At 36.3% G+C, this 72,089-nt stretch overlaps 3 protein-coding genes, 1 non-coding gene and 1 pseudogene across 6 annotated transcripts in view; 2 read left to right on the top strand and 3 right to left on the bottom strand.

Moving 5' to 3' along the window:
- Positions 1-3,525: 3,525 nt before the first annotated feature.
- LOC145627219 (DNA repair protein XRCC3 homolog pseudogene) lies at positions 3,526-7,438 on the bottom strand (annotated as a pseudogene). 2 transcript variants are annotated; one of them, XR_014111348.1, is made up of 3 exons: positions 6,279-7,438; positions 5,635-5,726; positions 3,526-4,000 (listed from the first exon to the last, which is right to left on the bottom strand). The product of XR_014111348.1 is annotated as a DNA repair protein XRCC3 homolog pseudogene, transcript variant X2 (transcript). The 2 variants fall into 2 exon arrangements; XR_014111347.1 differs by having other exon boundaries at positions 5,635-7,438.
- Positions 7,439-18,272: 10,834 nt separating this feature from the next.
- Positions 18,273-24,401, bottom strand: LOC145627220 (putative F-box/LRR-repeat protein At5g54820). The gene is made up of 5 exons (XM_081679615.1): positions 23,858-24,401; positions 22,911-23,020; positions 20,091-21,099; positions 19,703-19,876; positions 18,273-19,596 (listed from the first exon to the last, which is right to left on the bottom strand). Exons 3-5 carry the CDS (start codon positions 21,081-21,083, stop codon positions 19,204-19,206), a joined length of 1,560 nt encoding a protein of 519 aa, XP_081535741.1. The 5' UTR covers positions 21,084-21,099; positions 22,911-23,020; positions 23,858-24,401; the 3' UTR covers positions 18,273-19,203.
- Positions 24,402-24,646: 245 nt separating this feature from the next.
- Positions 24,647-35,447, bottom strand: LOC145627221 (uncharacterized). The gene is made up of 8 exons (XM_081679616.1): positions 34,766-35,447; positions 30,874-30,919; positions 29,604-29,653; positions 29,476-29,517; positions 25,722-25,835; positions 25,356-25,434; positions 25,157-25,228; positions 24,647-25,061 (listed from the first exon to the last, which is right to left on the bottom strand). Exons 1-8 carry the CDS (start codon positions 35,347-35,349, stop codon positions 25,014-25,016), a joined length of 1,035 nt encoding a protein of 344 aa, XP_081535742.1. The 5' UTR covers positions 35,350-35,447; the 3' UTR covers positions 24,647-25,013.
- Positions 35,448-49,781: 14,334 nt separating this feature from the next.
- Positions 49,782-49,888, top strand: LOC145629806 (small nucleolar RNA R71). The gene has a single exon (XR_014111945.1). It is a non-coding gene; the product is annotated as a small nucleolar RNA R71 (small nucleolar RNA).
- Positions 49,889-67,539: 17,651 nt separating this feature from the next.
- The window catches only part of LOC145627222 (3-deoxy-manno-octulosonate cytidylyltransferase, mitochondrial-like), an 11,237-nt gene continuing 6,687 nt past the window's right edge, over positions 67,540-72,089 (top strand). Inside the window, exon 1 of the mRNA XM_081679617.1 lies at positions 67,540-67,950. Within this exon, the coding sequence (XP_081535743.1) occupies positions 67,726-67,950 (225 nt within the window). The 5' untranslated portion in view covers positions 67,540-67,725. The remainder of the gene's footprint in view (positions 67,951-72,089) is intronic.

Here is a 72,089-nt window from a genome sequence, read left to right on the forward strand (position 1 = left end):
TGATCTTCCAACTGTCGGTGCTGACTTCATAATATATCTTGATGTAGAATGGACAACCATTAGCTTTGGTTTTTGTGTCCTTCTGTATCGCGTTCTCCAAATCTCTCGGCTTGCTCCTTCGTGACCGATCACATCGCAAATACCGATACGGCCGACCATCTCTGGTTTTGTTATAAGACGATTTCACCAAAATAAATCCCAAATTTATGGAAACACCATCAGCCCATGTAACTGCATCGTCAAATGTTGGAAATAACGTATCCGTGACAAAATTCCCACTATAATTCACACCGTCACCGACTTCTTCATATTCCATATCCTATACAAATTAAACAAAACATGGTTTATGTCATTATGTAATTTTTTATAATATTAATTATAATATTTATGAAACAATATTACAACTATTAATAATATTAACATTAATAACTAATACTGCTAACAACAATCATAATAGCAACAACAATAATAATAACAACAATTACAAAACAAATATACTCTAAAAATAATTAAAAATTACTACTACTACTACTAATAATAATAAGAATAATAATAATAACAATAATAACAATAAACAACAACAACAATGATAATAATAATAATAATAATAATAATAATAATAATAATAATAATAATAATAATAATAATAATAATAATAATAATAATAATAATAATAATAATAATAATAATAATAATATTAATAATAAATACAAAACAATAATAATAATAATAATAATAATAATAATAATAATAATAATAATAATTATAATAATAATAATATTAACAATAATAATAATAATAATAATAATAATAATAATAATAATAATAACAAATACAAAACAATAACAATAATAATAATAATAATAATAATAATAATAATAATAATATTTATAAAATTATATTTCTATTAATTAATAATAAGAATATCAACAACAACAATAATAATAATAATAATAATAATAATAACAACAACAACAACAACGATAATAATAAAAATAATAGTAATAATAATAATAATAATAATAATAATAATAATAATAATAATAATAATAATAATAATAATAATCATATTACTAATAATAATATTAATACAAAACAATAATAATTACATTAATTATCAAATATTAATCACAACAACAATCATAAGACCACGAAAAAAAAACAAAAAAAAAAAACTTAATTAACATTAAAAAAAAATAACGTAATTAACATTTTTTTTTTTTTAAAAAAAAAAAATTAAACCTTGAAAGGGACATCCGCCTGAAACTTCCGAATGTCCCTAGGTGGATCCGCCTAAAATTTCCGGATCCACCATGGAACATCCGGAAGTTTCAGGCGGATTCCTCCTTCCGCTTGAAATTTCCAGATGTTCCATGGTAGATCCGGAAATTTTAGGCGGATCTACCATGGGACATCCAGATATTTTAGGCGGATGTCCTATTTCCAGAAAAAAAAAAAAAAAAAACTTACAGAATGTTCCGACGCATTCTCCGGCGTACGAATGTTCCACTCGTCGTTTATGACCCAAGACCCGTCGGAAAATTTTATGATTAATTTTTTTTAAAATATAAGAAATTAAGGTGGTCGTGGGGACCGATTTGGTTTTAAGGTCGTGGGGACCAATTTAGTGGACTCGGGATAGCAACGTCGTAATGTGAGGGGACCGTTTCATATAATGTGTTCAAATGGGGAACAAAGTCCTTTTTATAGCACAAATTGCATAAAGATCATATTTGTCCATTCGAGTCAAAATGAGAGCGTTAGTATGTAAAAAGGGTGCAATGAATAGCAGTTCAGAATTTTTTTCATCCCACCAAAAATAAACCCAAATTTTCCCTCACCACTCTCTTTTTTACTTTTTACCTTACAAAATAATTAAAAATGCACAAAAACAATTAGAAACCATCACCTTAAGCCCACATGTGTAAGCAAGACGGAAGTTGAGAAAAAAATTCTACAAAGAGATTTTTTTCACAAAATCTCTAGAATTTTTTTGGGGAATTTCTTTGATGGGGTATTATTTCACCCCAAAAAAAAAAAATTCTAGAAGAGATTTTCTTCTTTGTTGTAAGTACTCTAAGGTGTGTATTCACTCTATACTAAAGCATTCTCCCCATCATTTGGGGAGAGAAAGAAATCAAGAGAATAACAAAGAAAACTCATTAAAACTCTAAATGTACCTCTCCAAAGAAAACCTCTCATCAATTACTTCCACAGAGAACATCTCAAAACCTAGAAGAAGAACAACAAACATTCGACATGCCGTTGTACTCTAGAATATCACAGCCTGGACGACCTAAACACAGACAAAGGAAGAACTTCAAAACATCAAGCGCGTCATCACAAGCCCGTGTAGTTCAACCTCTACATCAAATAGTCATTGATCGAGAGATCAAGCCTCGTTAATCAACAATTCAAGTTAAAAGTCTATATCAAATCTCTTTGATAGAGATCAAGCTTCGTTGGCCCTCAATCAACCTAAGTCAAAGTTCTGCATCAATTGTCGATCGAGATCAAGCCTCGACAACCCTTGTTCGAGAATCAAGTCAGCCCGTGAAACAAGTCAAATCTAAAGTGGAGATCGAATCAAAGGACAAAATTAGAGATTGTACCCAAAATTCTCAAATTAATAAAATTAACACTTTGTTGCATTTGTTTTGAGTCTATATTTTGCAGATTTAAAAAAATTTGTATTTACACTTATCAAATTAATGTTAATGAATGGTAGAATTATGTATGAAATATATTAATTCAACTCGTTATCAATTGATCACCAACCTACTTCAATTACACCCAAAATGAAATACGTAGTAGATAAATCCACAATTTTTTTAATGAACAAATTCTGTGATATTCATCTTATAATCTCAACACTAGTTGCTTATTATATATATTAGCCAAGTGGGTTAATTACAATTTTCTACAAGGTGTATATGGTACCTAATTTTTAACTATAAGAGCATTTATTTTCATTTCAACCCTATACATACTTTCTGTGTTTAATATCAAGAAAGATAGCCGGGATGTTGCAAACTTCCCAGAGAGTGTAGCTATAAGTAGTCAAGCCTATTTATGATTTCCAAGTATGCAAGCTTGGTATAACCAAAGATTTGAAGGAAACATGAGTAGAAGTGGATTTGTCGAATTTTTAGGGGGTTAATTATACTTAAAGGTTAAAGATGCAATTGAGTTCAAATAGGAGCTGGCCACACTGCTAATAAGGAGAAATTACTCCTAAATTTAATATTTGCATCAGTAAAACTTTCTCTTTCTATTTGTCTACTGTCTAACAAGGTTCAAGCAAATAGAGACAGAGAGTTTTCGATTATTGAAATTAATATCAAAAGCAAAGTAAATTTTGGCCAGGTAGTAGATTGAAAATCAACTTTTAGCACATCCATAAGTAACAAATCAAGTAATTTGGGCACTTGCTGCTGCATCACAAGTGAAGAGGTATGCATTCAGTCCGATGAACTCCAAGATACAATTCTCGATCCTGGCATTGTATTTTTTGGTGCACCCGGCCATATATTTTAATTCAGATAAAATATAAGTTGAAATTTTTTTCTGGATCCTTAATTAATCATATATTAAGATACTCAAACAGAGAATACGAAGTAATTAGTTAAGCAGCAACTCATCAAATTATCTTCATTGTGTGTGCTGCAGACAGACTATATATTACAAATGTAGCTTGTTAACTTTGCAGCTCATTGAACTTAGCAGTGCATTGGGGTATTAGGAAACCAATAAACGAACAGCTTAGGAGTAATGGAGTATAGGAATAACCAGAAGAGCTCTTGTAAGGAGTTGTAAGTGAACTTGACACCGGAGTTGCCATCCCAGACGATTACACCGTCCATGAAAACTGCTGATTGATCGTGCTAGGCATCCCATTGTTTGCTTTCAGACATTGTTTCTGCAACTGTATCAATCTGTGAATGCCCGATGTTCACAACCTCCTCAGATTTAGTTATGTTCAGAACAGCTAACTCGGCCCCTGCATGTATAGAGTCATGGAAAAATGAGTTATTTCAATACAATCTACAATCATAGCTAAAGAACTTGTGAGATGTACTTTCATCCGAAACATTGGATTTAGATCAATGCAAAATTACTTATTTATTCAAGCATTGCTAAGCCCATAGAATTTTCAAAAAATAAAAAAAAAATAAAAAAAAATAATTACACCCTTATTTACACCTTGATGAATGAGTTGTACTCAGAATAACAAGTGAACGGAGCCTCCTATCACAGCACGCTGCCCACCATTGGTAGACTACCATCAGTTGGATTGGCAGCACCACAGCAGTAAGTGTCGTTCATTATTGTTACCAACTAGTCAACTACCAAATTACTTCTACATATAGTTCTGCCAGTGACGTTCAATTCTATATAGAATAATAATCACTGTTTGGGGGAATTTAACTATTTTAGATTTTTCCTACTAATTCGGCATTTAGGTTCATAAAAGGCAGGATCTACACTCTCCGATAAGAAAATTAGAACATCCATGAAAGCCCCAACGTGTTAGAATTCAACCTTTGAGCACTCATACTGTGACACTAAGATTTGGCCACTACATACTCAGCTAGGATACAGCTGCAATCGGCAGAACTGCTACTCGTCTAACCACATTCCACAAAGGCTCTTTTCTAGAGGTTGAGGTTTTTGACTAAGTAAACAATTCCAAAAAAGGAGCCATCTATCATATTAAGCGTCCAAAATCACACTACAGAGCATTTTCTTATGTTGACACTTGATTCTAATCAGAAATAAAATTGATCTTATAATCAACTTCTCAAAATTCAACTTCAACCACAAGATGAAGGCTTTACATATTGATCTCAAGTCAAATGATAATCGGAGAGAAAAAGACAATGGTCTTTTGGTAAAAGTGTACAGATAAGGTTGAATGCCCTAGAGGCTACAGCAACTAGGTAGCCCAACAACACCAAGAACAATAATCAGTATGGATTTCGTCAAATTCAGATGCATGCAACCTTACCCTAAAGGCTAGACAATAATAAGAAAGTCCCACAGATACAACATTATGAACAAAAAAATTGAAGTGGTCCAAATTAGCATGAAATGGAGTAAATTTAGAATCCCTACACACTAAGTATTTTAAGTACACAAGTCCGCAAAGCTGGAAGGGATTCATGAAATTCATCTCACACATCAGTATCCTATTAATTGATCACTTTCCCACATCAAAAACATCTTCAATTAAATCTAATCATCAAATTTCCAAGAGTATTGTAATAAGCAAGCCTAAATAATTTGACCAAGAAATCTATGAATAGCACTTAATTACCAACTAGTAGTTAACAATCCCATCAGAAAAAACCTCATTTTCATACTGTCAGTGTCAGCAGTGCATAAATCAGAACAATCAATGAATCAGCAATAACAGTATTCCACCAAAAACCAGTACAAACTTCTGCTAATCCAAAAACCCATATCATATAATCCATAAAACTCATCATACATACCCATCAAAACACCCCAAAAATTGAAACTTCACCCCCAGAAATTAAAACATTACCGTAAATACGCAGGAAAAACATTGTTTAATATAATCAGAAATTATAAAATAAACCATAACACAAGATAATTGAAAAAGGGCATTACCTTGAAGAACATGATCTCCAGGGCCAATAGAAGAATCTCCACAAACATCACATACAACTCTGCCTTGAATTTCACCAGTCCAAGCAATGGCGCTGCGAGCCAATACCAGTAGCAATAAAAAGAGTGTAAAAGTAGTAGCAGAAAGTTTGAGCTTATCACCAAAGATGGATTCTTTCTCCATTTTCATCCGTGTTGATTTTTTATTTTTTTATTTTTTTTAATTATTATTTTTTTAAATGGAGTTCAACCACTTTTTAAAAGAGGTTTCTTGTTTCAATTTGTTGTGCACTTTTCTTTTGTTGACCTCTTCTCAAGATTACCAGTAAGTTTGGGTAGGTGGGAAAATTTGGACTCTCTATTGAGGTCATGTTAGCTCATATTGAAGAGAACAACTTCTTTATCATAACATTTATAAGGGTACCATAGAGAACAGTCTCTTATAGTCAATCTTATAGGCTATAGCAAATTAAAATTCCATATGCTTTGTAACAATTCTAGCTCATAATAAGAAATGAGACAATCAAACAACTGCACATTTCCACTCCATATCTATGACAAGCATCAAGGCTATTAAAACTTTAAAAGAGTGACGCGTCAAGGACAGGAGGTACAGGAGCAACAAATGCATTACGTAAATCACTGACCTCTGGAAACATCTTACTGGATGAGTACATTCCCTGGACAGCACAGGCAATGCTCATAAGACTATCAGCAAAAAAATGTCAGAGAAAACATGGCAGTAATTTGCCTTTAATCGTTTGCTATGAACAAACAACTCACTACTGACACATACTAGATCAACAGCACTCTCATTTTTATTATTGACTACTATTTGCAACAAACTGATCTCTACTTTCAACCCCGAAAACCCCTTCCCTTCGGATTGTGAATTCACACGAAGACGGTGGTAAATGAGGCGCGAAAACAACATGGATGTGTCTTCTATTACGCATATTAACAGAATACTTCCCATCTTCCTCAACAAATCCACTCCCCTCACCTACAACCTCCTCACTTCTCGATATAAACAACCTTGTATTAACACAATTAGCCCAAGATAAACCTAAAGCGGCACAAACCCGTCTCCCAGAAGTATACAAACACGCCAAATTCCCTATCCTCAACCCATTAATCCCCTCATTATTCCCCACAAAATCAACCACTTGATTGGTTATTACCACAGCCAATCCAAACTTTTCAGCTAGTGCTCTCAATTTCCCAGCAATCTTAAAAAAGAAAGACAACCTCCGCTTAAGATCAGCAGGGGTGTTATCAAAATCAGACCTGAAAACAGCAGCAATCGAATCAATGACAATCAGCTTAATCGGCCATTGGGTCTTATTCCTTTGAACAAGAAAAGAATCTAACTTGAGCAAAACGTCGAACAGGTGGTGTGCATCATCAACAGCCTGAACTAAAACCTTATCCAAAGGATCATATGATGTAGAACCCAAATGGGTATTGTAAGAATCGACGAAAGAGAGAGAAAGCTGCCGGAGCCGGCGATCGGGAAAGGGATATTCGGTGTATAAGTAGAGAGATGAAGCAGAGAAGCCGCCAAGCGAGACGGGGAGTTGGGCAGAGAGTAGGAGCTGAAGGCAGAGTTGGGTTTTGCCGGAACCGCTTTCCGCAACGATTTCAGTGATGGATTTGCAAGGAATGCCGCCGGCAAGAAAGCGGTCGAGGATCGGACAAGAGAGAGTTAGCTTTGGGGTGGTGATTGGCTGACTGTTGGGGTCAAGGAGGATGGAGGGTTTCATTGGAAATGAGAGAATGAGAAGAATAACGGTTGATTTAATATGGAAGAATTTGGTCAAGTGTCTATGTGTGATGTTTTCATGGAGATAAAAGAGGATGGCGGGAATTATATGAGAGAGATTCAAATTCAACAAATGAGGTTTTCTTTATTACTGTACCTCGGAAAAAAAAAAAAAAAAATCTCCATCCTCTTTTCCAGTAAAAATCTAAATCGAATAATTTTCAAGTTGATTTTGAATCAAATCGGTTGGATTAGGTTTTGACATCTCTAGGTATTATTTGTTTTATTTATTTATTTATTTATTTATTTTCTCTCAGGACTTCTAGGTGTAATATTCATTTTGTCTTTAAATTCATAAACTTTCATTAGTGATAATTTGGTTAACCATCCTACATTCTTACTGTCCTAGGAGGGTGATACATATACATTCAATGTATGTAGAGCCCACATACATTCCCAATTAGGTGATGCCACATAAGCTTGAGCCAAAAAAAAGAAGAGGGAATATTAGGGGGGAAAATTTCACCCTCAATGGCGCTAAGTAGTAACTTAAGTGGGAAAAATGGGTGGCGAAAATTCTTGGCGCCTAACCTCATTTAATGCACAATGAATCTTTGTTTTGTTTTTAATTTTTTTTATTAAATTTCTATTACTTTATAATTGATGGTATCACAACCATATTACAGGTTAATATGAAAAGGACGCCGGCGAAGATGAGCAGGACGCCGGAGAAGATGAACAGAGTGGGTGAAGATTACGGAATCCAACACCGACAATAATTTCTCAAATGAAGTTATCCGAATTTTCTATTCGCGAGCATGTTTACTGGACAAAAAAATTCGATTTTGGACAATCAAAAATCCACCATGATCGATTTATTTCAAACATTTCTTTAATTTAATTAAAAAAAATTCACTGCACTTATCTATCACGCTTTTCCAATTAAACAATTGATGGTGAACGGCTAATTAAATTCCAGTATATGATATCTATTTAGATAAAATATACATTATATTGAAATAATGTCATTCATTTCTCGTATTAAGATTTCTACTAATTTCCAAACTGGATTCTGAACTGGAACGGGTAATTAATTTTCAGTCACTGCAACTTTCATGGCTGAAACATAGATACATATATATTTAGTAATAAGAACAAATGTTTAAGTAAAATCCTATTTTTCCACTGATCATGTACAAATTCAAATGTGTTAAATTGTTTAATCAATTACTAATTAAATCAGTAACAAATCCTATACCGACCTTTATTAAGAAAAAGTAACTATTTTTATTAGCGTATACTAAGTATACTTAAAATAATTAACTATTTATATTAACAATTTGCACAGTACACCCTGAAACCCCGAATACAAATGGTTTGCTAGGTTATTTTATAATTAAAAATAAATAAAACTAATCAAACAGTTGTTGTTACTATATAATAAAATAATAATAATAATAATAATAATAATAATAATAATAATAATAATAATAATAATAATAATAATAATAATAATAATAATAATAATAATAATAATAATAATAATAATAATAATAATAATAATAATAGTGAGCTATTGTTACTTAGGGCTTGTACCGGAGTTTATAAACTCTACTTTGCCTTTCGTACTTGTCCCCCTAGTACTTTTGAGGCGGCTCATCAACGCACTTTTGACGAGACTCTTCGATCTTCTTTGGAGTGTATTGTTACTGCTTCAGGACCTGGGTTTGGCGATTGACAGTGGCGACTTGCCACTCGACCATTTGCGTTTGGAGGCCTTGGTGTTTATTCTGCAGGTGATGTTCGGCATTATGGTTTTCTTGCTTCTCGGTTACAGTCTACTGGGTTGCAGACAAAACTTCTACGACATGCTGACATTGTTGGTCATGGTCTAGCTTTTGAAGACACTTTGGGTCTGTTTAATGGCGCGGTGGAGTTTGATTTTTAAAGTAATCCTAGTCAGGTCGATGCCCCGAAACTCATGAAGAAATTGGCAAATATATATTCACGAAGGTGACCGATTCTTCATTATCCACCTTTTCATTATCCCCTCGTCTATCATCATTTTGGAAATCTCAGCAGGGAGAATCACACGTCTGCTTGGCTTCATGCCGTTCTTATTTCAGGATTAGGTCAGACTATGAACGCAAAGACTTATCGATATCAAGTTAGATAAAATATACATTATATTGAAATAATGTCATTCATTTCTCGTATTAAGATTTCTACTAATTTCCAAACTGGATTCTGAACTGGAACGGGTAATTAATTTTCAGTCGCTGCAACTTTCATGGCTGAAACATAGATACATATATATTTAGTAACAAGAACAATTGTTTAAGTAAAATCCTATTTTTCCACTGATCATGTACAAATTCAAATGTGTTAAATTGTCTAATCAATTACTAATTAAATCAGTAACAAATCCTATACCGACCTTTATTAAGAAAAATTAACTATTTTATTAGCGTATACTTAGTATACTTAAAATAATTAACTTTTTATATTAACAATTTGCACAGTACACCCTGAAACCGCGAATACAAATGGCTTGCTAGGTTATTTTATAATTAAAAATAAATAAAACTAATCAAACAGTTGTTGTTACTATATAATAAAATAAAAATAATAATAATAATAATAATAATAATAATAATAATAATAATAATAATAATAATAATAATAATAATAATAATAATAATAATAATAATAATAATAATAATAATAATAATAATAATAATAATAATAATAATAATAATAATAATAATAATAATAATAATAATAATAATAATAATAATAATAATAATAATAATAATAATAATAATAATAATAATAATAATAAGCTATTGTTACTTAGGGCTTGTACCGGAGTTTATAAACTCTACTTTGCCTTTCGTACTTGTCCCCCTAGTACTTTTGAGGCGGCTCATCAGCGCACTTTTGACGAGACTCTTCGATCTTCTTTGGAGCGTATTGTTACTGCTTCAGGACCTGGGTTTGGCGATTGACTGTGGCGGCTTGCCAATCGACCATTTGCGTTTGGAGGCCTTGGTGTTTATTCTGCAGGTGATGTTCGGCATTATGGTTTTCTTGCTTCTCGGTTACAGTCTACTGGGTTGCAGACAAAACTTCTACGACATGCTGACATTGTTGGTCATGGTCTAGCTTTTGAAGACACTTTGGGTCTGTTTAATGGCGCGGTGGAGTTTGATTTTTTAAGTAATCCTAGTGAGGTCGATGCCCCGAAACTCATGAAGAAATTGGCAAATATATATTTCACGAAGGTGACCGATTCTTCATTATCCACCTTTTCATTATCCCTCGTCTATCAGCATTTGGAAATCTCAGCAGGGAGATCACACGTCTGCTTGGCTTCAGGTCGTTCTTATTTCAAGATTGGGTCAGACTATGAACGCAAAGACTTATCGATATCAAGTTAGATAAAATATACATTATATTGAAATAATGTCATTCATTTCTCGTATTAAGATTTCTACTAATTTCCAAACTGGATTCTGAACTGGAATGGGTAATTAATTTTTAGTCACTGCAACTTTTATGGCTGAAACATAAATACATATATATTTAGTAACAAGAACAATTGTTTAAGTAAAATCCTATTTTTCCACTGATCATGTACAAATTCAAATGTGTTAAACTGTCTAATCAATTACTAATTAAATCAGTGACAAATCCTATACCGACCTTTATTAAGAAAAAGTAACATTTTTCTGTTAACTTCATTATTTTTGCCCAAGTATGACACTATGAAATCTTACATTAAATGATATTTTCAATAGCCAAAGACTTATCATTGCTAAATTATCCATTGTGTTTATAACTTATTTCATGAATAGGATCTTCTGTTACTAATAAAGAAAGTTATATATTCAAAAAAAAATTCAGACAAATGTATAAGGTTACTAATTAATTTACTAAAAAATTAACAAACATAGGTTTGTTGGGGGGGGGGGGGGGAGGGTTGTAATAATAATAATATTAACAATAATACTACTACTACTACTACTACTACTAATAATAATAATAATAATAATAATAATAATAATAATAATAATAATAATAATAATAATAATAATAATAATAATAATAATAATAATAATAATAATAATAATAATAATAAATGAAGAAGATGAAAAAGAAAAATCATCACAATAACAAGTATTGTTCGGAAAACAATAGTAAAAATGACTTGACTTTGCTTTATGAGCTCATGATAAATGAAGACTTTAATTTTGAATTTAATTTTTTCCGTAGATGAAATTCAATAGGTCAATATAGGATACTAGTCTATTAAAGATTTGTGAAGAAATAATACACTTTTTATAATTTAATACTCCGTGAAATAGAAATTTGCTTTGACAAGTAAACTGACTCTCTTTACTGTTGGAAGGTGATCCGTCAAAATACATTTTACTGTTAACTTCATTATTTTTTCCCAAGTATGACACTATGAAATCTTACACTAAATGATCTTTTCAATAGCCAAAGACTTATCATTGCTAAATTATCCATTGTGTTTATAAGTTATTTCATGAATAGGATCTTTTGTTACTAATAAAGAGAGTTATATATTCAATAATTTTTCAGTCACATGTATAACGTTACTAATTAATTTATAAACAAAATTAACAAACATAGGTTTGTGGGTGGGGGGGGGGGGGGGTTGTAATCATAATAATAATAATATTAATAATAATAATAATAATAATAGAAATAATAATAATAATAATAATAATAATAATAATAATAATAATAATAATAATAATAATAATAATAATAATAATAGATGAAGAAGATGAAAAAGAAAAATCATCACACTAACAAGTATTGTTCGGAAAACAATAGAAAAATGACTTGACTTTGCTTTATGAGCTCATGACATGCTTATAATATCTTTCATCTAATTTTTTTAATAGGGGCTTATGTTAAACACTATTTTCAAGAGATAGAGATTTATGCCGTCTTTAATTAGTATATATATATGAGATATGTCGCATATCAATACAGACTATATACAAATGAAGACTTTTCAATTTAATTTTTTTTCGTAGAATGAAATTCAATAAGTCAATATGGGATACTAGTCTATTAAGGTTTTGTGAAGAAATAATACACTTATTATAATTTAATACTGCGTGAAATAGAAAGTTGCTTTCACAAGTAAACTAACTCTCTTAAATGTTTGAAGGTGATCTGTCAAAAAACATTTTACTGTTAACATCATTATTGTTGCTCAAGTATGACACTATGAAATCTTTCACTAAATGATATTTTCAATAGCTAAAGACTTATCATTGCTAAATTATCCATTGTGTTTATAAATAATTTCATTAATAAGATCTTCTGTTACTAATAAAAAAGGTTATATATTCAATAGTATTTCAATCACATGTATAACGTTACTAATTAATTTACTAACAAAATGAACAAACATAGGTTTGTGGGGGGGGGGGGTTGTAATAATAATAATAATAATATTAACAATTATACTAATAATAATAATAATAATAATAATAATAATAATAATAATAATAATAATAATAATAATAATAATAATAGATGAAGAAGATGAAAAAGAAAAATCATCACACTAACAAGTATTGTTCGGAAAACAATAGAAAAATGACTTGACTTTGCTTTATGAGCTCATGATATGCTTATAATATCTTTCATCTAAGTTTTTTAATAGGGGCTTATGTTAAACACTATTTTCAAGAGAAAGAGATTTATGCCGTCTTTAATAAGTGTAAATATATAAGATAAGTCGCATATCAATACGGACTATATACAAATGAAGACTTTTCAATTTAATTTTTTCGTAGAATTAAATTCAATAGGTCAATACAGGATACTAGTCTATTAAGGATTTGTGAAAAAATAATACACTTTTTATAATTTAATACTCCGTGAAATAGAAAATTGCTTTGACAAGTAAATTGACTCTCTTTACTGTTGGAAGGTGATCCGTCAAAATACATTTTACTGTTAACTTCATTATTTTTGCCCAAGTATGACACTATGAAATATTAAACTAAATGATCTTTTCAATAGTTAAAGACTTATCATTGCTAAATTATCCATTGTGTTTATAACTTATTTCATGAATAGGATCTTCTGTTACTAATAAAGAAAGATATATATATTCAATAATTTTTCAGTCACATGTAAAACATTACTAATTAATTTACTAACAAAATGAACAAACATAGGTTTGTGGGGGGGGGGGGGGTTGTAATAATAATAATGATAATATTAACAATAATACTATTAATAAAAATAGTAATAATAAAAATAATAATAATAATAATAATAATAATAATAATAATAATAATAATAATAATAATAATAATAATAATAATAATAATAATAATAATAATAATAATAATAATAATAATAATAATAATAATAGAAATAATCACACTAACAAGTATTGTTCGGAAAACAATAGAAAAATGACTTGACTTTGCTTTATGAGCTCATGATATGCTTATAATATATTTCATCTATGTTTTAATTAGTGTAAATATATAAGATAAGTCGCATAGCAATACAGACTATATACAAATGAAGACTTTTCAATTTAATTTTTTTCGTAGAATGAAATTCAATATGTCAATATAGGATACTAGTCTATTAAGGATCTGTGAAGAAATAATACACTTTTTACAAATTAATACTCCGTGAAATAGAAAGTTGCTTTGACAAGTAAACTGACTCTCTTAACTGTTTGAAGGTGATCTGTCAAAAAATATTTTTCTATTAACTTCATTATTTTTGCCCAAGTATGACACTATGAAATCTTACACTAAATGATCTTTTTAATAGCCAAAGACTTATCATTGCTAAATTATCCATTGTGTTTATAACTTATTTCATGAATAGGATCTTTTGTTACTAATAAAGAAAGTTATATATTCAATAATTTTTCAGTCACATGTATAACGTTACTAATTAATTTACTAAAAAAATGAACAAACATAGGTTTGTGGGGGGGGGGGGGGGTTGTAATAATAATAATAATAATAATAATAGATGTTTGACAATTTGAAAACTTACACTAAATGATCTTTTCAATAGCTAAAGACTTTTCATTGCTAATTTATCCTTTTTCTTTATAACTAATTTCACGAACCAACATTCCATGTTACTAATTAACAAAGTTATATATTCTACAGTTTTACAGTAACATGTATATTGTTACTAATTAATGTACTAACCAATTGAACAAAGATGGGGTGGGGGGGGGTATTAAAACTATTAATAATAATAATAGTACTAATAATTATAGTAATAATAAACATACTAATAATGGTCAAAATAATAATCTTATAATAATAATAGATGATGAAGAAGAAGAAACATCATCACAATAACAAGTATAGTAAGAATTAAGTTTTTCAGTTACATTATTTACATAGAATTAAATTCAAGCCGATGATTAATTTTTCAAAGGAATATGTCAAATCGTGATGCTAGTTTTGTAAGGAATTTTGAAGAAATAAAACACTATTTACAATTTAATACTCTGTCACATAGAAAGTTCCTTGGCAGGTAAACTAACTCTTTTAACTGTTTTAAGGTGATCCGTCAACAAATCTTTTAGTGTCAACTAGGGTTGCTCATGTATGACACTATGAAATCTTGCACTAAATGATCTTCTCAATAGCTAAAGAGTTATCATTGCTTAATTATTCATTGTGTTTATTAATAATTTCATAAATCAGCTTATCTGTTACTAATTAACAAAGTTATATATTCTACAGTTTTTCAGTCACATATATATTGTTACTAATTACTGTACTAACAAAATGAACAAAGATGGTTTGGGGGGGGGGTGGTTGTATTATATAAGATATGATATGTCGCATATCAATAAGGACTATATACAATATAAGACTTTTTAGTTGACTTTTTTTTACATAGTATGAAATGTAGGTCACTGATTATTTTTGTAAAGGAATTTATGAAAACGTGATCCTAGTTTAGTAAGGACTTGTGAATAAATAATACACTTACTATAATTTAATACCCCGTAACATAGAAAGTTGCTTTGACAAGTAAAATTTATAATGTTTACGTCGTTATTGTTGTTCATGTATGACACTAATCTTACACTAAATGCTCTTTTTAATGGCTAAAGAATTATCATTGCTAAATTATCCATTGTGTTTATACCTAATTTCATGAATCAAAATTATCTGTTACTAATTAAGAAAGTTATATTCTACAGTTTTTATGTAACATATATAAGGTTACTAACTAATGTACTAACCAAATGAAAAAATATGAAAAAGCAAGAGTTTATGACCTGCCTTTGGTTTATGACTTCATACAAAAATTAAAACTGACTTTGATATAAGTCGTTTAATAAGGGCTCAAGTTAAACACTATTTCCAAGTGATAGAGATTATAATATTGATAAGCTCTTTACCGTCTTTTAGTATTTTATATAAGATATGTCGCATATCAATAACGACTATTTACAAATGAAGACTTTTCAGTTAAATGTTTTATATAGAATGAAATACAACCCAATGATTATATTTCAGGGGACCTTATCAAATCGTGATCCTAGATTGTTAAGGATTTGAGAAGAAACAATACATTTATTACAATTTCATATTACGTAACATAGAAAGTTCCTTTGACAAGTATACACTTTTTAATTGTTTGAAAGTGATCCGTCAACAAATTGATAACATTTACTTCATTTTTTTGATTGTGACATATGAGAATTTTCACACTAAATAATCATTACAATTGCTAAAAAAAAAATCATTGCTTAATTACACAAGATCACTATAAATGTAACAAAAAAATATAATAAAAGGAAGAAACATTGCTTTAAAACATTCACGTTACTCGGAATCGATATGTGCTTACCAAATATAATTCCCTATGTTACTAAGATTTATAGTATGTTTTGTTTGTGTCATTTTCAGACTTGTGTGTACCATGTATAGTTTCCTGAGTTACTAAAAAAATTTCTAATAACATTGTTCGAGTATTTTGGGGGTTTTCCGCCATTGTCGACGACCTAACACCATTCTCAACCATTGCTGTTGTCGACTTTCAAATCTCCTAATTACTTATTAATCAATTTGGCCCTCGGTTACTTGTGTGCCTATAACAAATATAGTATTCCAACAAAATATCCAATTTTATTTGAAATCGATAGGACGAAGAACATACCCATTTCACTGCTTCAATTGAAAATTAGTATATTCCGCAAACATACTCATTTACAAATAGGAGACGATTAATGGAGGAAGAATAAGTCAATTAAACTGCAAAATATATAACACAATAGATTCTACAAATAATATATAAACGTTTACACAATTAACTGGAATATATCCAATTTCAAAACCCCCAAATCGAAAATTTCAGAAACCTAATTAACTCAAATTTCTCAATATTCTCAGGTAAACAACGATTATTTTGTTCAATTAAACAAAATAATCTTTGCGGATGATGTTAATTTAAGCTTCTGCATGTATAATGAAGCAACTTCAAGGTTTTTTTGTTCATCTTCCATCGTCGCCCATATATTGTCCTCTCTCTATGCGATGTTCATCGATGTTGCAGAAATGATTTTTTTTAAAATTTTTTTTTTTAAAAATAATAAATTAATTGCATTGGAAATGACAATTAATTTGAATTTCAAACCTTTGAATTTTCATTCAAATTTGAATGAAATCTGAAAAGAAGTGGAACTTGGGCTCCAAACAAACACCCAATCAAAGGCTGCCATGTCACAATGTATGTGGTTCCCACATACAGTGAATGTATGTGTAGCTTTTTCGTACTGTCCTACGCATGAAAACCACTATCAAATTAGTGTCATTCAACTCTTTTAAAAAAGAAAATTTTGGAAAATACAAATTCGTTTATCAAACCACTTACATTATTGGCTTGAGCCTAAAACTTTACAAGTTCTCTCAATAAGAGAGAGATTTGTCTGTAAATCTTTATAAAAATAATATCCCCTCTGTCCCCTAATATAATGCCTCATTTCCATTTTTAAACCAAAATACCATGCCACTTTCTATTTTAACATTAATTTTTTTACCAAAATAATCTCATTTCTTATTATTAATCCCATATTTGTCCCTTAAATTTGGTGAGGTGTCTGTATTATTTTTGTGGAAGACTGAGCTAAGTCTTTAGGCATTAAATGCCTCAACCAACAGTATTTACTATCTTTCCTAACATTTCCACAAATTCTCAGATTTGTTTTGGTTGTTTTTAGATGAATATGTGTATTGTAAAACAATTAATTTGATGGGTCCTTTTATTTACATTAAGTGAATGTTATTGGTGTACTTACAATAGTATGGATTGCTGACATGATACTTAATTGGTGCATGTGCATCCTTTTTCCCGTGTCTCTTTTTTCCATCAGAATACTCACTTGTACTTCCAATTATTAAGTTAAAGTACTCAAATTTTTCCTTGATTCCCACGCTAAAACCAAAAAAAGCATTGTATTAGGGGGACGGAGGGGGTACTACTTAGCTATTTTATTTTTCTTCTTTTAAAACATTAACAATAGTCAAAATGCATAAATAAACTAAACAAATATGAGGAATTGATTTTCCTCAAACATCTTTCCAAAACCACAGCCTCCATTGTTGAAAGCCCCAATCCTTGTTTCTTTAAAGTTTTTTTAAAGGTTTATAATAATGCTTCCTATTTTAGCGAGGAACCTTTCTCCCTCGAAAGAAAGGGTTTCCGATCTCCTTTAAAAGACAAGGTTTTTCGACCTCCTTCGAAAGACAAGGTTTATCTCCTCTTTTTGAGTGAAGAAATTTCTTAGTTTTGAATCCATGATATTGATCTAATGGATTGTCATGAAATTACTTCGTTGGTGAAAAAGCTATCAAGTTCTCGAATACAGACAGATGAATCAGAAGGAAAACATCTTCACAGTCACAAAAGATCGTTAGATTGCCTCTCCAACAAGACTGTATTTTCCAGCAATATAAGCAGAAAATGCTTCACAGTGCAAGATCTACTCGACGATTGTAGTTTTTATGAAAGAAAATTTTATTTGATTCTATATCTTAAGTATTTGTTAACGTTGAATCTCTATTGTAGATGTCGTATGACTTTTAATTAATGCAACATTTTTGCTATTAAAAAAAAAAAGAAAAAAAAGAATTGATTAGTTGACAATTGTATATTTGTATGCATTACTGTTGTCTGTTGATGTAAAACTTACAAAGCAACATCGACTACCTTAACCAAAACACCTATATTAACCACAATACAGTAAACACCTCCAATGGTCTAAAAGGCAATCACTACAAATGAAAAAAAAAAAAAGGGAATATTTGTGACAAACAAAAAAAATAAATAAATACATCACTTATATTTAAACTTTCAACACTGATTCTAAAATTGTCATTACCATAGATGCCTTAACATTGGTCTAATGGCCACATTGTTTAAAAACAAAATTGCATCTCCTATGCAACAGCATACAAGGTAGCCCCAGAACATGTAATTCAATAAATATGATAATGAACTCTACTATCACTCTTTCGTACACACGAAAGGGAACATTAGGAAATAAGAGAAAAGGGTTTTTTAAAAAAAAAAAGCAAAAAAAAAAAAAAAAAAAAAAAAAAAAAACATAACAGAAACTAGAGTTTCAAATTTCAGAGCCATTCCTCAGGTGGAAAATTTCACACCCCTTGTCTGTAGTCTAAAGAAAACTCAAGCACAAAGTTTGAACTAGATCCCATAGTACAAAGCATCATTCCAAAGGTTTACGCCTATCAGAGTCATTCCTCAGGTGGAAAATCAACACCAATCAGAGCTGGATGACATCTATCAGTAGGATTTCGATAGACACATGGCAAGTGACACTGATATAACTTTTTGAATGTGGACAATGCCTCAATACTGCGAAATTGGTCACTTGCAAAATGCTTCTGCCTAGTAGAAAAAACAACTTTTTTGAGATTGTCTGCATATGTTTTAAGATTCCATACCAGCAGCCTTCCAAAGTCAGATCCAGCAAAAAAAAGGGACTCATTGAAATCATTGCCATCCCAAGTTTGGTAAGTTGCAGCGTAGTTTTTGAATTCAATGGTTTCTAGCTGCTGCAAAATGTTGTCAAATTGTACTCCAGGGTTACCAACTTGACAGACTGTCACATTTTTTATGTAGTCATACTGCAGGAAGGGAAAAAAAAAATCATTGAATTGAAACAGATAGAATCAAGTGTTATTAAATTGCAGGTAAATATTAATCTAGCTTGAAAAAAGTAATAGAACTTGCATTCAAGTAAGCAGGATCCCTCATGACAATCTTGAGATTCTCAAGTTTGTAACAACCCAAAAGCATGTAGGCTATTCCCTGGAATTCCCATCTACACAGTCCGGTCTCTAGGATGAGATGACTGGCCTCAAAGGTTAGAGGTTCCCTAAAATTATAAACCTCCATTGATAGAACCTACAATTAAGGAAACACAAACATTCAATTCAAGTTAAAAATTGAAGAACAGGACATATCATATGAGTCACTGTTGAATTTAAGATTACAACCTACTTTATTTTGATTTGCATTCTAAAGAGCAGAAAATCGAGAGAGATGCTTACTAAAATAAACACAAACTGGGGGGAAAAAGGCACGCGGGGGGTGGGGGGGTGTAAGAAGTAATGTATACCTGAATGCACCAGCTGCTCACTGTAAGTACTTTAGCAGTTGCTAGTTTTCTGAGAAGCCCCAAAAAATTCTTTGCATGATAGCCCTTAAGTCCTGAACTAAAGATTCTGATTGCTTGGAGTCTATGATGCATTTTATCCAGCCTAAAAATTGCTTCAGAACAGGCTAGAGTTCCATCTATCCGATAGCTTTTTCTAGGCAGGGCTGACGCAAATTCTATTGTTTTCACATTCGGAGCTCTAATACACAACTCTGTTGCTTTTCGGATGTCAGTAAACTCCTCGTTTACTACTAAATGAAGAAGGCCAGAGTTTGCAGCAACATTAATATTAAGGCCAGCAGTTGGGTTGCAATTGCTAAGACTCAGCATACCAAGAGAAGGACAATTGCTAGTAATCTTCTCCACTGAATCTTTAGTAAGCTTGACATGCTCAAGGTAAAGTTCCCTTAGAGCCTTGAAATGCAGAGGAGGAAGAGTATCTAGTTGTAGCGATATAAGAATTAATTTGACCAATGACGAACAAGGGCTATATACCCAATTAGGCATATCAACCAATGGGTACCGCCTCCTCCACTTGATTCTGTTGTCATTCCTATCATTGAAATCTATATATAGCTCTTCGAAATTTTTCAAACTAGCATAGGTCATCAATGACTGTACAATGCTAGACACATGGCAGTCATACGGAAGAGAGACTTTCATACAGTGAATATTTTGACCCTGAAGAGCATTAAAAATTTTCAACAATGATGAGAACAGAGACTTACCACAATTCTGAACCCACATTTGACCTAATTCAACATTCCTCTTATGCTTCCATAGGTCCTTCCAACTTTTCAATAAAAGGGAGGTCTCCATTGCTACTTCCATAGGAAGCTTATCTAGAATCTCTATGATAAGATTGTCGTGAAGCCTACCAAAGTAATCAGGCTCACTATTATCATCCAAGTCAGCTGAAGTTCTTGGGCATTTTGAATCCGGTTGGACATCCATTGATAATAAGTTGCAGCTGTTTAAGGACCAAACAGAATGCATCAGTAAAGAAAGCATGTAGACCACAAGACCAATAATGTGTGTTCTAAATGTAGAATTTAATGTATGAATTAATTCACCAACAAACTCATTAGAAATTTATCTCTCTCAATCAAGGTCTCATGATGGTAGACTTTTATTACCTGAGGACCTTGCAGATTTGTATACTTTAAAAAACATAAGCAAGGTCTCCATGATATTGGCATAGAAGTTTTATATATGAGGACCTTGAAAATTTTTATCCTTACAAATATGCATAGCTATGTAAGCTAACCCACTGTGGTTCATCAAAAGATGTATGGAAACTCCAAGCATCTTTTCAATCAATAATATGAATGTAGTAGTTTTCATCCCAATTCATTCAACATGGATAAGTAACTTCATCTCAATATAACTAAATAGGACATAATTACTACATTAGTACACAACAAATGTGATAATTCTGAACACGATGAGCTATCTACAAAATCCAGTAAGCTTTTTCAAAATGAATAAAAGCTTTCTAGACTATTGATTCTAGGCTTCATTTCTTCCAGAATGAATGACAAAAAAGCTACACAACTCAAAAGCATAATTGTTTCTCCTTAACACTATAACAGATTTCCAAAGCAAACTAAGACAAATCCCACAAAAGGGATATTTATAATTGATATCAACAGATGATTGAAAGATAAAGCCTTTTTTTCTTTTAACAGAGTTAAGTTGCACAAACACAGTTGATTTTTGTCCTATTGCATGCCACACCAACACCCATAGTCATCCCTACTTCATTCCCAACCCTTCCCCTAATCCTAAAATTCACACAAAAGACACAACATGAGAACCTAGTCACCTACCTGTCAATTCGGCTAAATTGAAAAACAAAGTAATACTTGGTCTAGGGGTAAGGATTTCATTCACAGCCAAGAGGTTGGGAGATCAATCACCATTAGAGGCTAGGAGGCAGGGATTCCATTACCCTTATTTCCCACTCCCAAGAAGCCTTGCACGCAACCCAGCCAGGATGGACCTGCGAGAGGTTTCGACCTCATAAAGTGCCTTCTTCTTACCAACACAAAAAAAAGGAAAAATAAAGGAGGCTAGATTAGGGGTGGCAATTTAGGTATGCAGGTCAAGTTCGGGTCCAATTTCGGGTTGGGCTTAAAAACTATCAAAAAAGCGTAGAACTTAATATTATCACAAAATATGATATTTGGGTCAAATCGGATTGTTTGAGTTCGGTTAAAGTCAGGTTTCTCTCAGTAAATTCGGGTCAGGTTATTAAGTCGGGTCAAGATCAGTCCTAGCCAAGGATTGAGAAGAAAGTCAAATGGAAGTACCATCAACAGATCTCCGTTCTTGTGTGCTAAAAGAAGGCAAACATTAGGGTGACTGATACTACTTAGCCAATTATTAAGGAACTGCTCCAAGCGATATTAAAAGTGACTAAGAAAAAAAGAAGAATTCACCACAAATTCCAAAACAAAGCATAACAACATAAATACAAAAAAGAAACCAATTCCAACTATAATTTCAAAGAGATCTAGTCTCATTGGATGTTCCACAATTATTCGCCTTCAATTTACTGTGAAATTATGCCACATTCAGTCATATGTCTCATCACAAAATATGAGTCTACACAAGACCAGTAAATATTGTATCGATCAACATTTAAGCACATGGATAATGAACTACTATGCATCAACAAGGGTGAAACTAGAGTGACATGACATGAAACACAGGGTTGTTCAAATCAAACAGAAATCGACACAAACATCAAATGAATTGGATATGAGGATCGTGTCTTACCTTTGCAGAATTTGACCGTCGCCTCTTGATCAACAGTAACTTAAAAAAAAATACTTGATATCTGTACACAAATTCTTGTTTGAATCAGGAGTGCCGATCTGATTCAAAAACTATGAAATGAAAAGAGAGTATGTAAAACTTAGCCCATTATATAGACAGATTAATAAGTAATAACAATAATAAAATTAAAGATGCACATATAATTGGTGGCAGATCATATATGATTTATTTCCAAAGTATGCATTACATCAAGACCGTTGGAAAATTAACGTTCCAATCCGATCTCCACAAAGGCCTTTAACACGTGTCGTCATTCAAATGTTGAATTTGAATTAAATTACAGATATTACAACATAATACAACTGAAGGACAGTCAGGATACACCCAAATATTGAGAATAAAGTTTGCCAAGTTATTCATTAAATATCTTTTGGAATCTGAAATACATGGTAATATGGGTTTGACAAACCTTCTTAGCCTCTCTTGGATGACGAAGCTACTAATAACCACCCTCTCCCGGCAAAACAAAAGAGCCAAACTGTTAAGGCATCTATCATCTTTCTTGCACGAAAGATTACAAATATGACTCAAGGAGAGTTGAGCTACTAAAGGACCTGTAAAGTAACACACATATATTCCCCCTTTTTGTTTTACAACTATTCCAAGTCCATTCATGACATACTGATGTTTGAGGATCCCACTGCCACAAAAGTAACATAAATAAACACTGTACAGTAAGCAAGAATCATAAAATCAACTACTACCAGCAGCCACTTGAAGAGATTCCACTCACAATCTTGTGGCAGCAGTCATGTATAAGTCCTTAGATACAGGAAGATGGGAATTACAGATCTAACACCTGAAGAATCTACTGAACTTCAATAAACAAGTTAGTTGATTTACGCATCCATTAATAACCACGTATGGAATGTCAATCTGAAGGCTACCTTTAATTTATGTAGTTTGTTATTATAACATATGATCCATTCTGTCAACATAGAAGTAAACTTGCGTAAAATGGTCTGCAAAACGACCTACAGAAAGAATATATAAGTACAGAATCTCATTTCCAAACAATATCACTGTTTGGATTGCCCAACAACACAATTAATAGTGCAATAAAGAGTACTAGTCCATGGACATGAACAAATCCTAACATCTTGAAATTCTAGCAGATTTAGGATGTTTCAGATATGACATGACAAGATTTTGAAAAGCCATATATCTAACAAAGCATGAGAAGAATAGATATAAATTTTGACTTTGAAAAAGCCAAATTTAGCAGCTGTTTAAGGATGGAGGAAATAGTCATTTCGAGGGAATATTAATAAATTCATCCTATTCCTTGGCTTCTTCTTCGCCAACATCAAAAAGAAGGGAAAATTAATGCCTTACTAAGACGAATTTCATCACCAAAGAAAACTATAAAGAAGCTTGTTAGCAGCAAATATGTAATTCTCTTCCATAGCACAATTTGTTGACCAAATCAAAACCAAGTAAATACTCTGCAATAAACACTTATTAAAAAGGGCCAGTAGACCTGAGAAAGAGTGAATTTCTATTTCCTCCACACACCCCCCCCCTCCTTTCACAAATTGGGCTGAGAAGGAGGGGAAGACACACTTCTGAAAGTGTTTGTGGAGTGGAGAGGGAGACACATCACTGAAAAGCAGGATTTCCCTTGGCAAAAGTTTAAGCAACAAAATGAATGGCAGAAACAAAAGAACTTATTATAATGCGAAAGTCAAAATATATTATGGAAATACCAAAATAGTATAAGCTAGAAACACAAGACCTTACATGATATCTGTCTGCACATCTCTAAAAATAAGGAAATACCTGCCTCACTAATTTTAGACAAATTCATACTCAAGTAACCCAGCACTTTCAAATGTCTGCATCTTATTTCAAATAAATGTGCCCAATTGAAAACAAATACAGCTCCAAAAATAGATAAGCATCCTCACATAGAATTGGTACAATCTATTCTTATCTCTCGCCTGCAGCTCCAGCCCAACTACACCTCTCAGAATATTTATGGTAAAAAGCATCACACCTGCCAGTCAAAAGCTTCTACAAGATTTTGCTGCTTACATATCCTTTTCACATAGGAACATCAGGGTCCAATTTTTTTTGGATAGCAGTTGCTGCCTACAAATAAGTTCCATATTAGTGTCAGTAACAGGTCCAAGGTATACATTCAAAAAGTGCACTACAGTATAAAGAGAAGAATTGTCATTTATCACCTCAATGTTTCCGATTTTAAACAAATATGCCATTTCCTCCTTGAGCCGAGCTTGTTCTATCATTGCTTGTGCCTAAGAATCCAACCACGAAAAGAAAAATATAGATATTATGAAACAAAGAAGAAGAAAAAAATGAAATGCTTAGCAGAAAATGCCTGCTTATTAGCAAGCAAAAAATGTTTGTGCAACTAAGACTAACCATGCCACTCTTCATGGCATCCTTCAATGCTTCCACCTCTTGTTCCTTTTGTTTCTCGCGAACTTGCATCATCTCTTGTCTGCGATAGGCACATGGAATATGTATGAAAATTTTCATGTAAGGATATAGCAAAACAATTATCAGAGTGATACTGATTCCAAAGACCAGAACGATGGTGGAAAGTCACTTAAGGGTCATGCCTGCTAACTTACACAGACAGCTATAAAGTTTTGGACATGCCTGAATACCATATTAACTACCATACCCAACTGATCCAAGGGTACAAAAAATGAAAGAAACAGGAATAAAAATATCCACTAGAACAACAATCTGTTGAGGTAAATACAATTCACAGGCACAACATACCGACGCTGTTCTTCATCATTAAATACAGTACGCTCCGTTTGCACGACCTTTTTAAAACCCTTCTTCATCTCTTTTTCCATTTTATTTCTGTGATATATATCAAGGTTATAGTACCTGCAGCACAATTGTAAACTTTGGTAAGAGATGCTTCATACATAACTCACGTCTATGGAAAATAGAAAAACCTTTAGGAAGAGAACAATGCACGAAGACAACACCTGGGAAGTGGTAGCGGATCAACCATGGGTTCACCGAATTCAGTAACTTGAAAAATATATATGCATATTAGAAAAGAGTTAAAAGGATAAATTTTGTCTTTCATTGGTGCTTCCAGATTTGCTTCTTATGTTTTTAAGGGAAGTAAGTAAAATTTTCCTTAGATCTTGTCCTTGTTATATGAAAGCATCTGAGTAATTGTATTTGACTATCAAAAATATGACATTTGTCTAGTTTGGTGATGATAACTTTGCATCCTTAGCGTAATCTGACTTGAGTCCAATTCTCTTTGCTTGCTTCTATACTGGTATGGTAGTGAATTTTTGTACATTTATCTTCTTATTAGTAGTTACTAGCTTTCAGATACAACCGATCCAAATGATCTTAGAGACTAAACAGTTTCAAAGAGAACTTATATGAGTCACTCCTAGTTATAATTACATTCTAAAATTTAAATACAATTGTGTTATAAAGAGTCATTAACCTAATTGTATTATAAAACAACAAAGTCTCATCCAATCATCCATATTAACCTCTTTTTGATTAATGAAATAAATATATTGTACACAGACTAATAAATGATTTTGTTAATTGTAACATTTTCAGGAAATGAAAGGTTCTTATACGTTATTCTATACTCCCTTTATTTATATTAAGTTGTTCCACTTTGACATGACCCACCCAAAATGAGAAATGGGGCATTTATATAAGGACGTGAATATTAAGAGAAAGGGGGGAGGGGGCTTGTATAGTGACGGATGGAGTACAAAAAAATTGTATGGTTTGCCAAAAGTAAAAATCAATTTACCCAAACTTAATGATCTTAGATGGTTTAACATAAATCAAGCTCAACTAAATATCTCAAATAATATTTATGTATTTTCATTATTATAAAATTCCAGTGATTTCTTATTTTAATTTATTTATTGTGACATTGCATGCTTATGCATCACTCCCTATATTTTTGAAATGTTCTTTTTTAACATACAGCATAAAATGAGACATATAACACTGGCTGATCTTGTTAGATTCGCCTATTAACTAGTTTTAGATTGTATTTGCATCGTCTACGACACTTGTGATCCTAATGCTACCCATACAAAATATACCTTAGCTTTGTCCATACATAATACTTAGATCCACTAATATCAGCGTTTTCCTCAACAAGATAAAGCAAAGAAGTTTTTTGAATACTTCCTTACTTTCATTATCATGAACAACCATTGATTCAAGAATATCTGCCAATTGGCCTCTATTAATACTGAATCTCTGCTTCTGCCCTCCATATTCTTTATCAAGGTATGTCTTCTTTCCTCCGTGACCTTCAGCAAGGTCAGTCTTTTTGCTTTTCCCTCCTTTCCTATTCTCTTTCCCTCCTTCAACGTGTTCTATCTCCTTGCCTTTTGCCTTCCTTACTTTTTTCTCTGATTTAATAAGATCTTTATATTCTTCATAAAGGTTTATAACTAAATCACAATAGTAAGATTCTTTTTCAACTTCCAATTTCTCGACTGATTTGATATTTTTTCCTCCAGCTGAAATCCCAAACAAATCTGCTACTTCATTGACACAAACCTCAAATTCTAATTCTCCAATGAAAGTTTTTGTAATTTTCACATAACTTTTGTCCAAGGACTGCTGAGCCCTCAGTAATGCCTTTTGGGATAAATTTGCCTTTTTTTTTACTTGGCAGCATAATTTCTGTGTTTCAAAAAATTAAAACAACTTATGTGCCCGATTGTCTTAAGATCCATGTGTGGATTATCTGCAAGATTGTCTTAAGCACAGGCTGCTTTATTTTTTATTTTATAAGCAAATGTTGAGATTCTTTCAATTCTTTCAAGCAAATGCCGAGAGATTCTTTATTTTTATGCACAGGCTGCTTTGATTAAAGAACAAATAAAGCAGATTCATTCACATGTAAGGTTTCCTTAACTCAGTTTGGATACATATTCATGAGAGAAGACATTAAAAATTTTCTTGACTCAATGGATACAAAGTTTTCACCATTCCTTAAAGAAATGTATAGTCTTGTAAATGAAGTAAAAAAAAGGCAAATCTATCCCAAAAGGCATTCTTGAGGGCTCAGCAATCCTTGTGCAAAAGTTATGTGAAAATTAAAAAAACAATTTTTTTTCATTGGAGAATTAGAATTTAAGGTTTATGCCAATGAAATAGCAGATCTGTTTGGGATTTCGAGGGAAAAGTATCAAATTAGTCGAGAAATTGAAAGTTATAAAAGAATCTTACTATTGTGATTTAGTTACAAACCTTTACGAACAATATAAAGATCTTATTAAATCAAAGAAAAAAGAAATAAAGGCAAAAGATAAGGAGATAGAACATGTTGAAGGAGATGGAGGGAAAGAAAATAGGAAAGGAGGGAAAAGCAAAAAGATTGACCTTGTTGAAGGTCACGGAGGAAAAAAGATTGACCTTGATAGAGAATATGAAGGGCACATGCAGAGATTCAGTATAATAGAGGCTAATTGGCAGATATTCTGGAATTAATGGTTGTTAATGATGATGAAAGTAAGGAAGTTTTCCAAAAACTTCTTTGCTTTTATTTTATTAAAGGAATCTTCATTCCTTCCTCAGATGAAACACTCAGGATAACGCACTTCAAATTCATGGACAATTTGAGTGTTTTTGAGGAAATTAATTGGCCTTTAACTATTCTCGAGGATATCAAAACTGGAGCATCGAGAGCCACAGCAAAGAAAGGCTTTAGTGGTTGCTCCATAGCACTTGAGGCATACAAGACCTTCACGTAGTTTCTTGTTCTTTTTTTTAAAATCTTTACATAATTTCTCACATAATTTATTGTTCTTGCAGACACTTGTATATGAGAGGGTCGCAAAATTGAACCCAACAGCAAAAACCAAAGGAATTAGTCTTCCCATTTTGAAATATACATGACATAAGTATAGAGCTGCAATGTTGGACGATAGTTTTAAAAATTTGACCATTCATGATGTAAGTTAGTATTGTTTACAAATATTCTGATTTTGAATTCATTTCAAGATGATATCTTAACAATCCTAATTTTTTTAATTATGTAGATTTCGGAGTGCTCAACTATGTAACTTAGAGCTCGCATCCGGTGTTTCAAGGATCCAAATCCCAAAGCCGAATTCAAATGCCATTGCTCATAAGTATTATGACTACATTGTCAACTTATGTGGAGAGATAAACAAAACTAGTAACAAATAAACTAAGTTATTGAAGAATAGGAGGGGGCAATATAATATCCCACATCTTTAACCTAGTAGATATAAGATTTGAGTTGTCAAAAGTCATAAAATAGGCTTACTATAATATTATATTATTATGTTCAGAGACTTCAGACCCACATGCTAAATATCCAGAATTTATCATTATGCAATGCTTCATAAGGATATGAATAAACTTATGAACATGTGGGATTGAGGGCTTTCCTGAAACTATTTTATCCTCAAACGAGTGCTTCATGGCTCCATACAAACAACTGAATATTAAAGAAAACATTAAGGAGATAATAAAATAAAATAAAACTCACTTTTTGGAAGGAAAGGTACCCGTATTGTAGTCCTCCATGTATCTGTTAAAGAATATGCAATTAAATTTCTGTACCACAGTTGGTAACTATCGTAGCATAATTATTAGAAGTATAAGTGTATAACTTACTCCTTGAACATTTTTTTCTCTTCCCAGTTCGGTAGGCTTTCAAGGTTCACCTAATAAAGAATCCAAAACGTCTAATAATTGAACCCAAGTTATAGAGTGTTTTAACTAAATGCCAATAAGACAAATTTACAGTACAATACTTCCATGTAGAGCACAACCTACATGGCTGTATACATGTAAACACATTACCAAATCAATCAGCATTAATAGCTCCTCAAAGAAGTTTTGCTTGGACCATGGATGATTCTGGTATGCATAACATAGAGGAAAAAAGAGAGGGGGGTTGCTTGGACCATGGATGATTCTGGTATGCATAACCATAGGGGGAAAGAGGGGGGGGGGGGGGGGGGGGGGGGGTGCACCTTCAGTTTCAATCATGGATTGCAGAAGTCCACAAATCAGATCAACAGACCACAGTTTGGAATTTGCTCATTACTTTGATTCAAGACTCAAACATATTAACTGAGCGGCTGAAAATTTAAGCACAAAAGGTTAACTTTAGGCTTTAGCTATCCACTGTATGGTTATATTTTTTACAGATTTTGCCTCTCCAACTTCCATCACTGCTAGAAACTAAATAAAACTAGAAAAAATTCACATAAAAATATCTCTCACAAATGGAACCACAAACATGCACTAAGATAGGAGGCATTACTTTAGCAACAGGACTACAATTATTTTCAAGAAGAAAGCAAAGGAATTTATCATATGCCAAGAATGTGTTACCGCGGTTCTTTTTTGTTCTACTCGCTTACTGTAGATACGTAATTTAAGAAATTGTTGAAGAACGTGAGTGGGAGTAAGATAAAGTAAGATGGAAAATGTAAATATGTGGGTTTGTGCAAAGCTAAGGTGAATAAAATAAGAAAGTATGAAAAAGTGTAAGTATTGTGGGGTTGAAGGGATAAGATGGTAAAAAGGGCATGCCATTAATAGAATAAAACAAAGTGAGTAGAACATAAAAGGGCCTAAATTGGAAAGTGAGTTCAACTAAAAAGACCAGAGGGAGTATTACAACAAAGCACTCTTTCAGAAATCTTCCAGCTAGACTAGACACAACAAAGGCAAAGATTCACATATCAGAGGCAACATATTGGGTGATCTAATCATCAAGAAGAAAAGAGCACAACTCAAATAGTTGAAAAAGAGAAATCGGCTTCTACCCTTTATTACTTTAATTCCTATTTCAAATCCCAATAAAAGAAGTTTTAAATGCAGACAAAAGCTCCATTGCCAAAATTAGCATCTCAGCTGAAAATGATACAATTACCTGCTTTACTTCAGCAAGCCATGCTGTGAATTCTGGTCGTTTATTCCTACAAACAGCAAATAATTGAATGACTCATATGTCATATTACAAACTGGAAACAGAATATTAAGTAAAGAAGCTTGAAAATGAGAGAATATCTTAGTATAACAGACAATTACAAGAAGAAAACTTGAATTAAATTAAAAAATTAAAGATAGATTTCATGCAGAGTATTACACTTGGCTGGTTTGGCCGATTTACCAGTGATTTTTTAGGTGACACAGTTTCTAGTACTCTCTACTTCCAGAAGTTGCGACTCAGCAATGCTACATTAGGCAGTATTAACACAAATATTAATTAAGGTGTTAAGCTCAACCAGCTATGATAACATTACATATTTTTGAGCCATTTTGGCTCAATATGAAGTGCCATGCGCTCATGCATACACACCCTTTTTGAATTATCAGGTATTTTCCATAGGTACCTAAGGTGAAATAAAGTATTGAGTTACACAAAAGCATTGTTAATCCCAAGCTTCATAATAAAATAATTGGGAAAAGGTGGGAGCAACATAAGAACATTATGAATTACAGGAGACAACTAACACTTTGGTACCTATTTATAAGAGTAAGAAAGATACCCAGGAATGTTAAAAACTTTGAGGGAAAAAACTTATGAGTCATGCCAGAGAGAGTGATAGAAGGTAGATTGCAGAAATAAAATAGCATCTTGGAAAACCAGTTTAGGTTTATGCTGTGACAATCTACCATAGAATCTATTCATCTAATGAGACAAATAATGGAGTATATAGGGCAAAAAAAGAGGATTTTGAATTTTATTGGTTTATAGCAGAACTATGACAAGGTTTGTGTGAGATGATAAAGTGATGAACAAGGGCCATATGTATGTATACTTGGGGTTGGCCGAATCTATTCCTATCTTTTTCAATATTTTTTCTGTTGTAGCCAAAGAAATCTTTCTTTTTATCATTTCCCTGTGAATTGATAAATTAGGTAGGTATGTAAAATTAATTCTTTGTTTTCTATCATTTTAACGTATAAAAACTACTGTGACATTTCATTTCTTACCAAATTGATGGCTTTTTATATATTGTGCTGGATGATTCCGGCATTTATAGTCGAAATAAGAAAAAGAAAACTTCAAAATATCTTGATTCCCAGAATAAGTAGGGCTATAATAATAGCATGCTTCTTTTAAGTGCAAGTGATATTTATTCTTTGTTTTCTCCTTTCCATTCACTCGGATGAGTCGGATCTGTCCTATTTCATCAAAATTGATTTTGTCCTAATACTCTTTTTCTTTTGTAAAATGAAAGGAGAAGAATCTTCTTCACTGAATCCCTCTTCTTCCAGTTTAGTCTCTGTCTCCTTTGTTTCAGAAGATTTTTTATTTCTATATTTGTTTCTTCCTCACTTTCTTTCGTAGCTGGAGTTTTGTTCAGTTTCGTAGTTAAAATAGGTGGCAGCATTCTGCCTAAATAGTAGTAGACTAACTAGACATAGGTAATAAAGAAGTGAATACACAAGATATGAGCCATAGAATTTCTCAAATTTGACACAAGGTATTTATTAGCTCTAGTAGAATGATTTTGTTGTATCCAGAGTAATACCCATCCAACATATTTCATATATATAATGTAACCAATTGACCAGCCAACAAAACTACTTGTTAAAAATAGCACCTTGTTGTTGCATCAAAACATATAAATGTTGACTACTCAGGCTAACATTGAACTTGGTAAAATGATATAGTTGAATAATCGTAAGTATCTCATATTAATTTCACATAGTAGAGATATTGTTTAGAAAGTAACTAATAGAACGAAGTGTAGATAGCTCAAGGGCATAAAAGTGACTGGTTAATTATGCGATCATAGCATTTACGAAACAGCATTATTGTGTGGGTCAAAATGTTCTATATGGGTCCATATGTTGAGCATAAAGGAGAATATTAAAAAGATGTAGCAGAAATGGATGTGTGGGAGTTACCTAGAGTGATAAATTTTGGGATAAAAAGAAAGATAGTTTTGCGGGTATTGAGGATAAGATTAGGGAGAATTAACTATGTTGGTATGGGAATGAGAAATAACTTGAAGATGCACCAGAAAAGAAAGCGAAGGATTGAGATAATGAAGATTTCAAACAAAACCAAAGGAGGGCCAAAATGAGTTAGCAAGTAGCAATGGATGAAAGAGAGTTAAGAGGTTTTATGTAGAGGCAACAGGAGATAGATTCTTGGTTCATATAGCCAACCCAATCCATTAGGGAATAAGGCTTTGGATTTGTCGATAGATTCTTGGTTCATATAGCCAACCCAATCCATTAGGGAATAAGGCTTTGGATTTGTCGTTATTGTTGTTGTTGAGAAAACAGGTGGTAAGTAAATGCACTTGCAAGATGCTTGATGCAATATTATCTGCGTTGTCATTTACACCAATGTTGCTGCTGCAGTCTTCAAGGAGTTATGACATTACAATTCTTGGCCTTAAGTAGCTAATCAGTCATCTCTCAAGCAGCTAAGCCAATATGGGCTTCCGTAATATATTAATATCTATACTCCTCACTCTTACAATTAAAATTAACTTCACCCCTTCATCTGAATTTGTTATCAAATATTGCTCCAGAAAAAAAGCACATAACTGATACAGCAAAAAGCCTAAGTTTTCCTAATTTTCTGCTTAACCCTTTCAATTGTTGCTAGCCAGGATTAGAAAAAGAGTAGTGATTCCAAAACTATTAAAAATAAATAAATTAACGATCACATGGAACCTTTCCCCTCTTCGGCCTTCAAAGTTCTCATTTGAATATTTGCTACTACCACCAAGATCTGCACCAACGGCCGCTCCGCCATGGCTAACAGGTTTTGCAGCGACCGCTGCACCCTCCTACTCATCGGGGCTTGGCACTTGCCCCGATGGCCGGTATAGGTCACGTGCTTCAACGCCATCCATTTTCGGGGCTAGTTGATTCGGCAGGTGAGTTGTTACACACTCCTTAGCGGATTTCGACTTCCATGACCACCGTCCTGCTGTCTTAATCGACCAACACCCTTAGACAATTCCTTTATTTATCCTCAAATCAACATTCCAATTCACAAATAATATCCAAACAGCTTATGACAATTCCTTTATTTATCTTCAAATCAACATTCCAATTCACAAATAATATCCAAACAGAACATATAAACCCACTGCACCCAGTTGACCTCTGAGGCTCTAGCAATCTACTCCAAAGAGACCCAAATAACTTACAAGGCAAAAACAACTGCCCAATTTTTCAATACCATAGAAAAATACACATCACGAGTAGCTAATTTTGGTTGCCAACTCTATTGTTGGACCCTCTCCATAGAGTTGATTATTTAGACAGTCAAATAAAGTTACTACGTATTATAAATCAATTAGTACAGCTTGTCTTTAAGCAAGCATTTACTAATACAATCACATAATTAGAGCTAGCAACAATTCATCATCTTCGACAATACAGTCGCACCGTTTTAAAAATCAACATCTCCCAAAACTTTACTATCATCACAGAATCGAACCTAACGCAATAATCAACCACATCCATCACCCTAATTTGCACCATAGCAGTATCACACTCCTATCACATCAAGCTACAAAATCACCTAAATTTTCTCAAGAAACTTTACTATTACAGAATTGAACCTAACAACAATCTATCATCCTATACAACATTAACGAAAACTCCCAACTCCACAACAATCAAATAATTCCTACAAACATAAACCCTAAAAACCAACAATCAAATAATATCAAAACAAAATCATCCAAAACATAATTAGAATCATACAATTTAATTTAATAACATAATAATCACAAACCCTAACCCTAAATTGAAAATCAAAAGGACAGAATCAACAAAAATCATACCACATATCAGCTTCTCTAACAATTCCGTACTTTCCCCATGAACTAGTAACAGCTCCAGTCTTCCCCTTCTCCTTCTCCTTCTTCTTGCTCTTATCTTTATCCTTCTTCTTCGACTTCGACTTCGACTTCGACTTCTTCTTCTTTTTCCCCTTATCATCATCATCACTATCATCATCATCTTCCCCTCTTTTCCTCTTCTTCCGCTCTTTCTCTCTCCTCCTCCTCTTCCTCTCTCTCTCCTCTCTCTTCCTCCTCTCTCTCCTCTTCCTCCTCCTCCTCTCCTCCTCGCTTTCGCTTTCCTCGGAACCCGACTCCGACTCCGATTCCGACTCAGAATCCGACTCCGATTCCGATTCCGATTCCGAAGCATCATCACTGTAACGACGTCGTTTCGATGAAGTTGTTCGGTTCCTAGTTTTGGAACTACTGTGCTTCTTCCTAGGTTGTTCGTCTTCGGAAGCCATGGTTGATTCAGTATTATCCTCGGATTCCTCAGCATGTCGTTTGGATTTCTTGTCGATGTCTCTTCCTACGACGACATCTTTGTCGTGTTTCTCTCTCCTCGAATCTCTGTCTCTCGCCATTTTTGGGTTTTGATAGAGGAGAAGAGTTTATGAAATGAAGTGACTGAGAGGTTTTTTAAAAGGTCGGCCTTTTGCCGCGAGAATGTATGCAACTCTCAATCAATTTTCGGACTTGTTCGAGAAGAAAATACTCTAATTAGTACTTCCGTTTCAAGTTTAGTTGTAACATTGGGCAAAATTTCTTAATGCGTAATTAATGAATTTTTAAATGATACTCGTATAGTGAAAAGCCTGAGATGTACGAGTTTAGTTGTTACTTTTTTCTTAAGCATTGCTCAATTGCACGTTGAGATTGCTCATGGACTAAATTTATGCCTTAATACAATAGTACATGTGTACATAAAGATTGTATTTTAGTAATTAGAAAGTAAGCATAATGCAAGGTATCAGTCTACACCTTTAAAAAAATTCTATAACATAGTAATAGCAAACACTTTTACAATATTGGGATTTAGGAATCCAATATTTTTACAATGTAAAAGAAATTGGGACAATCGTAGGTATAAGCATCCAACTCTGACACTTATTCAACTTTATGATATGTATCTCTTTTTATGGAGAAAAGAAAAAAACAACAATTCTAACCTATACATCTCAAATCAGCAAATAATACTGTAATTTGTGATACCGTGAACCCTATAATAATTAATTTTCTTCCCAAATCACAAAATTGACTTTGACATTGTAATACTTATTGTACTGTTCAAGGCTTCAAGCTTAGATAACCTGGATTGCTTTCTCGTTTATTTTCTATACACCCATTGGATTCCTTACGGGATGCCTTTTCCTTGAATAAGTGGCAATTAAGGACCCTAAAAGTATCAAAAATCAATTAGCAATAAATTTAGTAACAATAACCCCTAATATTTAAACCGTGGAAATTCAATTGCCAACAACATTAAACAATCATACCCCCATAAGCTTCACACTTCATCTTACAAAACTGGTACCAAAACAAAATACTCCAAATCAAATCTCAAAAATTCATAAAACATTTATTTAAAAAAACTTTTACAAAAATCTTAAATCAAACTCTTAAATCTATATTCCTATACTAATGTGTAATCTATTTCCTACACATGAAGAAAATGATAGTACAAATATTGAACTCGCATCCAATGACATTATATATGCAAAACAAATACTATAAAGCAAATTCCACAACAAAAACTGTAGAGAAACATTACTCATATAAAATTGGATTGATCAAAACTACAAATTGAAGTGAAAATGGAAAAACTTCAATAATAAGTTAATAACCTGTGCAAACCGATCACCTACCTAGTCGAAAGCAATAGTAATTGACAAACTAATGATTTTTTTTAAAAAAAAAAAAGAAAAAGAAATTAAGAGCAAGAAACTAACTTGTTTCTGACATACAGAAGGAAGAGATTGGCTAGAATCAAGAGGACTTGGAGGAGAAGTATGAACACCAAGTTTTGGTGATTTAGTTGAGTGTGATAATCATGGAACACATACAAAATCACAATACCTTCAACCGCACTTAGAGTTAAAGCACCAAATATGAAGGCTACAATCAACCACACTGAAATCATCACCTCCAATTCTTCAACGTATACCCAATTTCATTCATAGATTTTTGTATCTAATCTTTGATGCAAAAATTGAATATCTCAACCATATTATTATTTTACTTAACTCTGGATTATGAAGAATAATTACAAAGAAAAGGTAACAATTATAGACTTTATGTATATATATATAAATATATATATATACAAAAACATATATACAAATATATATATATATATATATATATATATATATATATATATATATATATATATATATATATATAATAAATAAATAAACTAATGATGCAAACTGAATTTTTCTAGTTATACTTCCGTTTTCTTCCAACACAATTAAAAAAAGCCAGATTAAAAATCAATCAATTTATCTAATCAATAAATTCATCGAAATTGAATTTAATTGCACAATCGACACGAAAAAATCATAGCCCAAAAATTACAGAGAAAAAAACATAACTTCGTGATATCAATGACAAAAATGGTAAACAAAAAATGCTAGAATTAGTATAGATTATGACATTAAAATTGTAAATTAGAATCGCCCATCAGTCCCATAATCAGAGTTCAAAGGACAAACAAAGGAATCGAAAATCTCTGACAAAATTTATAGACATTTAAATTAAAATTTACTAAAAACATGAGAAATCAATGGGAAAGAAAATTATAACTAAACTTGAATAAATTGAAGAGATTATCTGGAAGGGAGTGAAAAAGGATTGCTCGGGTAAAAGTGAATCAATTTAAAAATCGTGTTTCAAAAAAAAAGGAATCAATTTTAAAAAATAGTGAAGGGGAATAACGTCGTTTGATAATCTTAGATAGGGATTGAATGAAGCGTTGTTTAGAAGAAATAGTAGGATAAACCCAGTAAAAGAATCCTGGAAAAAAAAATTAGTAAAAAAAAAAAACCCTAAGTAAAAAGTCGGCGACGTGGCACTCTATATTTTGTTTAGAGTTCTTATTTTAAAATATAGTATAGATTATTAAGGGTACGAGAGAGAGTAGGGATATTTAATAATTCAAACACCACCAACAGTCTACTGCCAACACCAACTAGTCCACCACCACCTTTATCGGCGCCAGCCACTTTATAGCCACCACAAAACCACCCCACTCACCTTGAAGGCTTGAACCACCTCGAACCCACAAACTCACACTTAAATACAATCCTAATGCAATTTTAACTATGAACAAACTAAACTAATTAATCTAAGTAAAACAAATCTATACGATTCAACCATATAAAATATTCTTTATATAAACAAATAGTAAGATTAACATCATTAACCATAAAAAATAATACTTCCCCATTCTTTTATTATTGCACCACAGACGTTGACACACTTTTTTTTTTGGTAATGGGAAAAGGGAAGAGAGAGAGGGGTAAAATTACAAAGTTATTCATGTAAACTAGGCATAAACTAAAGAATCAAGTGGCAAAAGTAAGGATATATTGGGTATTTGTAGTGTGAACATAGATATTTTATTTCCTAAAATAGAAATGGTGCAATATTTGTGAAACATCCTTAAAAGGCAAGTGGTGCAATAAATAAAAAACAGAGGAAGTATTATAAATTCAAGGGTAGCCATGTTAGTTGGTCATCTAATTCCTTCTTTTTATCACTTATCAAATACTCCCTTTGTACCCTTTTTTATTGCCCCAATTGTCATTTTGGGGTGTGCCTAAATTTTTTAAGACAACTCCACCAAAATAATTTTAGCATGGGTAAATAATAAAATATTAATTAGTGTTATAAAACAATAAGTCTTAGGATAGCTGCAACACGCCATATAATATGAACATTTAGTATAAAAACTATGAACATGTAAAAAAAATGAACATTCAGTAATAAAAAAATGAACACGTAAAATAAAAACGAATATTTAGTATTAAAAAGTGAACATGTTAAAAAAAATGATTTTTTAGTATATTAAAAGTGAACATGATTATCATATAATCATAAAATTGTTGGGCCACCCATGGCCTTAAAAAAAAATTTGAACACGTAAAAATAAATTATCATTTAGTAATAAAAAATGAACACGTAAAAAATGAATATTTAGTAATAAAAAATATACATGTCAAAAAAAATATATGAACATTTATTATAGTAAAAATGAACATTTATCATACAATCATAGAACACCTATTAAAATTATCATTTCATAAAAATATATGCATACATTATTAAAAATGAACATTTAATACAAAAAAAAATAAACATGTAAACAAATTAGCACGTTTAAAAAAATTATGAATATTTAGTATAGTTAAAATGAACATGATTTTCATATATTCATATGGGTTTAAAATCATTGTATATAATAATTAACAAAAAATAAAGATAAGATATACTGTTATATTATGCTCATTTTTTATATAATAATGTTCATTTTTAGTGTACTAATGTTCATGTTATGTTCAAAAATTGAGCATTTTGTACAAAATGCTCAATTTTTAAGTATTGTATGTTCATATTTTTTTTTTATTTACATAACACAAATTCGTATTTTTTTTATTGACAGGGTAAAGTCGTATCCCCTAATCAAAAATAATTCCTAAGTCCTCTAACTAAAGTAGATAGGGAAGTAGGGTCGATCTCCACAGGGAAACAAGTCTTTTTAATTCTAATTAATTAATATAATCCAGATTATCTAAGTAACCAATATTTTAAATATGATTTCTATACTACGAAGGATGAGTTTAGGGAGAAAAGAATCAATAATAATGAAACCTAGGGTCACATGTTCACCAATAATTAATATTCCGGGATAGAACGAAGTAATTAATAATTAACAATGCATAGATAACATGATTAACAGGCTCTCGCAATTTATTAACCAACATAGATCTAACAGGCTCTCGCAATTTATTAGACCTAAGTTCCTATTAAAAATAGCCTTTAATATTAAATCAACATCTGCTCGATTCATCAATTCAATATTGCTAAACATTCACAATCAAATTACATATGCTCGATTCATAATCTAATTGCAAAGAATTAAAACAATTCAATAGGAAATTATCATGCAATATCAACAATCAATAATAACAAACTATCCCTTCATATTAATTATGGATCCCCATAGACCCTAGAATTAAACTACTCACTAATCATCATAACTAATCCAATCAAATAAACAATTAAAAACATAAACAAGAAAATAATTAAAATAGCTGAAATTAAAGAGGAAAGAAATTGTACCCAAAACAAATCTGGAATTAATGAAGGAATTAAGAACAAGAGTTTAGAGAGAATTCTAGAGAGAGAAAAATACTAAGTAGAGAGAGAAAGTCTAAGAGAAAAAAGGTAATTAATTATCCGTACAAAACGAATATATATCTCTCCTAAAACACGAATTAAACAAAGCTTAATCAGGTTCTAACAAAACACGCGCCCGATCGGGCCCGCCTTTTTTCCTAAGCCCAGACTATTTTGCCGCGCCGATCGAGCCTACGCTCACCCGATCGGGCGCGCCTCTCCTTGGCAGCTGGCATGCGCGCAGCTCGCCCGATCGGGCGTAAGCTTGCCCGATCGGGCCCGGCTTCATCTTCAAGGTTTGGACTTCGATTTGGGCTAGATTTCTCGGCCCAATCCATATTTCCCCTCGGGTCTCGAATACGTGGTCCAATTACCTCGTGATCCAACTAACCGAGCCCTTAATCACCGGCTCGATGGCTCTAGCCGGCCTTGGGCTTCAAAAATGGTCGTGTTCCTCCAATGCTCGCAGTCGCTTCATAAAAATTCCGGGAAAATGCTCCAAAGGTGTAATTCCCTGCAAAACTTAACCAAAACTACGAAAACACTAGAAAACACATATTAGTAATAAAAATGGCCCAAAAGGGCCAAAAACACTACTAATTATGACCAAGGGACGGGGGTAAAATACTATATAAAATAGACATATCAAACTCCCCCAAGCCAAACCTTTGCTTGTCCCTAAGCAAAGAGCTCATCAATGAACATATAAAACATACTTCACCCCAATCAACAAATCAAAAGCCAACGATTCAAGGTAAAATTAAACAAACATGCTTCAACGTCAATCAATCTTATTCATCTAATCACCCTTCCTTCCCAACAATTGTCAAGTAGAGCAAACCACAAGAGCATATAGAATTCAAGACTAGTGCTCACACACTCGACTCTCATTTATGTGGCGAGTAAAGAATGTACTCGATCGCTCTCCACCCAACCCCTTTAATGTGAACAATGCCCTCCCAACTCACACTCTCGTGTGTATAAAAACATTGAACGCTCAATCTACTAGTCGACTCGAAATATGTCAAGTCATAACTTGCATTGAAAGACAACACTTTCACATTTACATAACTTCTATGCACAAGGTCGGAAGGTCTTTTAAGCTTGTAAAGTAAGGCTAGGGTAAAGGTAGGATAAATTTGGGATCATGTGAGAGAAAAGCTATGCATTAAGGGAGCCAAATCCTAATAAACCCATGATCAAAAGTAATGATCATACACATCTCCAACATAACCAACTCCAACATCAACCAAATATACTCCAAACAATAAAACAATCCCAACACTCACAAATTCACTCATAAAAAACATGATAATGTAGAACAAGAGTGAATAACAAACTTTGAACTCATAAATTGAAATATTTACATTGAAACTCAACTTTTTTTTTTCTTTTCTTTTGATTAACCTTCACTTAGAACATCAAACATTTTTCCTCTTTTTTTTTCTTAGAAGTTCACTTTCTTTTTTTTTTTTTTTTTTCATATTTCTCATTTTTTTTCTTGAACTTCTTTTTTTTCATCACACTTTTATTTTTTCAAATATATACAACTTTCAAACTCATAAAAACAAAAATATGATCAAGAACAAATTACTTCTCAAAACCCACCCAAATTGTGCAAATAAAGTGCACACCACAAACTCCCTCACCTCACTCACTAATAGCTCCCCCAAGCCAAGCTTGGGACTAGTAACCAATGGGGCAATTAAGGCTTGTAATGTGGCTATAAACAATAAAAGGGCACAAGTAACAACATGGGTGACAAGAAGGGAACAAATGTATCTAAATATCTCTGAAGGCTACCTAAGGAATGAACGCCTTCGTCCTCCTCATGTGCATATTATAAAGTCATGAAACACTACTCATAGTTGCAAATCAATACTCAAATTCATTGACATACCAGGAATTATGGAACTATCACACATTTCCTAACCAAATCAACTAGTCAAGCACTATATTCACAAGTAGTTGGACAAAATTGACGCAAGTTAAGGAATCCAAACAATTAGACTTCAAATCATGACCAACAAATCCACAATATTCATCATCAAATACCAAGAATCAAAACAATTTTCTCAAGTATGAGGCACAGGGAAGCATGATTTACAATTCATTGGAACGTATTTTTGATTTTTATTTTTTTTCAATTTTTTTTGTATTTTTCATATATAAGAAAGCAATAAAAAACTACACTAGGAAAGCAAATAAAAACTACACTAGAAAACAAATAAAGGGAGAGAAGGAAGAGAATTTCCAAGGTGAAAGAACACCCCCCCAAGCCAAATCAAGCAATGCCCTCATTGACTTGGGAGAGTAGCCTACTCCTCATCCTCATCCATCCTAGAGTACCCCCCACCGTGGCTAGAGCCGGCCCCTCCATGGCTAGAGCCACCACCACCATACCCCGAACCACCGGCATAGCAGTTAGGGTCTACATTCCCACCCATACCCCCATATCCGTGGACCGAAGAGTAGTCCACATAAGTACCATAAGCACCGGGGTGAGAATACCCGCCTTGGGGGTATTGGAACCAATCGGGAGGAAGGGAATCGGGAGGAATAGCCCCCCGACGGGCGTAATCATCATACATGGGGTAAAGGCCCCTCCCTAGGTTCCTCTCAATAAGACCTACCCGGCCATCTAGGGTGCCTAACCTAGAATCTAGGTTTTGCATCATGCCCTCAACCCTCCCTTGCCCCGTCTCAATGCGGTCCAGTTGGCTCCTAAAAGCCGAAAAGTCATATGGGGCATTTGGGTTGACATTGTAATCGATCGAGGAAGTAGGCATTGTAGGCATGCCGTAGGTGAAAGGTGGGGGTGGTGTGTAGTGGGGTGAGTGGTGAATGGGGGATTGGTGAGGTTGTGGTGAGGGGTGAGGTGGTTGAACCTCACCTTGACCATCTAACTCGAAGGTATAAGAGGGCTTCCCCCTCTCAAATTTGGTCAAGGCGTGGTTGGGTAAGGTAAAGGCTTGGTCCCTCCTACCCGATTGTCGGTGGACAATCCACCAAGTATCACTCCCCACTGGTTGTACCCAATTCAAACTCCCAAAATAAGGTAGGTCCATTAGGTTCGATCCCACAACTTTTCTATGGCCATCGGGGTTCCAACCTAAATGCTTCCTAGCTATATGGGTCACTAACCCCCCAAAGTAAATAGGCGCTCTAGACCTACTAGCTTCGGCCGCATTGGCCGCCCTTTGAAAATGGTTGGCTATCCTATGGGGTATATTTAATTTTTCAGAATTAGGAATTATATAGGAAGCCAACAATTCCAATTCATCCCTCCGAACATTTGCCGGTTCATGCCTCCCAAAAATAGTGAGGCCGGCAAATCTTTGCCAAAGTTTGGGGACGGGATGTTGAATCCACGTCCCTTTGGCATGTTGGAGGTTCACCAAATCCTCCCCTGTTAACCTCTTGTAGACCACGGCGGTGTGGTCTTGAGAGGGTTCAATAGGCTTGTCCGATTTCAAGTCAAACAATTTACCAAATTCTTTTAAAGTTAATCTCACATTATTGTTTAACAATCGAAATTGGAAATGAGTGATAAGTGCATTCATTTTGATAACATTAAAACTTGATATAAATTCCAATGTTAAATAATCATAAGTATCGTGGCACATTTGAAAAAACCCACTCATGCCTATGCCCTTAAACAATTTTTCTACATATTTGTCAAGACCTAACCTAGCTAAAGTAGGATGATGTATGAAACGGGTAGAAATTACCTTACGATCGATGAGGTTGATCATCCGAACCCGTTGCTCCTCCGAAACGATTACAACTTCCTCCCATCCTGGAATTTGAAGGTCCGGGTTGATTGTTGGTTGTGGTGCACTAGAGCTCTCACCCCTTTGATTTCTTGAACGCTTGGAGGCCATTAGCTTTGAAAATAGTAGAAAATTTGAGGTTTCTCTCTCTTAGGGTTTGAGAAAAGTTGAGAGAAAATTGGGGAAAATTAGTATAGAGTGTAGAGGAAGGTGAGGGGAGATGAAATATGTAAAAAATTTTGATTTTGGATGGAGGAATTGGAGGAGATCTTAGATTGAAGTGAAAGTTTAAGGTTTGAAAATGGAGGTTTTAGAGAGAGAAAGTGAATGAAGAAGAAGAAATAAGGAGGAAATGAGGAAAGAAAGAAGAGAAAAGAAAATAAAGGGGGGGTCGGCCTGATGGCGCGTCCGATCGGGCGAGCCTCGCCCGATCGGGCGAAGGTGTGATTCTCCAAATCACAAGTTGCGCGCCTGATCGGGCGAGCTCCGCCCGATCGGGCGCGAACGCGAACGAATTTTCGCCCTCTTTCTCGCCCGATCGGGCGAGCTTCGCCCGACATTTCTTTTTCTTTTACTCGATTTTCCAAAAATTTTGCCCGATCGGGCAAGCTTCGCCCGATCGGGCGAAAATAACCCCTGAATCCACTGAGCTTGCGCGCCCGATCAGGCTGTTTCGCCCGATCGGGCGAAATTGTGCTCCGATTTTAGCTCACTTACGCGCCCGATCGAGCGAAATTGGCCCTGAATTCTGGCTCACTTGCGCGCCCGATCGGGCGAGCCTCGCCCGATCGGGCCCGAGAGAGCCTTTTTCCTCCGATTCCGTTTCTTCTTCAAAATTTCTCTAAGTCTTTATACCCTGTCAAATTCATACCTGTACAACAACACTTAAAACCGATGAAATATCACTCTCCTCGCCTCTCAAAAAAAACAAAAATAAAAATAAAATAAGGAAAAATAAGGAAAAGGAAAACTAGCCTATAAAGCATGAAATACGGGTTGCCTCCCGCAAAGCGCTGGTTTATCTAGGTCCCGCACGACCTTCTCACCACCTTGAAACTCATGTTGAAAGTGGAGTTAGGAGAGTCTCCTCCACATCTCTAATGGTAGCACCTTCATGATACACTTTCAACCTTTGGCCATTCACCTTGAATTCTTCACCTTTGTCATTCACCAACTCTACCGAACCAAATTTGTTTACCTTTGTGACAGTGAAGGGACCGGACCACCTAGACTTCAACTTTCCTGGGAAAATCTTCAATCTGGAATTAAAGAGAAGAACCTTATCGCCCGGTGCAAACTCTCTTGCTAGGATTCTCTTGTCGTGCCACTTCTTGGTCTTCTCCTTGTAGATCCGCGCACTATCATATGCCGACAATCTAAACTCATCCAACTCATTGAGTTGAAGGAGTCTCTTCTTACCCGCGGCCTTAGAATCCATGTTAAGCTCTTTGATCGCCCAAAAAGCTTTGTACTCCAATTCTACGGGAAGATGACATGCCTTACCATAAACCAATCTATAAGGTGAAGTACCGATCGGTGTTTTAAATGCAGTCCGGTATGCCCAAAGTGTGTCATCAAGCTTCATGCTCCAATCTTTTCTTGACTTGGCTACTACCTTTTCTAGGATCGCCTTGATTTCCCTATTAGAGACCTCAACTTGACCACTAGTTTGAGGGTGGTAACTAAGCCCTGTTCTGTGATATACGCCATACTTCTTGAGGAGGTTATCCAATTGTCTTTCATGGAAGTGGGTACCCCCATCACTAATAATAGCTCGTGGAACACCAAACTTGGGAAATATGATCTTCTTGAAGAGCTTAATGACTACCTTGGAATCATTTGTTGGTGAAGCTATGGCTTCAACCCACTTGGACACATAATCGACGGCTACAAGTATGTAACAATTCCCATTGGAAGATGGGAACGGCCCCATATAATCGATACCCCAAACATCGAATATTTCAACTTCTAGAATGCCAGTTTGGGGCATCTCATGCCTCCGCGAAATGTTGCCAGTCCTCTGGCAAGAATCACAAGCCTGTACAAAAGTGTTAGCATCTTTAAATATAGTAGGCCAAAAGAAGCCTGACTCATTAATCTTGGCCACCGTTTTAGTGGGGCCATGATGTCCACCATAGGGTGAAGTATGACAACTGGTAAGGACGCCGTGAACCTCCCATTCGGGAACACACCTGCGAAATAATCCATCTGCACACTCATGAAACAAAAAAGGGTCATCCCAAAAATAATGTTTAACATCATAGAGGAATTTCTTTTTCTGTTGGTAGGACAAGTCAGGAGGTAGAGTACCACCCACTATATAATTAGCAAAATCGGCGTACCAAGGGTGATGCTCTACAACTGCATACAGGTTATCATCAGGGAAAGAATCATCTATAGGTAAAGAATCCTTACCCTCATCATACCTGATACGTGACAAGTGGTCTGCCACTACGTTCTCTGCTCCCTTTTTATCTTTTATTTCAATGTTGAAATCTTGGAGCAAGAGAACCCAACGGAGTAGCCTTGGCTTTGATTCTGCCTTGGCCATCAAGTATTTCAATGCTGCATGATCAGTAAAAACAATAACTTTAGAACCAACTAGATATGATCTAAATTTTTCTAAAGCATAAATAATAGCAAGAAACTCCTTTTCTGTGGTGGCATAGTTGACTTAGGCTTCATCTAAGGTTTTGCTAGCATAATAAATAGCATGCAAAACCTTATCCTTCCTCTGTCCGAGCATGGCTCCTAGTGCAAAGTCACTTGCATCACACATGATCTCGAAAGGGAGGTTCCAATCGGGAGCACATATGATGGGTGCCGATATCAAAGCATGCTTAATCCTGTGAAAAGCCTCAAGACACTCGTCAGTAAAAATAAATGGGGCATCCTTGAGCAAAAGCTGTGTCAGTGGTTTAGCAATTTTAGAAAAATCTTTGATAAAGCGGCGATAAAACCCCGCATGACCCAAGAAGCTTCTAACTCCCTTAACATTGACTGGGGGAGGTAATTGCTCAATCACTGATATTTTAGCTTTGTCTACTTGTATGCCCTTATCAGATATAATATGACCAAGGACTACTCCCTCTGTCACCATAAAGTGACATTTCTCCCAATTGAGTACTAAGTTGCACTCCTCACACCTTTTCAAAATTTTAGCGAGATTAATTAAGCATGAATCGAATGAGGAACCATATATGCTAAAATCATCCATAAAGACCTCTATAATAGACTCTATGAAATCAGAAAAAATGCTCATCATGCAACGTTGAAAGGTAGCAGGTGCATTACATAAACCAAAGGGCATTCTACGATATGCAAAAGTGCCATAAGGGCATGTAAAGGTGGTCTTTTCCTGATCTTCAAGGTGAATCGGAATGTGGAAAAATCCCGAATACCCGTCCAAATAGCAAAAGAATTTGTGATTAGCTAACCTCTCAAGCATTTGATCAATAAAGGGGAGAGGGAAGTGATCCTTTTTAGTGGCGATATTTAGTCTACGATAGTCTATGCACATACGCCACCCTGTTACAGTTCTAGTGGGAATTAATTCATTTTTATCATTAGTTATCACAGTCATCCCACACTTCTTCAGTACTACCTGCACAGGACTTACCCACTTGGAGTTAGAAATAGGATAGATGATACCTGCATCAAGTAATTTCATCACCTCTTTCTTGACTACTTCCTGCATGTTTGGATTTAATCTTCTTTGGGGTTGAATGCAGGGCTTGAAATTTTCCTCTAGATGAATCCTGTGCATGCAAAAATTAGGGCTAATACCCTTGAGATCATCAATAGTGTACCCTATAGCCTTCTTATGGGTTTTGAGGACCCCTAGAAGTTGGGAAGATTGTAGGTCAGTGAGTGCAGTACTGATGATCACGGGGTGTATTTCCTGCTCATCTAGAAAAACATATTTTAAATGAGAAGGGAGAGGTTTTAGCTCAGGTTTCTTGACCTCTGCAGGTTTTGATTCCTGAACTAAATTTACTACCTTCATTGTCTCCTTGGGGCTTAACTCATCTAAGGAAAGAGCCTTTTCAACATCCTGTATCTCATTACCCCAAATGCTTGCATTGTCGCTAGATAAATTCCCGCAGAGAACTTCCTCTAAGGGATCCTTCGCAAGAACCTGTGGCAAGCTATCAACACAAATATCGTCCATTATATCAATTGTATCAATATAACAACAATTTTCCTCTAACATAGGCCCTTTCAAAACCTTCCCTAAATTAAAGGTAACATTATCGTCACCTACAGAAAGGGTTAGTTTACCATTTTTCACATCAATAATAGCTCCTGTAGTGTGGAGGAAAGACCTACCTAATATAATGGGTATTTGTGTGTCCTCTGCCATATCTAAAACAACAAAATCAACTGGAATAAAAAATTTACCAACTCTGACAGGTACGTCCTCTAAAATACCTAAGGGATATTTTACCGAACGATCTGCCATTTGCAAAGTTATATTAGTAATTTTTAATTCCCCCATATTTAATTTAGCACATATAGATGATGGCATGACACTGACGCTAGCACCCAAATCACATAAAGCTTTATCAATAAAAACATTCCCAATGTGACAAGGGATAGAAAAACTACCAGGATCCTTTAATTTAGGAGGGGATTTATTTTGCAAATAAGCGCTACACTCCTCTGTGAAAGCTACAGTTTCTACTTCATTAAAGGCCCTTTTCCTAGTCAGAATGTCTTTCATGAATTTAGCATAAGCAGGTACTTGAGTGATTAAATCAGTGAAAGGAACTGTTACCTGCAGGTTTTTCACAACCTCTAAAAACTTACCGAATTGTTTATCAAGCTTACTCTTCAATTGTCTATTAGGGAATGGAAGCTTGATAACTGGGCTCTGCACATCTCCTCCCTTATCCTGCGATTTACCCTGCACAGAAACATTAGTAGGGTTAGTATCTATTTGTAGCCCTGCAGGGCTAGCAGGATTATCATTTGGTATAGAGGAATCTAGATCAGGAACTGGTCTATCATCCTTTGGCATAGGAGGTCCATCATAATGTGAACCACTCCTTAGAGTGATTGCATTAGCATGATCTGTAGGATGGATAGGTTGTGATGGTAGAGCCCCCCGCTGACGGTATTGTAGGGTAGATGAAAGTTGTGCAATTTGATTGTCCATGATTTTATTATGAGCTAGAATAGAATCAATTTGCGCATCCCTACTCTCCATGTGCTTTTGCATATTAGCTAGCATTGCTCTAATTTCTGTCATGGCAGGGTCGGAAGATGATGAGGGTGATGCTTGGCTTTTCTGGCCGTTATTAGGATGGTAATATTTTTGCTGTGGTGAGGGTTGCTGTTGTGGTTGTTGTGGAGGTGGAGGGTTTTGTACATTGGTACTTCGGTATGAAAGATAAGGATGATTTTTATAACCGGCATTGTAGGAATTGGAATAGGGGTTATTTTGCCTATAGGTTTGAAAGGCATTAACTTGTTCCATAGAGCTCCTACAATCTTGCTCCCAATGACCTACAATTCCACAATTTTCACAAAAAGCTTCATGGTTAGCAACAGCAGAAACATTAGCTACAGAGTTAGGAGTAGCAGTAAGATTATCTAATTTTTGACAAATAGAAGTTAATTGAGCTTGCAAAAAGGATACAGAATCGACATTATGTTTTCCCTTATTTGCAAACCCCCTCGGATTCCCATATTGGGAATTGTGTATTGCCATGTCTTCGATAACCTGTCCTGCATCATCCACGTTTAAATTCATAAACCTCCCACTAGCTGCCGAATCTAGTACTGATCTGGAAGAATTTCCAAGTCCATTATAGAATGCTTGGATCAATTGCCATTGTGCTAGATTGTGGTGGGGACACTCTCTCTGTAGATCCTTGAACCTCTCCCAAGCCTCATATAATGTTTCGTCGGCCTCTTGAGCGAAGTTCTGAATAGCACTTCTTAGTACCGCTATTCTCTTTGCAGGATAATATTTATTATAAAAGTTCAAAGCAAGAGTTTCCCAGTCAGTAATACCAAGTGCAGTTCTATTCAAACCATTAAACCATAATTTTGCTTTGCCACATAAAGAAAAGGGAAAAAGAATCTCCCTGATTTGGTCCTGCGTAACCCCGGCTTGTCTAATGGTGTTACAATATTGGCAGAAATCTGCGATGTGAAGATTAGGATCTTCACCCTTAGCTCCGCTGAACTGCTTCCTCTCTATCATAGTGATAAATTGGGGCTTGATCTCAAATTGAACTCCATCTAGAGCCGGAGTAGGAGTAAGGTGCGGGAAATCTGAGAGCTTCGGTTGCGAATAATCACTGAGTTTCTTCTGGGCCGTCATCTCTGATTCTGAATCTGAAGGAATATTTGTATCACTAGAATCAGTGGGAGGATCTCTTCGATCGTTGTCCTCCTCAGAACCCGCCAGAATTTGTCTATAGAGTCTCCTTTGCCTATGAAAAGAACGCTCGATCTCAGGATCAAAAGGGATGTCACCTGATCTAGAACACCTGGGCATAAACAAAGAACTAAAGACAAATATGAGATTTGCCTCAAAGAACTAATGTTCTCTGAGGCAAAAAGGGGGATAATCTAGACTACAAAAATATAATCAGAAAATAAAAATAAAACCGTTTCCCCGGCAACGGCGCCAAATTTTGACAGGGTAAAGTCGTATCCCCTAATCAAAAATAATTCCTAAGTCCTCTAACTAAAGTAGATATGGAAGTAGGGTCGATCTCCACAGGGAAACAAGTCTTTTTAATTCTAATTAATTAATATAATCCAGATTATCTAAGTAACCAATATTTTAAATATGATTTCTATACTACGAAGGATGAGTTTAGGGAGAAAAGAATCAATAATAAGGAAACCTAGGGTCACATGTTCACCAATAATTAATATTCCGGGATAGAACGAAGTAATTAATAATTAACAATGCATAGATAACATGATTAACAGGCTCTCGCAATTTATTAACCAACATAGATCTAACAGGCTCTCGCAATTTATTAGACCTAAGTTCCTATTGCTCGATTAACCAACATAGATCTAATAGCCTTTAATATTAAATCAACATCTGCTCGATTCATCAATTCAATATTGCTAAACATTCACAATCAAATTACATATGCTCGATTCATAATCTAATTGCAAAGAATTAAAACAATTCAATAGGAAATTATCATGCAATATCAACAATCAATAATAACAAACTATCCCTTCATATTAATTATGGATCCCCATAAACCCTAGAATTAAACTACTCACTAATCATCATAACTAATCCAATCAAATAAACAATTAAAAACATAAACAAGAAAATAATTAAAATAGCTGAAATTAAAGAGGAAAGAAATTGTACCCAAAACAAATCTGGAATTAATGAAGGAATTAAGAACAAGAGTTTAGAGAGAATTCTAGAGAGAGAAAAATACTAAGTAGAGAGAGAAAGTCTAAGAGAAAAAAGGTAATTAATTATCCGTACAAAACGAATATATATCTCTCCTAAAACACGAATTAAACAAAGCTTAATCAGGTTCTAACAAAACACGCGCCCGATCGGGCCCGCCTTTTTTCCTAAGCCCAGACTATTTTGCCGCGCCCGATCGAGCCTACGCTCATCCGATCGGGCGCGCCTCTCCTTGGCAGCTGGCATGCGCGCAGCTCGCCCGATCGGGCGTAAGCTTGCCCGATCGGGCCCGGCTTCATCTTCAAGGTTTGGACTTCGATTTGGGCTAGATTTCTCGGCCCAATCCATATTTCCCCTCGGGTCTCGAATACGTGGTCCAATTACCTCGTGATCCAACTAACCGAGCCCTTAATCACCGGCTCGATGGCTCTAGCCGACCTTGGGCTTCAAAAATGGTCGTGTTCCTCCAATGCTCGTAGTCGCTTCATAAAAATCCCGGGAAAATGCTCCAAAGGTGTAATTCCCTGCAAAACTTAACCAAAACTACGAAAACACTAGAAAACACATATTAGTAATAAAAATGGCCCAAAAGGGCCAAAAACACTACTAATTATGACCAAGGGACGGGGGTAAAATACTATATAAAATAGACATATCATTTATTTACAGAACACAAATTCGATTGTAATTATATTATCTAAAATTTTGAATATCCACCTTAAATCTAATCTTAGTTCATCATAGAGACAATAATTACCGATCTATAACATATTAGTTTAGGAATCACAAATGCAAATTTGATAAAAATCAAAAATTTTACAACCTTCATATATTTATAATTAAAAAATTAAAAAAAAAACTTCAAAATGACCTCAAATTTCACGATCGTGACGAAGATGATGATGATGTTGTTGAATGCTACAATGGTGATGAATTGAAGAATATCCAAATTAGAAAGACAAAGAAGTATAAAGATTGAAAGAAAGTGAGGTAAAAAAGAAAATTAACTTCTAAAAAAAAGGGGGAAAAAAGAGGAGAGAGAAATTTTTTGATTGAGTAGAAAACAGAGGAGAGAGAAAATTAATCGAGGTAAGAAAGAAGAAGAGAGAGAGTTAAGATATAAAGAGGGTAAAAAACGTATTTTTGGATTACTATATGTTCATATATAGATGCAATGGTGCAGCTAGCTTAGCTACACAAGTGTGTTGCTAAGAATTTGCGATTATAAAAAATAAAATAAAAATTTAAGGCCTGTTAGCCCACGGGCAAGCTCGACCCATTTAATAAGCGGACATGGACAAAGTATCAAGCCCGCATAATAGGGTTTGGGTTTGCTACATAAATCTACAAATTTTTGCCTACACCCCGAGGTAGGTAGAGCTGCCTACACCCCCACTCTTTCCTAATGACGTCATCTAGATTGTTTTTTCAGTACTGAATCACCGAAAATGTTCATTTTCATCATTATAAATATTCACTTATGTCTTATTAAATGTTCATTTCTTTGGAATAATTATTAAATGTTTAATTATTCTAATACGACATGAAATATTCAAATTATTATATTTTTGTATTTGTGTTTCTAGATGACTATTTATAGTAGTACGCAAGGAAAAAGAAAACGTTCATTCCCTTCTTAATAAAATCAAATGAAATTGTATACCACCAAAAATTGAACAATTGGATATTAAATTAATGTACAATACAATTCCACATATATTATCAAACACAATAAACTTCTCGATCCAAATCAAAAAATTCAAGCTTGTACTGTGATATTGGTTCATGCTGCTTGTCGACTCTATGCCTTATTGGTTTCCATCTTTTTGTCATCTTCCTTTTTTCCTTGGAGAAGTTTATTGTATTAGTCACTGTATGCATGATTCTTTTTTAACTAATAAAAAAAATATTGTATTAGATTTGAACAAGAATAAATGTTGAAAATGGACTAATATTCATTTGAATATAGACATGGATATATGCGTATAAAAATTGACATGATCGATATAAAAATTAACATCTATTAGAATATAAATGAACATATATTAATATATAAATGAATATATGTTAGCGTGGAAATGATCCCTCTACTAATATGAAAATGAACAACCTATTAATACATAAATGAACATATTTACACATTACAATATGGATATGAACATCTATTGATATATACATGAACATATATATTAGTTTGAAAATGGCCATGAAAGATAATAATTGATGAACATATACATAAAGTATATACGTAAATAAACACTCTTGAAGCTATCAATATGTATGTGATTAATCATATATCTATATGAGAAATTAAAAGGCGTATATTGAAATTCAAAATTGTAATGAACATGGAATATTTGAAAAAGATGACAAAAACATGAACATTTATCAAAATTTTAATAATTGTATTCTAATATATGAAGTCGTGAATGACCATATACTATTATGTGATTGAACATCTACCAAAATAAAAATAAACATTTATCAAAATATTTTTCCACTCCAAACTATGATAAAGAATGAACATTACGTTAATGACTATGTACTAATATATGAATGAACATTTATACGGAGTATATAAATGAACTTTTATATATAAATAAACTTTTATATATAAATGAACATTTATATTATTTATCCATTAAAATGTTAATGACAATATACTAATATATAAATGAACATTTATCAAAATGAAAATGAAAATTAATTAAAAAAATCACTATGAACTAAATTTATTAATACTTACTGTTTCGGATGAAAACAATGGGGCCTTGACGAAGGCCCGCTGAAGTGGCTGAAGACTGGTCCGGTCTAATTGGTGCTGGGCCGAAGGTTTCCTGCACAACTAAAACACGTAAACTGGCCTCGGGGGTGGATCCGAGGAAGACCCCTCCGATGCCGAAGTCAAACAATGTTTAGAGAGAGAAAGCTATGCAAGAGATTTGATGCTTGAGGCTTTGTTGTGTTGTAATAATGAATGAATTGAAGACTTTTATACCTTTGCACATGATGAGAGGAGAGCAATTGGGCCTTTAGATTTTCATGGGCTGACCATGGCAATTCGGACCAAAGGACTCTTGGTTGACTTGGCTTGATCGGAGGCTCGGGCCTTGACCTTGGAATATGAAGTCATTTAGTGACCAGGCCCAATAAGATAGTTGGACCCAAATACATGACTAGGCCCAATTAGATAAATTGGACCCAAACAACTTGCCCCCCAAACCCGATTTGGAAGGATGACGGGTTGGGTTTGAATCCAATAAGAAATGGAGGGAAGTAAATAATTTAATTAAATCAGAAGATTTAAATTTTTAAACAGTTATTAATTAAATAACTGTAATTTGGATAATTAACAGGAAGTGGAGTGGATAGTGGGCGGTTAATCAAGAGAGAGAGTGTTTAACGGTTAATTAAGGAGGCATTTAAGAGAAATTTGAACTTTTCGACCTTTGGGATTCTCCTTCCTGGAATTATAAGGTCTGATTCGCATTTCAACCTCATTTCTTCACCAACTTACACTCAAATTCTCGCGCAAACCCATTTTCGCTCTGAATTTCCAGCGTACCGTTTTCGAATCCAAGTTCGAGACTCAAATCCATCGCTTCCACTAATTTGACCGGCGTATTCCGGCCAATTTGAAGGTAATTTTCTCCGAGCTTTTTCGATTTTCTTGCCCTTTTTTAGGGAAATTCTGCTTCTCCCTTCTTTCCTTCTCTGAATTTGATTATGGCTCGAGAAAGGAGGCGTCAGCCGGGTCGACGGGGTCAGGCTAGGGATCCCCGTGACCGCGCCGACGTTTGGAACGGGGAACGAGCCGGTGAAGACCCGGAAAGGGGGATTCCGGCAGTCCCTTTAAACGCCGCGCCGCCTCAGCAAGACGCCGAGGCCGGCGAGGCGGAGCAACCTGAGCAGAGAGAACAGGCTGGGCAGGCTGAAGATTTGCCCCCTGTGCTCTGGGACCTGCTTCCTGGGCATGCTGAATGGCAGGACGCCGAGGCCCAAGACGCCATGGTGAGAAATACCCCATACTCATGGTGGGTTCGGCATGCCGAAACCTACCGATTCGCCGAGCAAATTGAGTTGCACTACGGCATTTTTGAAGAGGATGGGCATTGGTGCCGAATGCCCTCGCCGACTGACAGGATTCACCGTCCCCCTCCTGGGTATGTAGGGGTGTACACTCGGCAATTGCAATACGGGCTTCGGTTTCCTTTGGATCCCTTCGTCAGGGACATTTTAATAAAGTACAGGATCTCCGTGTGCCAATTAACACCCGTTAGCATTCGGCGGGTGATGACTTATCTCTGGGTGTGTCGGTTTTTTGCTGTTGAACCGAATTTGCACTGCTTCCGAAAGATGCATCAGCTAGTGCAGAACCTCCAGAGCGTGTACGGCCAACACGGGTCTTCAGGCTGGTGGCGAATAGAGAGTCGCCCCCAATATCTGACTATGTGGCCGAACGACTCCTCGGATAAGGATTGGAGGGGTCAATGGGTCTGGGTGAGAGTTCCCGCTGATCCGGAGCATCCATATTTTTTCGGGGCTCCCCGATACCTCTCCAGGCCTGATCCGAACATGCAAGACTTGGGTCCTGAGGACCTTGATGCCACTAGCCACCCAAGTTATGAGCAAATGAGCTTCTTTGGGAAGCAGAATAACCCCGGGGGAGTTGGCCGAATGAGAACTCTCCCGGCCAGATGGCTTCCGGATAACCATTACATCTTCCAAGAGAAGATGTTGGCAGTTGTCGGCCTCAGCCGAAAGTACAGGGGTGGTAAGTATGTTCGGCTGGGGCCGAGGACTTTAACTTAATCAATTTTGATTTGTCTTTGATGCTTATTCCCTTAGTCTAACCTTCGTCTGTTCTTTTCAGAGCTGAGCGAAGCTACCTCGGGAATTGATTATAACCGGCTCGGGGTGAACGCTGAAAGGGTCATTCTAGACCGGGCTCCGGCAATCACAGCTCCGAAGAACCGTCCGCTGCATCTGCACGAAACGGGTCTTCAAATTGAAGCCGCTGTCGAATACACCAAGCAGAAGCCTTGGTGGGAGAAGCGAGATCCCCTTCGGCTTTTATTACCTGAGGAAGCACAGGCTGCTCAGACAGCAGCTGACGTGTCCCGAGTAATCAACTCCTTGGAAGGAGGTGTTGGGACGTCTGGTGCTGCTGAGAGGGATATCCCTGCACCTGGAGTTCAGCCGAGGGCTCCAGTAAGTTCCTGACTTGCTTGGTATATATTATTTTTTTTTTTTTTACTCATACTTTGCTGCCCCCCCTTTCTGCAGTCTGAGGAAGGGAGCGGAAGAAGAGAAGGAAAGGCGCCTGCTCGTTCTGAAGATCCATCTTCGTCAGAATCTGAAGAAATGGACGAGCAGCCCTTAGCAAAGAGAAGGAGGAGGTTGGCCGTGCTGGGGCCTCGGCAGTTTCAGATGGGGATGAGGCCTACTAGGGGCATCCTCATACGGGAGCCTGATGAAGGTAGACGCTCGGCGAGGGCTCCCCCTCCGCCGGAAGCTCCGCGTCCTCAAACCCCCCCTCCACCTCCCGAAACTCAAGAGATGGAGGTGGACCAAAGAACTCCTTATCCGAAGGGGGGGGGGGTTCAGGAACACCCTGCTGAAGAATCTGAGAAGCCGATTGCTGAAGGCTTCTCAGATGATATTGATAGGGAGGTTGACGCTTTTCTTCGTCAACCTGATCTGGGGGAGGAAGCAGAGAAGGTCGTTGCTGCTGACCCTGGTGGAGACCAACTGGGCTCCGCCGAAGGAGAAGGTCATGCTGAACCTGAGAAGATTCAGGAGGTTCCCTCTTCTTCCTTCCCCTCATTCCAGACGCTGAACTCTGGAGATTTGGGTTTCTCGGCCCCCCGTATTACAGTCCCAGAACCTGTTTGGGAACGAATTTGGGGCCAGAACCGTGAAGGGGCTGCAGGCTACTTCGGCGACTTGACTAGCATGTCCGAAGTGGACCGAGCAAGGGTGTGGTCGTTGAAGGCCACGGCTGGGATGGGCGAATCCAGCCGAAGGGTCCCTGACCCTGCAAGAGACAACCAGCGTTTGCTGATGCAGGTACTTAACCTTTTAGCTGCTTTGCTTTCACTCAGCTCTTCTTTATTACTTTATTTATTTCAACTGATGTGCCCCTGCAAACAGGTTGTGCACAATCAGACTCTCACTGTAGAGTTGATTGACACCCTCCAAGACAAGCTGGAGCATGCCTGGGAGGAGGCAAAAATTGCCCGGGAGGAGGCGAAGCTTGCTGAGCTGAAGCAGCAGGCTGCTGAAGAGAAGTAGCAGCAGAGCGAAGAGTATGAAAAGAGGGCTGCTGAAGCCATTCAAACCTTCTGCTCGGCTATGGAGAAGGAAGTTTTTCCCCCGCTGATGGAAGGGGAGAAATTCCTTCAGGAGCAAATGAGAGTGTACATCTCCAAATTTAAAGCTGCCATCAAGATCCGAATTCAAGAAGGAGCTGCTGCCCAAGCTGAAGTGCAGCGGAAGCTGGAAGCTCTTGAAGCCAACAGGATGGCTGCTGAAGAGGCTCTACAGGCTAGGGATGTTCACCTTTCTGCTGCCCAAGCTGCTGCTGAGAGCCAAGACCAGAAGCTGAAGGAGTTGGAAGATCAGCTGAGAGTCAAAGGAGATGAGCTGACCCAGGCCAAAACCGAAGCTTCCAACGTCCAGCTGGAGCTTAATGAGCAGAAGACTTCTTCCTCCAAACTCTCAGAAGAGTTAGAAAAATCTAAAAAGGATTTGAAGGAGAGTCAAAAGAAGTTGGCTGATGCTGAAGCCCTACTCCAAGTCCGCCTATACACCCAAGAAGAATATGAGATGGGCTACATTAATGGGTTTAAGGTGGCTCGGAGGTTGGCTCTCCATGCTGAGCCTTCGCTGGATTGGTCCAAGTGTGCGCTTTGGGCTCAGGACCCCGAAGATCCGCACATGCTGTATGCCACTCCTGCTGAGCATGAGATCCTTCAGGCTGAACAAGCCGAGGAGGAAGCTGAGCGGCAGGAGTTGGAGGCTGAACAGCGAGCCGCTGAAGCTCAGGCAAGGGCCCAACCTGCCTCCTCTGCTGCTGGAACCGAGACTGCCCCGAGGCTTGGCCCGGCTGATCAGCCTGATCCTCCAACTGAAGCATAGGAAATCGGGCAGTCGTCTTCAGAATCTTGCGGATCAACATGCGCTTAATTTCAGACTCGCCGCTTTCTGAATCTCTTTTTGCCTTATCTTTTTGCTTCAGCTTGCCTTGATGTACAAACAGTTTATTTTTGTTTCTGTACGTATTTCGGCAGCTGTTATTTTCCGCTTGTGGACGGCTGCCGATATAGTCTTTAATTTATTTGAATTTGTAGCTCACTTTTTTAGCATGAGTCATTAATCTGATGTTCCTTTCTTCAACTGCTTTGTCTTATTTTGAATGCTTTACTGTTTCTGAGCTTGAGAAATTTTCGAAAAAATTTGCTAAGTACAAAGCTTCCGGCTTGAAGAATTCTGCTGAACATAAACTTGCACTGGTAGTGCCTCTTGCCCCCCCCCCCAGAAATCTGAAGATTCAAGTCTTTGGATTACTGAGCTGGGTTTTGTTTCTCTATCTTTTAAAAATGGATATCCGAAACACAGGGCCAACTGAAGGCAATGCTTCGGATAATGGCTTTCTGGGATACAAGGCTCAGTTAAGGCAATATCCCAGACTGAAGAACAAGTCTTTGGAGAACAAGTCTTACTGAAGTTTGACTTCAGCTGAAAGACCGGAGTTCTTTAAAAAGACGAGTTTGTCAGCAATCCGAAACCCAGTTACCCGGAGGCGAAGGTTTCAGACGGGGCCGAATAAAAAATTTCCAACAGTTGCTGTTATCCTTGATTTTCTGTCTATCTTTAAAAAATGGATATCCGAAACACAGGGCCAATTGAAGGCAATGTTTCAGATAATGGCTTTCTGGGATAAAAGGCTCAGTTAAGGCAATATCCCAGACTTGTCCATGGACTCATGTCTTTGGAGAACAAGTCTTATTGAAGTTTGACTTCAGCTGAAAGACCAGTGTTCTTTAAAAAGACGAGTTTGTCAGCAATCCGAAACCCAGTTACCCGGAGGCGAAGGTTTCAGACGGGGCTGAATAAAAACCCTTAAAGAGTAGATAGAACAAAGAAAACTTTGAAAGAATAAAAAGTTGCAAATATTTATATAAATGGTGGCTCCAAGGCCTTTCATTAATTCAAAATGTACTTACAAAGATTGTTCTGCCCCGAAGGGTTTACACATGATATTTCTTCAGTACATCAGCGTTCCAGTGATTTTTCAACTCAGTTCCATCCAACTGCCGAAGTCGGTATGTCCCTGGCTGAAGCTCATCACAGATTTCGTAGGGCCCTTCCCATGCAGCTGAGAGTTTCCCGTGGATTCGGCCTTTCTGAACTGCAGCAACATTCTGAAGGACAAGGTCTCCAATTTAGAGAGGCCTTGCATGGACCCTTCGGTTGTAAAATTTGCTGATTCTCTGCTTATAAGCAGCCATTCTGTCTCGGGCTGAGTCTCTTACTTCGTCGAGGAAATCGAGAGATTCCTTCATCAGTTGCTCATTCTCAGCCGAGAAGTGGTGCACTCGTAAACTCTCAGAGTCGATTTCCACTGGAAGGACGGCTTCGGCACCATACACCAGTTCAAAAGGTGAATAGCCTGTTGCCTCTTTTTCAGTTGTCCGAAGGGACCAAAGGGTTCCTGGGAGCTCCTCCAGTCACTTGGACTTTTGATCTTCCACCCTCTTTTTGAGGGCATTTAGGACCTGTTTATTTGCAGCTTCGGCTTGTCCGTTACTTTGCGGGTGGCATACCGCTGAATATGCCAGTTTGCAGCTTCGGCTTGTCCCCACAGACATTTTTGACATTTCCGAACCAGCTCCTTAGCATCTGAGATCATGGTGGGCCAGTAATATCCGGCCCTCAATGCCTTGTGGGCTAAGGTCCTTCCCCCGATGTGGTTCCCGCAGATGCCGAGGTGAATCTCCCGTAGGATATAATCCGCATCTGTTGGTCCCACGCATTTCAGCAATGGGGCTGAGAAGGACTTTTTCAGAAGCTCCCCCCTGAAGACAATGAACCTTGAGCTGGTTCTCTTCAGCTTGGAGGCCAAAATTCTATCTTCGGGAATCTCTCGCCGAAGCTTGAAAGCTAGGATGGGGTCCATCCAGCTAGGCTCTGGGTCAGCGCAGCACACTTCAGGTGCTTCGTCGACACTTCTTTCTCGACGCACTTCCACATATAAAGATCTGTTCAGCTTAGTGAGAGTTGAACTGGCAAGTTTGGAGAGTGCATCGGCCTGAGTATTCTGACCCCTTGGGATCAGCTGAACCTCAAAAGTTCTCAGCTTTGCAATGACTAATTTGATCTTGGCAAGATAGGCTATCATGGAGGGCTCTTTGGCCTCGTAGCTGCCACTGATCTGATATGCAACTAGCTGAGAGTCTGTTTTCAGGCAGACATGTTCGGCTTCCAAGGAGATGCACAATTCTAGGCCAGCGATTGCTGCCTCATATTCAGCTTCGTTATTCGAAGCCTTAAAAGAAAATTTTAGTGCATACTCAAAGGATTTGCCTTCGGGAGAGGTTATCACTACCCCTGCCCCCGAACCATTTACGGTGGAGGATCCATCCGTAAACACGGTCCAGACTTTCCTTTCATTGTCTAGCGTCTCTTGGTACGAGCATTCGGCTAAGAAATCCGCTAGAGCTTGAGCCTTGATGGCAGCCCTCGGCTGGTAGCTGATGCTGAATTCGGTGAGCTCGAAAGCCCACTTGGCCAGCCTACCAGATTTTTCAACTTTGCCGAGAACTTTTTCCAGCGGCTGATCAGTTAAGACCACTATCTGATGGCAATCAAAATAGGGCCTCAGCTTCCGAGCAGCTACCACTACCGCAAAAGCGACTTTCTCGAGTAGAGGGTAGCGAGTCTCGGCATCCGTCAGGGTGTGACTGACGAAATAGATCGGTTGCTGAATTTTGATTTCTTCCTTCAGTAGCACTGCACTGATGGTGGTTGGGCTAACAGCCACATACAGATACAAAGTTTCTCCCTCTGCTGGGCTAGCCAGCGTTGGGAGTTGAGCCAGATGCTCCCGAAGCTGCTTGAAGGCCTCTTTTTGCTCTTCCTCCCAAACGAGCTCTTTTGTTTTTGGGAGTTTCAGGGCTTTGAAGAAAGGTAACCCCTTATCCGAAGCTTTGGAAATGAACCTCGAGAGGGCTGCCATTCTTCCGGTGAGCCGCTGAACATCCCGCTTTGTTTTCGGCTCAGGAAGGTCGAGCGCTGCTTTGACTTTGGAGGGATTGGCATCAATCCCCCTCTTGCTGACCATGAACCCAAGGAATTTCCTAGACTTCACGCCGAAGACACACTTCTTCGGATTCAGCTTCATTTGATGCTTTCTTAAGGTGGCGAAGGTTTCAGCCAGGTCCTTAACATGGTCCTCAGATTTTTTGCTTTTGACGATCGAATCGTCAACATAGACTTCCATGTTTCGGCCCTTTTGATCGGCGAAAACTTGATCCACCAGCCTTTGATAGGTTGCCCCCGCATTTTTCAATCCGAAGGGCATCATTTTATAATTGTACACCCCGGCGTTCGTGACGAATGCCGTCTTTGCTCGATCGTTGGGGTGCATGAAGATCTGATGATACCCCGAGAATGCGTCCATGAAACTAAGCAAGGCATGGCCACTTGTCGAATCGACTAGCTGATCGATCCTCGGCAAGGGATAGAAATCCTTCGAACAAGCCTTATTTAGGTCCGTGAAGTCAACGCACATCCTCCAGGTACCATTGGCCTTCTGAACCATCACCACATTTGCCAGCCATTCTGGATATTGACAAGGCTCGATGAAGCCTGCCTCCAGCAACTTCTTGACCTCGGCTGCGATGTCTCGGTTCTTATTTGCAAAGTAATTCCGCTTCTTTTGCTTAATTGGTCGACACGTTGGGTCAACGTTAAGCTTATGGGAGATGAGGTTTGGACTTATCCCGGGCATATCAGCTGCCGAGAAAGCAAACACATCTCTGTTGTCCCGAAGGAGCTGAATAAGTTCACAACGGGTGTTCGGATCGAGGTCCATCCCGATTGTTACACATTTCTCAGCGTCTCCTTCGGTCAACTCGGCCGTTTCAGTCTGCTGGTCCATGTCCATTGCTGATGGATTGGACTCTTCACAATCTAGCCTGCTGTCTATGTCAGCCGGCGTCCCAGACTTTTTGTTCTTCGGCTGGCTCTCTGAGTCTTTCGGATCAGATGAAGAGCTAGCCTTTTCCCTTTCTGGCCCTTTTTCTCTGGGCACAGATCCTTGGGCCGAAGCACTTAGGCCTTTCGGCTTTTTTGTGCTTGGCTCTCTTTCTTTTTCTTTCTCCTCCTCATCCCTGTCGTCGTCATCTGGGCGACTAGTGGATGGCTTGAGGTAGTTGCACCTTCGGGCGTCCTTTTGGCTGCTCTGGATCCTTTCGGGGAAGCCGGCGTCTGAGACGTAAATCATCAGCTGATGATAAGTTGAGACGACCCCTTGGATCTCGTGAATTATGGGTCTCCCCAAAATCACGTTGTACACTGAGGGAGCGTCAATGACCAAAAATTCAGTCATGACATTCCTGGCTGCCTCATCGCAGCCGATGGTGACAGGAAGTGTCACCTTCCCGTCTGGATAAGTTGAAGCCCCATTGAATCCGGATACCGGATAGGGTACCGGCGTAAGGTGCTTGGGCTTCAGCTTGATTTGATTGTAGGCCTTTCGGAACAGAATGTTTGCTCCGCTGCCACCGTCAACAAGGACTTTGCTGACGTCGTGGTTGGCCACCGTGGCGATGATCACCAACGGATCCTCGTGAGGGAACGTTACCCCCCGGCAGTCGGCGGCTATGAACGTCATGTTCGGCACCGGCGACTGGGGAGGCTGAATGTCAGCGTTGTTCACCTGGTTGGTCAGAGCCCTAAGGTGCCGCTTGTGTTCCCTCCGAGAGCATATTCCTCCCGAGATAACATTGATCGGAGAGAATTTTCCCTCCGCATTTTTACTGTTCTTCCGGGGGAAGTCGAGGTCTTGCCGAGAGTCCTTTGCTGACCTCTCGGCCTCCTTTTTCTCGCGGTGATCCGCGATGTATTTTTTCAAGTATCCCTTCCGGACCATGTCCTCGATCTGGTCCTTCAGCTGGATACACTCCTCAGTGTTATGTCCCGGAGATTCGTGGAACTCGCACCACTGATTTTTATTTTTTCGCTGATACCACTCTGGGAGTGGTCTCGGCTTTCGGTAACTCTGCTCTTCCTTCGTCACGCTGTAAATTTTGGCGCGCGGAAGAGAGAGCGGAGTGTACGACTCGTATCTGCCTGTGTATGAGGCAAATTTTTCCTTCTTCGGCTCATTGGCCGAAGGTTGTTCCAAGGCCTTGGCCTTTCCCTTTGTCCTCTGGCCTTGGCCTTCAGACAAGGGTGTTTGTTTTTGCTTCCCTCCCCCAGATTGAGGTTGGGTTTTTGTTTTGTTCCACTCTTCGGCTCGGATGAATTTATCCGAGGCATTCAGAGCTTCCTCCAAGGTCTGCGGGGTATGCATGACCATGAAGTCTAGGAACTTCCCGGGCTGAAGGTCATTCTGCATTGCAAAAACGGCTAGCCCTTGATCTAGCTGAGAGACGCTGGATGACTCGTTGCTGAAACGGGTCAGATAGTCTCGGAGGCTTTCGGCCTCCCCTTGTTGCAGACCCATGAGTTCTGCAGTAGTCTTCTCTCGGCGGTTTGCCGTGGAAAACTTGCTCCTAAATTTGGAGGACAGATCGTCCCACCCTGTTATAGAGCCTTGTTTCACTCCCTTGGAGATCCATGCTTGCGCGACCCCCTTGAGAGTGGTTGGAAAATATTTGCACCAAGTCGCTTCGGATCTGGGGCAAAGATGCATATGAGCCTCATACGAGGCAATGTGGTCCTTCGGATCCGAAGTCCCATCATATGTGATGTGCGACGGTATTTTAACCGTGGGCACGTGCTCTTCCAGTATCCATTGCTCGAATGGGGAACTTGTGGGTAGCATAACGGCCTTGCCCTTGTTCCTGGCCAAAGGGACCGCGCTCCGCCCTCTTAGAGAGGTAGGAGTGGTTTTCGTTCCTGGCTGGGAAGTTTGGGCCTCGGCTGCAGGGAACGAGAGGCGACTGTGCACGCTCGGTTCCTTGCCGCCGAGTCGGTCGAGGACGCTTCGGCGAACAGTCTCAGGTTGCTCTCGGCGAGCAGATTCTGGCCGAGAAGCTGAGCTGCTGCTCTTATGCGTTTCTGGTCGGGAGGTTGAGGATCCTCTGAAAAATTGAGGGTTCTTTTTCCTCTCTCTTTCAGTTCTCCAGGTATCCTCTTCCCACTTTTCCAGTTCCCGGAAGGAAGGAGGTTTCCCACCATCATGGTTTAGCTTCCTCCGCTGATGCCGGGTATGCGGAGGAGTTCGATCGCGAGGTGGAGGCATATTTTGTGCCCTCATTGCCTCCATGAGCACTGCCAGCGCTCTCGCCACCTCCTCCGAGCTGGGCCCCGTCAAAGGGGTCCTCGGCTGAGTGTGGGAATGAGAGCGGACGGTCGATGGTTGGCTTTGGGGCACGGAATGAGTCCTATGGTCGGACTGACCTCTGCTAGACCGAGAGGGACTCGGCCTATGATGAGAGTTGTGAATTACGGGAGAAAGGGAATCCTCCCTGTATGATCCTCCTCCCGAACTAGCACCCTTGGGAGAGTTCCGGTCCGGTGAGGGTGATGGTGTAGGAGTTTTAGGCTTTTCGCCTGCTTATTGACGGAGGCTTTTGCTCTTGCGGTTCTTAGCCATTGCTGCTAAGATGATTGCAAGATGATTTTGATTAGAAATTTGGCTTAAAGATTTTTGAAAGTCTTCCCCACAGACGGCGCCAAATTGTTTCGGATGAAAACAATGGGGCCTTGCCGAAGGCCCGCTGAAGTGGCTGAAGACTTGTCCGGTCCAATTGGTGTTGGGCCGAAGGTTTCCTGCACAACTAAAACACGTAAACTGGCCTCGGGGGTGGATCCGAGGAAGACCCCTCCGATGCCGAAGTCAAATAGTGTTTAGAGAGAGAAAGCTATGCAAGAGATTTGATGCTTGAGGCTTTGTTGTGTTGTAATAATGAATGAATTGAAGGCTTTTATACCTTTGCACATGATGAGAGGAGAGCAATTGGGCCTTTAGATTGTCATGGGTTGACCATGGCAATTCGGACCAAAGGACTCTTGGTTGACTTGGCTTGATCGGAGGCTCGGGCCTTGACCTTGGAATATGAAGTCATTTAGTGACCAGGCCCAATAAGATAGTTGGACCCAAATACATGACTAGGCCCAATTAGATAAATTGGACCCAAACACTTACATTTCTCCAAATCTTTGTTTTTCTTCTCTGAAATTGTTTCCTTCGTTCTGATACACTACAGTTCTGCCAGGTAAAGTTTGTTTGTTTTTTTTTTATTATTTCTTGCAAGAACTGACGTCGTTTGAGCTTTGGGACAAGGCAAAAATACATAAAACAACCAACTTTGTGGTTCTTGGATCGAGGAGGTAAACTACCCGGAAGTGGGAGGAGCCTCAGCTCAAATGCTACTCACGAGTCACCTACAACAATGGTGAGCATGCTCACAAAAGGAGAGAGAGTAGTGAGTAGGGTGTGAGTAACCCCATTATGGGTGCTCTAAAGTATTGGTTTAATTTACTAGTTTTTGAACAAAAATTTCTATAACTATAGTATTATACTTATATTGGTACATTTTTTAATGATTGATTTTTCAATTATATTCTTGAAATACAATTGCAACAAAAAATTAGTAAAACCTAGGAAGCTAGGATTTATACTATTTTCCGTTCCAAACTTGAATAAAATAACTTACTCTTTTCCAATTTCGCCTTTGATTTGATGAATTTTGAAGTGATTGAACAAATCATGTGATAATTTTGTAATAATTTTGCCATTAAGCTTTTGATGAAAGAGAAAATAGTTGAAAAATGGTTGAGGAGAGAGAAAATGGCTAACAAATAGTTGAGGAGGGAGAAAATAGCTTAGAATTGGATGAGGAGAGAGAAAATGTAAATGGAGGTTTTTTTGTTTTTTTTTTTTAAATATATATTGGGGGTAAAATCTATTATAGTATGCAGTGGTCAGTGGATATGGATTATGGAAAATAGGGGATGGGGATGTAGGTAGAGCTCCCTACTCTAGGGTGTAGGGATAGATAACTCACATAAATCCCGTTGGACAAAAAAATAAGCATAAGCCTGGTCCGCTACCCGCCCAAGCCCGTAAGTGATCGCCTCTACCCGAGATTTTAGAGAGCCACGTAGGATTTAATTTTCTTTGCGCGCCATGTAAGATTATAAATTTTAGTTGTAGCCAATTAAATAAGATATTATTAATTTCTTTTAGAATTATTAATTCAAATGTCACGCAAGAAAAATTGGTGAATGATATTTTTAAGTTTAAATTAATTAAATATAAAATATTATCTTTTGATATTAGGAATTTTATCTAAATATGTAACAAATTTTAGCACATAATACAATTTTTTTTAAAAAAAAGGTAAAAAATTCAAACAAACCGTGCATCGTATGGGATTAATCTAGTATTGACATAAATGACACTTATCATTCGTCATTCCTGAATCGTGATGCTGGATCTATGTTTTATTATTATTATTATTATTATTATTATTATTATTATTATTATTATTATTATTATTATTATTATTATTATTATTATTATTATTATTATTATTATTTTTTAATAATAAAAAATGTACTATATTGCAAAGCTGACCTATCTATCTATTAACCTATACTAAAAGCAAATTCTCCCGTAACACTTGTCATTACCTTGTAAAAAAATTCCCGCCTTTTTCACTTTTTTTTTTTTTTTTTTTTTTTTTTTTTGCAAAATCTTAGAGAAACTATTTATAACTTATGATATTTTATTTCCAGTTTATAAATCATATTCCATATATCTATCTATTAACCTATATTAAAAGCAAATCCTTCCGTAAAACTTGTCATTATCTTGTAAAAAAAATTCAAATGAAATATTTTTGAATATCTTAAAATATTTAACAACCATGCATGCTTTGTCAGGGGTGGCAGTACAAACTACTCTGCGAAGTAATGAAATTCAAAATCACAGACACTCACTTGGAAATGGAGATATAAATACTGTGAATAATCAAACGACATGATTCGAACCCAGGTACTCAATATTGCAAGGTTTTTTCGTCAACTATCTTTTCTCACTTTTCTCCCACAATTCCCAAATATGCACCGACAACCGTAACTGTATCATTATAAATCCCTCAACAAAGAGAGAAAAACTAAGAATTCAATCAAATCCAACGAACCCCATGTCAAATTCTTCATCTTCTTCGAGCTCCTCAAAATCGTGGGTTGTTCATGGATTGGTAGTTGGAGCAGCGGTTGCGGCAGCCATTGGTGCTCATTCATACTTCTACTTCCGTCGATCTCGGAGGTTTAGGTACCGGGTTGTCGGAATTATTCCCGCTCGATTTGCTTCTTCTCGATTTGAGGGGAAACCTCTTGTTGATATTCTTGGCAAACCTATGATCCAGGTAATTTTGATTCTTTTTAATTTGCCCCCATTTTGAATTTGTTTTAGTTTTGTTCTTAAATTTTAGTTTTTGATTGACAATTGGATCTGGGTTATGATTTTTGTTGATGTTACTGCTGATTTTAGTAGTACATTTTGATGATTGTTTGATAACCCTGTTATTTTGGGATGATGAATAATCATGAGAATTAAGTTTTAACACTAGTGTTTTTTATACATTTGTCTTATTATCTTAATGATTTTTGTTTTTTAGAATTTTGGTAAAAACTTATTTTTCCAATTTTGCAAATGGTTGAATTTTAGCTGATTTAGTGATAACTGTAAATATGTTACGTTACACTCGTTGTATACAAGACCAACAGTAGAATTTATGATCTAGAAAATCAGTGAATTATAACTGTCCTAATTATACTACTGTATCCCACAAAAACAGTGAATTATAACTGTATAAGTAATATAAATAATAGTATTATATAATATTACACCCCTTCAAGATGGACTTAAGCTTGGAAGTCAAGTTGTTGTGTTGCACAGAATCACAGATAAAATAGCTTTTGTTTAACAAATCTGCCTTTAGTAGTTACTTGTTCTCTCACATAATGATAAATCCCTTTTTATATGTTTGGTGAGCTCATGAAACGTGGGGTTATGTGCAATATATTCTGCTGATCTGTTATCAATATGCATGATGACGGAAGTGGAACTTCAACTCTCAAATCTTATAACAAACCTGCCATCCACACTAACTTACTTGCGGTAGCTGACATACTCCTATATTCAGCTTCAGCGGAAGACTTGCTTACTGTTTTCTGATATTTAGTTTTCCAAGAAACTAAGTTTGAACTCAAGAAAGCACAATATGTGATTAAAGATCTGCTACTAATTGACATGAACTCCAATGTGCATCAGAGTAAGCACTCAAAACGAGATCAAAATCAGTAATAGAACAATCCCAAATCAGTAGTATGCAACTCCCTAGGACAATTGAGAAATTGAGATAAATGCGAAACTGATACTTCAGATCTGGTTTTGTGATTCCTAAATATAAGTCTGTCCACCAACCTTCTGTACACCTCAGGTTCTTTCAACACCTCACCTCACCTCACCTCACCTTACTCTGTTGAAAGCTTTAAACTAGTTAGAAGAGGAGCTGTAGTGGGTTTACAATCTTTTAACTTCAATTCTTCAATGATATCTCTAATATACTTTTGCTGAGAAAGTATTGTACCCTAGAAAGTACTTCAATTGTCCCAAGTCTTTGATAGTGAAAGCTTTATGTAATTGATCTTTCGCCTTAATAATCTGATTCCATCAGCTCCAGTATTAACCATATCATCAATATATCACTAATAGAATCAGAAAGACAGAAACTGATTGACCAATTCATTAGTGAACATAGAGTTAACTTGAGTGGATTAGACAAAACCAATACTACTCAATAACTTACATAACTCATTCCATCTCTTGAAGCCTTCAACCCATTAATTTTCTCTCTTCAGTTTACGAACTTTTGCTGCAGCTCAAGTGTATTTGGGAGGTGGTTTCATGTATATTCTTCCTCAATAACACCTTGCAAAAATGCATTATTCACATCTTGACACGAAGGCCACCTCATAATGACATAACTGCTGCTAAAGCAACTAGAACCTGTTGGTAATCTATAGCAACAGACCTCCCCTTCAATATATCCACACTACCATCAGGATTAAAATACAGTAGTGTATGAACCCATCTACACCCAATATTCTTCTTTCCTTTAGGCAGATCAGTAATATCACGTCCTATTGACTTCCAATGCATCTATCTCCTCTTTCATACCCTCTTGCTACGTGATGTCCATTTGCCACTTCATAGGCAGTGGAATCCCTGACTATTCACATTTTCAATGAAAACTTAAATGGAAATCTATTTAAAATAACAGCATTGCAAGACTTTTTTTGTAGGAAATTTTCTAACAAGATCATATGGGATCTTCCATTTCAAAAAAGAAGAAGACATCAACATCCTAATACCCTCAAATCCTAATAAGTAGGTAATTTCATCAACATCCTAATACCCTCAAATCCTAATAAGTAGGTAATTTTCCTAACAAGATTTCATATAGGTCTTCCATTTTAAAACAGAAGAAGGCATTCTGTTAATCAAAATGATCACAGCCAAAATATAATCATCCCGAAATCTTTTAGGAATGTTAGCTTGAATTCTTAGTGTGCTAGTAACTTCTAACAAATGTTTATGCTTTATCTCAACTCTCCTATTTTGTTGTGGTACACCAACAATACTTCTTTGATGAACAAATAACAAATTCAAACATTCCTCTCTCACACTTTCAGTACCAATATCAGATTTTACTGCCTTAATATTCTTTCTAGACTGAATTTCAACATGATTACGGTCATGGTCTTATAAACTTGAACTTTATTATGTAGAAGATTAGTCCATGTTATTCTACCATGATCTTCAAAAACAGTCAAGAATTAAAAAGCTCCAGTCAATGTCTTAACCTAAAGCGCACCCCCCCCCCCCCCCCCCACACACACACACACAGATCTCTATGAAATTAATCAAATAGATTTTCTGTTCTACTCAGTTTTGGAAAGGGGTAGTTTATGTAACTTTACAAATAAGCAAGTATTACTACCTTAACATTTCAATTTTCTACTATCACATTCTCTGACGTGTTTCATTTTTGGCAAGGAAATGTGTCCCATTGAAACAACTCTAATTTCTCAGTCTTATTTTCAGGATTATGTACAGAACAGTAGAAAATACAGTATAAGTAGTACTAGCCTCCCTTGTAGGCTTATTTCGAAGACCTAAAACTTTGCCTCCATACCTCAAGTAATATAGTCCTCCAATCTTCTTCCCTACCTCTGGAACTCTTCTAGTAGTATGGTCTTGAATAATACATTCTCATTAAATATATGATACTGTCAGATTGTAAGTCATAGTTATATTTGAAATCTTTTATAAAAATTACATCCTTCAAAATTAACCCAATTGGCAATATCACATCACCTACTCTCTATTACATTGTTATAATTTCCATCTGGCAAGCATGTAGGTATTGGTTCTTTTAACATTCTCATTTTAGAAAGTAATGAATCATCATAAGTCATATGATTAGTTGCACTTGTATCTGTAATCATATGATGATAGGTAAAATTTTGTGATACCTGCACAGTGTGAAAAAGCAGATTAATATGAGTTGGAAGAACCAGAATTCTTCACACCAGCAATTTGCGTGTCTCTAATTGGCTTCACCGTTCCAAACATATTGCAGTAATCATGTTTATATCCATTTCAGATCCAGAATCACCATCAATAGGAGTTTCTTGTTTTACCTCACTCTGTACAGTAGCTACAAACTTCTATCCAGGAATGGAATTCTCACTAGCAGAACTATTCTTGTTTCCTCTTCTAGCAGTATACCAATCTGGATAATCTTCAATTTTGAAATGATTACCCATTGTGTCCCTTTGTCTTGCATTAAGTAAATAAGCAAAAATTTATTCGTCATCTTCTTCTTCCAATCCCTCTTAATACCATTACTACCAAAATATTGATTTTTTTTTTGCAGTTGAGGTTTCTGAAACTTCTGCACTGCAATAATGCTCACTTCATTTGTAGATTCAGCTTGACCTTTGATCTTTTTTTGTGTTTCAACTTGCTGTAGGAAGTAGAGGGTCTTGTTCACTTGTGGCATTGGGTCCATAGTCAAGATATTTGTGATAGTGTTATCATAACCACTATCCAACCCTAACAAATCTGCATTACCTTCTCCTGATTCTCAAATTCTGCCAATTTTCGAATATAATTGTAGGCACAATCCTTTAATACTCCACAAGAACACGCCGGAAATTGTCTCAAACTCTTCAAGAGTTTGATAGATTCTTCATCTTACTGTAATAAGCCATTACAATCATGTTTAGTTGTCTCAGATTACAAAGTTCCTTCTTCAACTGATCGATTTGTGGTCCATTAGTTTGATCAAATCTCTCCGCCACATCCTTCTATAAACTCTCAGCAGACTCAAACAGAGAAAAATCACAAGAAAATTCTGGTTTCCTTGAGGTCAACAGTCATCCAATCACCATATAATAATACCTTAGCCATTGATGATACTTAGGATCACTTTCT

Source organism: Chenopodium album, chromosome 4 (genome assembly GCF_948465745.1).
Source record: "Chenopodium album chromosome 4, dcCheAlbu1.1, whole genome shotgun sequence".
In the NCBI taxonomy this organism is placed as follows: Eukaryota; Viridiplantae; Streptophyta; class Magnoliopsida; order Caryophyllales; family Amaranthaceae; genus Chenopodium; species Chenopodium album.

What these genes read in the sequence shown, in the direction of transcription:
- LOC145627220 (XM_081679615.1), bottom strand. Translation starts at nt 21,083, where the DNA reads ATGGATGTCCAACCGGATTCAAAATGCCCAAGAACTTCAGCTGACTTG. An exon ending in TGAGCAGCTGGTGCATTCAG is followed by an intron (nt 19,877 to 20,090) that starts GTATACATTACT and finishes CCTTAATTGTAG; the next exon opens with GTTCTATCAATGGAGGTTTA. An exon ending in GGGATCCTGCTTACTTGAAT is followed by an intron (nt 19,597 to 19,702) that starts GCAAGTTCTATT and finishes CCCTTCCTGCAG; the next exon opens with TATGACTACATAAAAAATGT.
- LOC145627221 (XM_081679616.1), bottom strand. Translation starts at nt 35,349, where the DNA reads ATGGCGAGAGACAGAGATTCGAGGAGAGAGAAACACGACAAAGATGTC. An exon ending in GAGAAAAAAATGTTCAAGGA is followed by an intron (nt 29,518 to 29,603) that starts GTAAGTTATACA and finishes ATTCTTTAACAG; the next exon opens with ATACATGGAGGACTACAATA. An exon ending in ATGCCATGAAGAGTGGCATG is followed by an intron (nt 25,229 to 25,355) that starts GTTAGTCTTAGT and finishes TTGGATTCTTAG; the next exon opens with GCACAAGCAATGATAGAACA.